Raw genomic sequence first — 72,089 nt, forward strand, 5'->3', positions numbered from 1 at the left:
GTTAAAATGCCTTAACTAACATGTACTTGCAGCAAAAAATGAATACAGTACATGTTTATAATGTATTGCCGTGGGATTGTGTTAGTATTGCAGAACACTTGTGGTGCTCTTGAGGTGGGATACGGTTATAGGGTTGATGGTATGGGTAGATTTAAGAATGGGCTAAAGTGTAAGAGATGGTAAACGATGTAATTAAAGATTTAATTTTAATTTTTTTATTCAATGGTGCAGGTATTTATTCAATGATAAGTACAATGTAAAACATGTATATACACATAAGTAGAAGATTAATTTAAGTGTAAATACATAGTTAAGGCCACTTAATATAAAGTGGGACCTTATGTTAAACATAAATGTTGTTTCTTAATATTTTTGTGGCAACTTAGTATTCTTTGGTTAACATTAACCTCTAAAGAACATAATTTATTAAAAATAATACAGTATATATTTTCTTGGTGCTTAACAATGTCTTTACTGTCAGACCACCTCCAAGTTTTATCTGAAAATCATTATATTTTGCATTAAAGAATTTGAAAGCAGCATTGCACTTAATACAATGATAAGAAGACCTGTACTTACTGATCCAGTGACGTTACCTTGTTTTCAAATGTAGTTAACACCTCATAGCCATGACCCTTTGACCGTTTTCTGTTGTTTTGCACAGCTTTATCTAATTGTTTGGGGTTTGTTCTCACTCCTGACAGTGCAGGAACCGTTCAATCGGCCCCATGTGTCGCGCACATTTCCTCACATCACAGTGGCTCATCTCCAGGCCTGTTCTTCTCTGCACCCACTTTATGGCCTTGTTTGCTTTTGTTGAAGGCTCCAGCTGGCCTGAGCGCTTCGGCAGACCGCAGAGACACATCCCTTTTCATTTTGTGTGGTGGTCGGGTCCACACTTCACACTGCGTTCCTGCCTCTTTATCCCACTCGCTCAGTGTGTGTGTGGTCCCTGCCAATGCTTTTACATAGCGTGAAAAACATTTATATAATCTTAAAAAAAAAAAACCTCACTATAAATAACGCCAACTTCCATGGATGGTGTTTTTGACTCTTCTAAAGCATAAAAATACCATGATATGTTAGCAGATACTTAGAAACATGCTAAGTGAACATGTTTATCTGAAAAACAATGCTAGAAAAACAATGCTGTCAGTTATTCTTCTTGCAAAAAGTCTATTTTGTGTAGCACTGTTGCCTTACAGCCAGAAGGTTGCTGGTTTAAGTTCTGGCTAGTTGACATTTCTGTGTGGAGTTTGCATGTTCTCCCCATGTTCATGTGGGTTTCCTCCGATTTCTCTGGTTTCCCCCACAAGTCCAAAGATATGCACTAATGGTGAATTGAATAAACTAAAATTGGTGTGTGTTTGAATGAGTGTATAGGTGTTTCCCAGTACTGCACTGCAAAACAATTCAGTTATTTTATGTATTTTTTCCAGAAGCTTGGGTACCAAAAAAAAACTAAATAATGTCCGTTAAATGACAGAAATTTATCTTAAAATCACAAGACGTTAAATTACAGTAATTTATTGTAAAATAACAAGATGTCAAATTACAGAAATTTACCGTGAAATAACAAGATGTCAAATTACAGAAATTTATTGTAAAATAACAAGATGTCAAATTACAGAAATTTACCATGAAATAACAAGATGTCAAATTACAGAAATTTACCGTGAAATAACAAGATGTCAAATTACAGAAATTTACTGTGAAATAACAAGATGTCAAATTACAGAAATTTACCGTGAAATAACAAGATGTCAAATTACTGAAATTTATTGTAAAATAACAAGATGTCAAATTACTGAAATTTACCGTGAAATAACAAGATGTCAAATTACTGAAATTTACCATGAAATAACAAGATGTCAAATTACAGAAATTTACCGTGAAATAACAAGATGTCAAATTACAGAAATTTACTGTAAAAAAACCAAGATGTTAAATTACAAAAATTTACCGTAAAAATAGTAAGATGTTAAATTACAGAAACTTACTGTGATTTACAGTAAATTTCTATAAGTTAACGGCCGTTATTTTACAGTAAATTTCTGTAATTTAATGTCCGTTATTTTATAGTAAACTTCGCCTCTAATGAACATAAGGCTTTGAATTGACTTTAAGCTGAATACTAGTTCCTTGAAAAATATCTAGTAAAATATTATCTACTGTCATCACCGCAAAGACAAAATAAAATAATTAATAAAAATGTTTTAATATGTGTTGAGAAAACATCTCCATTAAACAGCACTTGGAAAATATTTGAAAAAGCATTAAAACATTTTCTGAACCCGATTACAAAACTCAAACATATACAGCAAAAAAACGAACTGTGTGTGTTTGTTTTTGTGCGCGTGTGTGTCTATAGCTGACAGGGTTTGATTTGTGCCTTGTAGCCTCGTCTTGAGAGACTTTCTTTTTCTAAACATGAGGTTAATGGAGCAGACAGTTTATGTGTGGCAAGACCCCCAGTCCACCCGGCGGAGGTCTGAGCTAATGACTGGACCAAATCAGGGTTTGTTAAGATTTCAGGACATTTTCTCTGCTTTGTTGATGCTAACTTCAGCCATGCAGCATGGTCTGACAGTCCAAAAGAAATCCTGCATAATTATATAATCAATGATGTCATAGAGGAAGCACTTTTGGTTCCCTAGAGAACTTTACAGGTAAGAGTTCTTAAAGGAACCATTTTTAATAGTGTTTAAAAAACATTTTAGTGTTATAAGGAATGTTTTGCCCGCAATAAGTAACAATATACCATCAATGTTAAATAAGACATATCAAGTGTCCTTTGTGTAATAAGCAAGTCCCTGAAGGTGTATCTAACACCTTAGAAAGCATGAACAGTGCTAGAGCGGCTAGAAATCATTTGAGAAAACTATTTTGCATTGATTCTCAGATTTTTATTGTTCTCTTTTGAACCAAACCACATAGCAAAATTTATCTGGCCCAGTTCTGACCCACACAATCAGGTTTTGCTTGGCCCACGTGCCACAATGAATTATGGTACATGGCAGGTCACGTCTGGGTTCCAGACAAGGGCCAAACATAGACCAAGGTCAAGTCTCAGCCAAGTTATAATAACACATAACTGGGCCTGAACTGGGCCAGATAGGTTGATGTGTCATGATTGCAAAAAAATTGATAAACCCATGAAGCATTGCTCTTTAGGCACACTATGGACATGCTTATTCTCAAAGCAATCTGTTGGTCGAATTTTTTTTCTTTACTCCACATATCAGTTTTTAACATCTGGGCCAAATTCTACATTTTACATCTGGCCCAAATCTTATGTGCCGCTTTAAAGAGGGTGCCATCTCTGCCAAACCCAGGCCATGTTTGGCCCACATGTTGTATGCCAGTGCCAAATTAATGCCTGCTGTGCCAGCTTTATGCCAAATCTGGGCCAGAATTCTTTGCTACCTGGGAATGAGCTACTTTTTAAACAGCAGATCTCTCTCTAGGCTAGATTTTTAACTGTACGCTGAGATGTTCATGAGGAAGAGCACTTGTTCATTTAGCTAGTCATGAAGTGGGCACCCTTAACGTTAAAATTACATCAGATTGACACTAACATTGGCGTCAAAAATGACTTTTGACATGAAAGTAAGATGTCAAACTGATGTTTTGACATCAAGATAGTTTCCATTCATTGTAGAGATGCAAAATTTGTAATTGAAGCTTTCAGATTTCAGAAGTTAAGAAACCCTTTCTTATATTATAATACTTTGTGTCATTATTTTGGTGGTCAAAAGGGCATCTCCAGGTTAGAGGAAAGTCCCTACCCCAGGTGGAGGAGTTCAAGTATCTTGGGGTTTTGTTCACGAGTGAGGGAACAGGGAAGGATGGAACGTGAAATTGAGAGGCAGATTGATGCAGTGGCAGCAGTAATGCGGTTGATGTACCGGTCCATTGTGGTAATGAAGGAGCTGAGCCGAAAGGCAAAGCTCTCGATTTACTGGTCAATCTACATTACTACTCTCACCTATGGTCATGAGCTTTGGATCATGACCGAGAGGACAAGATCTCAGATACAAGCGGCCGAAATTAGTTTCCTTCACAGGGTGGCAGGGCGCACTCTTATAGATAGGGTGAGGAGCTTTGACACCCGAGAGGAGCTCGGAGTAGAGTCTGTACTCCTCCACATCAAGAGAAGTCAGCTGAGGTGGCTCGAGCAATCGTTTTAGCTGCCTCCTGGACACTACCCACCGGGTGGCACAATGGGTAGCACAAGAAGGTCGCTGATTCGACCCTCGGCTTGGTCAGTTGGCATTTCTATCTGGAGTTTGCATGTTCTCCCAGTGTTTGCAAGGGTTTCCTCTGTGTGCTCCGGTTTCCCCCACAAGTCCAAAGACGTGCTATAGGTGAATTGGGTAGGCTAAATTGACCGTAGTGTATGTATGTGTGTGAATGAGTGTGTATGGGTTTTTCCCAGTGATGGCTTGCAGCTGGAAGGGCATCCGCTGTGTAAAAACATGTGCTAGATAGGTTGGCAGTTCGTTCCGCTTTGGCGACCCCTGAATAATAAAGGGACTAAACCGAAAAGAAAATGAATGAAATTACAGATGCACCAATACATTTCTAGTTCTTAAAATCTGATTTGATTCATTCATTAATTTTCTTTTCAGCTTAGTCCCTTTATTAATCCGGGGTCACCACAGCGCCAACTTATCCAGCACATGTTTTAAGCAGCGGATGCCCTTCCAGCTGCAACCCATCTCTGGGAAACACTCATACACTACGGACAATTTAGCCTACCCAATTCACCTGTACCACATGTCTTTGGACTGTGGGGGAAATACACACAAACGCAGGGAGAACATGCAAACTCCACACAGAAACGCCAACTGACCCAGTCGAGGCTCAAACCAGCAACCTTCTCATTGTGAGGCGACAGCACTACCTACTGCGCCACTGCGTCGTCATCTGATTTGATATGAAAGCCAATTCAAAATATTAATAGCAATTAAATGTGATGGTATGATGTGTGTAAATCAAAGGTGCTTTAATTAGCCACTCGTTTTGTAAACGTGTCTCTGAAAAGGTTTGTGTTGTAATAGTGCAGCACCACTGGTCTGAAAAGAATGTGACTGAATCTTTCCTATAAACAGAGCAGAAACATCCCGCCAGTGAAGGACATCTGAGGTGGCAGTCCAAGGTCAGATTTTCCATCTCTGCCTTGGTCAGGAGACGCCGCCTTCGCTGAGTAAATCCTTTCCTTTGTGTCCGTTTGTACTGCAACAAGTGCTCGCTCTTTAGGAGGATGTGGTCTGTCAGTATTGTGGGGGAAACCGGAGCACCCGGAGGAAACCCACGCGATCAGATGCTGGAAATACTCCATCAGCCGCAAAAGACCAATGACAAAGATATTATTGTATTAATGTTAATTGGTATTGATCAAAATAAAATAAATAATTTATGTCTTTCTTTTGAAAGGAGATATTTTGAATAATATTAAAAATTGGTAGGCATTAATATCCATAATAGGAAATAGAAATACTACGGAAGTCCATGGCTTCTTGCCTCCAACATGATCCTTACAAATGTCACAGCCATACCACCCTGCAGCTCAAAAACTGGTTGCCTCATCAGTACCTGGATGGGAGACCACATGGGAATGCTGTTGGAAGAGGTGTTAGTGAGGCCAGCAACATGTGCTCAACTTGCGGTCTGGGTCCTAATGCCCCAGTATAGTATTCGGGACATTATTGTCAGTGAGCACCGTCTTTCAGATGAGATGTTAAACAGAGGTCCTGAGTCGTTGTTATTATTAAATATCCTACGGCACTTTATGATGAAGAGTAGGGCGCAACTCTGGTTTCCTGGCCAAATTCCCTTCATAGGTCATTGTCTATTATGGCCTCTTAATCATCCCCATCCACTGAATTAGCTGTATCTGTTTCTCCACCTGCAGCTGGTGTGTGGTGAATAGGCGTAGGTAGATTGCACCTAAAGTATTGATATTTCTGATACTGGCAATGTGTCAAAAAAGATTGATCATTTTTTTGGCGGGATTCTCCCACCTGGCCACACTTTAACCTCTTATTTTGTACATGTCCAAACTCTTCAGCTTGACCCTGTTCTTTCTGATTGAGGCCCTACTCTACACTCCCAGCTTGGTACTAGATACTAGTTCTGGTCAGCACATTGACGACCTGTGTTTTCTGTATTTTTTCTCAAAATACTCTTCAGTCTATTTGCTTACTGTTGATCCTTCAATAGAAGTATAGATCCTTTCTACACTCAAAAATGATGTTTTTGCTGTTTGTTCAAGTTACTTATTTAAAATGAGCTAAAACAACACAATTCTTGAGGGTCTTTTGGGGACAACTTAATTGTTTTATGTTTAATCCACTAAAATTTGTAGAAACTATTAAGTTAACTTAATTCCATCATGTTGGCCCAACACAAATTGATTGGGTGGAACACTGAATAATATTTTTCAGTGACAGTAAAAATGCAAAGATGATTCCTTGAATTTACAAAATAGTAAAATAAAGTAAAGTGGTTGTAAACAATTTATTTGGGCTGAATTTAAACAAACAAATTAAGTTGAACATTACAATATTTGTTTGTTTAAAATCAACCGATATAAATTGTTTGCAGTAAATTTGCAGAAATATTTTTTACAGTGTATGTTTTTTTAATGAGTAATCACTGATTTTAATATCTTAAATCAGTACAAATAATTTTGTAATATTTATTTAAAATTCTTACATATTCAACATATTTTTAAAAAATACTTAAATTACTTACAAATATACCCCAGATTAATAAAAGAACTAAGCCGAAAAGTAAGTAAATATATATCAACTCGAGCCGGTTTGGAACAGGATGGGGGAGAGTAGGCTAAATGATGATAGAATTCACACTTTTGGGTGAACTATCCCCTAAAATATTATAAAGTGTGACACAGTAAATGGAGTTTTCTTGCAAGAATATGGGAGATCACGGACATAATTCAAACAAAATGAGCTTTAAGATGTATTTAGAACATATTATTGTCACGCTGCAAAAGAACGTGGTACATATTTACACTATGGTAAAATAATACATCTCAAAAAATAGCTCATTGTATGAGTCGATTTGTTTCTGGTTGCACCTTTTTACTGACCATTGTTTGAGAAGAAATGAATAATTATTTAGTAAATTAAATTTACCGTCATCAGAACAAATTTAAAACATATTTATACTTTAAAATACTGCCATCTTGTGGATATTCTCGCCTTTTCACAGTGCCACTCACTTGGTACAGAAAATAAGCTCTCAACACTTTCAGAAAATATTGTAAATAAACAATATTATTTGCACGCACTGACAGATTCGCGTCATATAACTTCAATGACGCAAACATAGATATTAATTAGTTTAAGCTAAACATGTTTTTGTAATGTTCTGTAGAAATAGTCACATCTTTGATGACTCTGGTGAGTAATTTAACAGCAAATCTTTGTATGAACTGTCCTTTTGACGAACTTTTTTTAACAAGTCGATTGATGTAAGAGTGTAATGTAAAATATTTGATTACTGAAAAATATATGCTATTGTCATTCAGTTCCTTTATATTTTAAACATTCACACACGGGACATTCCACCAGAAACTTAGATTATGTGTCCCTGACATAAAAACAGTAAATAAAATTATTTCATTCCAATAATTTCTAAAATGGACTGATGATTGATTTCTGAGTTGTTCTGTATTTGAGTCATTCGTTTGGTTCTCAGATTTTTTTTCTTTCTTAAAAACACTACAAATTTACAAACCCTGTCATTGTCCTTGTCTTCAGCCCAATTTAACCTAGAGCTTTAATAGTTTTATGCTAAAAACTGTTATTTCGGGGGCGGGGGGTAGGGGGGGGTCTTTAGAAATAGCAAGTTTAAGTTGTTTTTATTCACATCAAATGATTAAAACATGTTTTTAATCATTTGATGTGAATGATAACTTAAACTTGCTATTTCTAAAGATTGTTTTATTTAAATTATAAATAAATTCTACAAATAAATAATACTAATAAATTTACAAGTGTCCCCATGTTTCTGTCAGTCCTGTCACATTTGCATTAAATGTAAAATAAAATGCGTGCACTACACCTTTAAGGCTATGACTCGGAAGTGACATCATTTGATAAAGAAGCTGACAGTAATCAAGAATGCGTTCTGTCATTGAATTGTATGATTTTATGCTTGTTTTTGTTTGCTTTTTTTTTAAGGACAAGCTTAAGTCAGGCCCTGTCACGTTTTTTATAAGTGAAAATGTAGAATGTCCCACATAATAATGTAATAATTCCCTCATCCAGTGGCCATGCATATTCATGAATATCCCAGAGAGAAATATTAATATGATTTAAAAATCCCATAACAGAAATGAACTGAGAAAGTCGAAAGTTTATTCATTTTTGGACATCAAAAAAAAGAGATAAAGATATGGAGATAAAGGCTTGACAATAAATGCTATCAATCCAGACAGAGCGGTATTGTTTAATAAGCACAAGTCCCGCAGATAAGTCTTTGCATAAATATCCATGAACACATCTCCAAAGTGAACATCTATAATTCACAACAAAACTCTCTTTCACATACTGAATCAGCAAAGATCTCCAAAACTTGATGCAGAAGAGCAATCTACTTGATCTAGTTATTTTTAGAGTATTATTTGTACATACTTTACATATTGCATGTGCATTTTTAAAGGAATAACAAGTCAGCTGCTCTTGAACTGTCCTGGTGTTGTGCTTTCTTGGCACAAACACGGTTTCTGATTAATCGCTCATTTATGATGCCCATGATGTCCTTTGGAGTTGCTGTGGGAAAAGATGCTGGTTTTTTATTGCAGCTCAATTCGTTCCTTTAACTTTACATGAAGTCATCAGAATCATAGCCATCCTGCAGAGAAAATGATCATGTTATAACAGAATGTGTGTGTTATGAATGCACTACAGAAAATTTAGCAGTAATGATGAATTACCTCATTTGTGGTCATGTTGTCACTCTTCATGAGCGATGTATAATTCCTGTAGGAAAGTAGATGTTATGTGTTGAGTACACTTAATGAGTGTTATGCGTTTGTGCTTGTGATAGCAGGTTTCAAAAGAGCTTTTTAGAGGAGCACAAAAGGCTGAGACTATATACAGCGTTTCTGTGGGTTTCACCAAGTCAAGTTTAAGACTTTTTAAGATGTTTTTAGGACCATGAAGAATTCACTTGCAGACTTATAAAGGGCAAAACCCTAAGAATTTTTTTTCTAAAGGCTAGTGGAAAAGATTTTTACTCTAATTCTTATTCTCATTTAGTTTATTCTTGGCCACATGTTTTAAATGATGTCAACAATGTGTCACATTTTATTTGATGGATTGTTATTTGTATCAATAGGATAGCTTTAAAAATATATATATTTTTGGAATATTATGACATGTTAAAAAATTTTCAAGACCTACTACACCATATTTCAAGGAATTTAAGACTTTTTAAAGCCTAAAACTATATATTTTTAAACTTAAGACGGTATACGACTTTTTAAGACCCTGCAGACACCCTGATATAATACAAATACACACACTTAGAAAACTAAAGTGCAATTTTAAAGGGATAGTTCACCCAAAACTGAGATTTCTGTCATTGTTTACTCAACCTTCACTTGTTCAAAACCTGTTTGAGTTCCTTCTGTTGAACACAAAAGAAGGTATTTTGAAGAATGTTGGAAATGGAATTGGAATGTAGCCATTGACTTATCCTACTATGGAAGTTAATGGTTTCTAACATTGTTCAAAATATCTTCTTTTGTGTTCAACAGAAGGAAGTCAAACAGGTTTGTAACCACTTAATGGAGAGTAAATAGTTAGTAAATGTTCATTTTTTGGGTGAAATACGCCTTTAACTAAAGCATTAATGCTCTCAAATTGTCATGCAAATGACATAATTTATTATAAAGATTATTGAATTGATTTAGAAATTAATATTTAAAGTATTTAAACTATTTATTAATATTTAAAGTATTTCACTAGTGGTGTGTGTTTTCTTTTTTTTTTTTTTAATTAGAGATCTCAACCTTTTAAAGGCAGTGTGTATTTCAAAATGAAAATCCTAATAAAATAAAAAGCATTTCACTAGTTGACTAAACATTTAGAATGGCAGTGTTTTCTTTAATTGAAGGGATAGTTCACACAAAAATGAAAATTACCTCACCATTTATTATTCCTCATAAGGTTTTAAACCTTTAAGGGGTTCTTTCCTCTGTTGAAAACAAAAGAAGATACTTTGAAGAATGTTGTAACCATTGATTTACTGACTGTGGACCTACTGTGGAAGTTTTTGGTTTCTAGCATTGTTCAAAATATCTTCTTTTGTGTTCAACAGAAGAAAGAAACTCAAGCAAGTTTGAAACCAACTGATGGAGAGTAAATAGTGAGTACATTTTCTTTTTTTTTTGTGAAATATCCTTAAGTAAAGCATAAATGCTCTCAAAATGTTATGCAAATGATAAAATTTATTATAAATATTATTGAATAGAATTAGAAATTGCAAACTAAAACTATTTCACTAATGTTGTGCATTTTCTAATTTCTTTTTGAAATAAATAAATACATTTAGAAAATATTTGATTAGAGATCTTAACCTTTTAAAAGCAGTGTGTATTTCACAATTAAAATCATTACAAAATAAAAAGAATAAAATAAAAAGCATTTCTTTTATTCTCCCTCATAAGGTTTTAAACCTTTATGAGTTTCTTTCCTCTGTTGAACACAAAAGAAGATATTTTGAAGAAAAGCTGAAAACCTGTAACCATTTACTTCCATAGTAGGAAAACAAATACGATGGAAGTCAGTGATTACAGGTTTTTCTGTTTTCCTCAAAACTTTTTCTTCTTGTGTTCAACAGAGGAATGAAACTCCAAATGGTTCAGAACAAGTGATATGTTGACAGAATCTTCATTTTTATCTTTTTTATATAAACGTTCATTATTATATATGTGTGTAATCATTTTGTGCCTCACTTTAAATCTTCCATCTCTTTTTTCTTCTTCACTTCCTCCTTCTCCTTCTTCTTCTGCTCTTGTATTTGAGCCTTCTTCTCATTTCTTTCCTCTCTGTCCCGGGACTCTTTCTCAGCAGCAAGATCTGGATACCGTTCCTCTTTTGTTTTCTCTAGTCTGTTGACGATTTCGTTGATTTTCTTTTCAACTGCTACAATTTTCACCTGTTGATCATTTCAAAGTACAACAATGATGCAGGAGAACATCAAAATCCCAAACTTGGTTTAGACATTCAGTAAACAGGATTTTTGTTGCATAGAGTGGGGAAAGTATTGAACACGTCATGTTTTTTCCAGGGTATAATATTTCTAAAGGAGCTGTTGACATGGAATTGAACCAGATTTTGGTAAAAACTCAAACAGTACAAACATGAAAATAAAACAAAACAAAAAAATCTGAAAAATGAGCTCACTGTGTCTCACTGTGAAATGAACAGTTAAATGACACAAGAAGAAACTATTGAAATGTATTTAATACTTGTATTAAAGGCTTTTTTTTTGGTGATGGCAGCTTAAAGACGCCTCTCATTGGAGAATGAAGACACATGAAGAGTTTTTTTCACAGACTTCAACAGAGTGTAAACATCTTGATGGTTCTGTGGGTCTCGTCCATCAAATCTGATCTTTATTTTGTATTTTCTATTGTAGTTGAATCGAGCCAGGTGATTGGCTGGGCTATTCTACAGCTTGATTTTCTTTCTCTGAAAGCAATTGAGAGTTTCCTTGGCTGTGTTTTGGATCGTCTTGTTGGAATGTCCACCGTGGTTTCATCTTCATCATCCTGATGATGTAGATGTTGGGCTGAAGCAGCTAATATTCATTTACACTGATGAAGGGCAGAGGGTTGAGAGTTTTCAGCTGCTGTCTGGGCTTTCACTGCCTTTCTTCACCTCCCTTTCTTCATGTGTTCAATACTTTTTTCAGCGTCATTTCATTTTATTACGCATAACTTAATTTGGAAACTAATTATATTAGTATTTTTAGCATATATGGATTCATTTGGCTGCTATTAACATCTAGTGAAAATTGAGTCAACTGCACCTTTAGACATATGTTTTCTGAGAAAAATGATCATGTGTTCAATATTTATTTTCCCTTTCTGACACATTACTTTACAATCTGGATCTAAACTGGCTGCGGTGTGAACAAAATCACAGTGCAATGTATTATCAAAGCATAATCATACTTCTTTCTGCCGATGAAAGCCTATCTGGCCGACATCCATGTCTGCTGTTTTCTTCAGATTGCTCCATGGTGTGTAGACAATATTAATATTGTTCATTTTGCAGCCTATAAATGACAAAACAAAGTTAGGAAACCCCTTCAATAACAATACAGATTCTCTCACTGCTATAACCCTGCTTTTAACACAGAATACACACTGACCATTTCATTTGTATCTTTGAGCTGCTGTATTATTTATCCATGCTATTCATTTGTTTATTGGATTTTATGCAGATGCACTCCCATACAAAAATCACTCCCATCCAAACAAGCTGCTCAAGTCATCTAGTGAAACTGTTTCCATATTGCAATATATAATCACAGAAAAACTAAATATCACAATGTCGGTATTTTCAATATGATGCTGACATAATATAATATGAAGAATTGCAATGCTAGAGCCTTTATATAAAACATTTGCCTACTGTGTTCATCCAATCAATGACATTGACACCACAAATATGCAAAAAAGAACAATAACCTTATGTTTAGGAATGTAATGTCTGAAACCTCATAGTGTATTAATAATGCACACATTTTAACAGTAAATAAAATAATATTTATTATATATAAATACGATTTCAGCTGCTGTCTGTGCTTTTACTACCTTTCTTCACCTCCCTTTCTTCATGTGTTCAATACTTTTTCCCTGCGTCATTTCATTTTATTATGCATAACTTAATTTGGAAACGAATTAGATTTGTTTTCTTTGCATATGTGGATTTCTTTGGTTGCTATCAATATCTGGTGAGATTTTCAAGTCAATGGCACCTTTAGAAATTGATTTCATATTGCAATGTATGACAGAATATCCCAATGACAGTTTTTCCGATATGATTTGCAATGCTAGAGCCTTTATATATAATGTTTGCTCACTTTGTTCATCCAATGACATTAACACTGCAAACATGCCAATAAGAACAATAACTTCATGTTTAGGAATGTAATGTGTAAACCCTCAGAGTACATTAATAATGCACATATTTTAAAAGTAAATAATATAAAATAACATTTACTTTATATGGATATGATGTATTTTTATTCAGTATATATAATAACAGAACACAATCATCATTTGTTATGCCTAATGCATAAAAATAGTGCCAAACAAAAACTTTAAATAACTGTAAATATATTTCAATACAACAGAAAAAATATATTTTTTTCTCAACCAGTCCATTTATTAATTACCTAAATGAAGAGTCTCGTTGAAAAAAAAGTATTAGGAATTCAAATTAAATATAAATATTAATACTGAAAAAAACTGAGGATCTAGAATTAATTGTTAATTCCTGGATAAATGATATGCAGTGTTAAACATGAAACAAAATAATGCATGAGAAGTGTAAAAAGCTGTTTAGTTTACAAACAAGGTTAAAATGCTGGTAAGTTACCTTGAATGCTGTTGTTTTTGACCAGCTGGACACAGTCGATCAGGACTTCCTTTGGTATATCATCTATCGTTGTACCCTTTAATCAATGGTGATAATAATTGTAAACACATACAATATAGTATAATTCAATACAACTGTATGGTTTCACTTCTTAAAGTACCTTAGGCATTCTTAGATATACATGAGCAGATGAGAGCTTGTCCACATGAAACCTGGAATTCACAGAAAGAAACATTTATTACTGACACTTAAGAAAGAGACAAATACAAATAATATAATATTAATAATAATAAAGAATAACATTACAGAATAAACATTTGTATCATTTTAATAATACAAATAAAATAACATTTCTTCTCACCAGATGTCTTCAGGCCATCCATATTTGATGAGATCTTCGTCTATGGGAAAACAATATATTTGTCAGTGGCCTGACAGGAACAGAGTGTGCTTTTAAAGTAATATGTATGATAAAATAAGCACTTACTTTCATATTTATCTTTGCCCATGTAGATAGTATGGGGCGGTGAGACAACTGTAAAAGATAAGAAAAGCAATGTTTACTCTTTATATTGCTGATCACAAACTGAACACAACATTATTTAACATCTAAATCTACTTTATGTAACTGTTTATAATCTTTAATAAAATGTTATATATTACTGCAGTTACTTTAATAAGTTACATTACTAATATATCTCGTTTTCACGCTGTCTTTGTTGACAGCTTAAACACTGCATTGCCTGAGCAAAACATGAAGTCAGTCCACTACTCACCGGCGCTTGTAAAGTAAAACACCATTCTGTCAAAAGACACAAGCTTTAAAAGGTCTCACTTTAAATATATTTTTAACAAAACACTGAACACATTAGAGGTAAATAATCTGTATCAAGAGGCACATGTCATGTGTACCATCCATTCCGACCACAACGCAGCGCTGCAGTGAATTGGTGATTCGCGATTCGTAAATGAATTGTTCAGGTGAGTCGGATCTTTTTACAAACTAGTGGAACGAACAGCCACGAAGTTCCAAACTTTCATTTACATTTACATTTAGTCATTTAGCAGACGCTTTTATCCACTCAATCACACACATACGCTACAGACAAATTAGTTTATTCAATTCACCTATACAGGCAGCACGGTGGGTAGCACAATCGCCTCACAGCAAGAAGGTTGGTGGTTCATTTCTGTATGGAGTTTCTCCCTGTTCTCCCTGTGTTTGCGTGGGTTTCCTCCGGGTGTCTTCCCCCCCACCCCACAACGCCAAAACATATGTGGTATAGGTAAGCTAAATTGTCCTTAGTGTATATGAATGAGTGTGTATGGGTGTTTCCCAGTGATGGGTTGCAGCTGGAAGGGTAGGCTATCCGCTACGTAAAACATATGCTGGATAAGTTGGCAGTTCCTTCCGCTGTGGCAACCCCAAATTAATAAAGGGATGAGCCGAAAAGAAAATGAATGAATGAATGAATGAATTCACCTATAGCGCATGTCTTTGGGCTTCTGGGGGAAACCGGAGCACCTTTTTGCATTATTTTGCCTTAACGAATAAAATGCTTTACAGCCTTTTGATGTTAGTTTTGGTTTAACGTAAATACAAGCGTTAACTACGTTAGACTTGAAACAGCTTTTCTGTGTCGGTCGCTAATCGGTTCCTTAAAACAAACTTGTTCAAAAGAACCGATTTGCACAGATGAATCATAGTTCTTTTCACTAACCGGACGTTGTCATGCTTCCACACACTGTTTCCGCTTCCGTGTGCGCCACGATTGACTTTGGCGCGTTCTTCAAAACAGACCGCGGGAGAAGCTGAGAGGATTTGCCGCGGTTATTTTGCTCCAGTGTTTTCACGTAAATTCAAAAACAGATTTGGTACTAGTCTACCCGGTAAGTGGTTCATTACAGACATTGTTTTCAAGTCAGTATCTGGTGGGGTTTGTGATAAACGGAACCTGCGTGTATTTTTAGAGATTATGCACTGTTCACCTAGTTGGCGCCTAGAAATGAACTGCGGGAAAAGTGAGTGAGCTGTGTTTAGGATCTAACCTTATATATCGTAGACATATTAAAGTGTAAATCAAACTTCATATGCAAATAACATTGCGGTAATTTCGACATGAAAACATAGTGTTTGGTTTCTTTCACAGTTGCAGATAATAAAGTTACGTGTTTCAATGCTTCTGCAGGTTGTATAAAGGAAATATTTATCGTTAAAACTTCGAAGACCTTATAAAAGCCAGTAAAAGAAACGTTTGGTTTCCTTTACGTGAACGTACTTAATAAATTGGTCTTCTTTCACGAACGTCAAATTTTTAGTTCCAGCTAAAGCACATGAACTGCAGTTGCTATCACGTCATATGCAGTCTATATATATTTACTAGTGTTGGGCAAAGATTAATCGCATTCAAAATAAAAGTTTGTTTTGACATTATATATATATATATTTTATGTATATGTGATACATACATGAAACTAAAACTATACCAAACAATTTTGTTACATTTGTATTATATATATATATATATATATATATATATATATATATATATATATATATATATATATATAGGGGTGCAATGATTATAGATTTTGGTTGTACGATTATAGTTTGAGAAATAATCACGGTTGTCACGATTATTATGCATTCATTAATTTCACACCCCACTAGTTTAGAAAATAATATATTTTACAGTGTTATTTACTGCTGCTCAGTGACAAATTATTACAGCTCAAAATAATGTAAAAATCAAACAGCAGTAAATTTCTGTCTTTGTGCTTAAAAATAAAAAATAAATATATTTACACTGTAAATAAATGAATAAAAAAAAAATAATAAAAAAACAGTATTTGTCTAATGCAAGGCTTGAAATTGCCAGTGCTCTCAACTTCAAAAACACCAGAGCTCTCACCAAAAATGAATGGGCACTACTGCAACTTGTATATTAATGGATTTATTGTATTTGAAAACAACATCAATCTGGAAAAAACAGAAACAACTCTCTAACTAATGCTGTGATGACTTATTGATATTTGTGCAAGAATTCCAAAATGAATGTCAAATAATTATAAAATATTAATGATGACGAACATGACAATATTACTAACAATGAATTACATTTCTCATTATCATGCTGCCTTAAATGTGCTTAAATGCGAGTTATCTGCTATAAAAAAGTCCTACTGTTACTTTATGAAAAATACATCTATGGTTTGCATCAAACAAAACTGAAGCATTGCAGTAAAAAATGTTTATTTTGTTTATTTTTTCATAAAATATATTGTGTTTAAAAGGGAAAAATGTTAATATTGTAACCAGACATTTAAAAATAATATAATTCAGAGCAGTAATCACAATACCACAAAATCGTGATTTTTCTCCAAGGTTATCATACCGTCAGAATCTTATACCGACACATGCCTAGACAGTACACACACACACACACACACACATATTGTCAAAACACGCTTTTATTTTGCATGCGATAAATTTTTGCCCAGCACTAAAATTTATTTAAACATTTCTACGCATGCGTTTTGATCATTCTGCAACAAAGAGATCAGCAAAATAATCTGTTTTCTTTTCATATACTGATAAATCTGAAAATGTTTTCTCATTTCAGGTGACTTGAAGATGTTATCCCGAAAGAGAAAACATGGCTCTCCTGATGCCGAGAGGTAACTTTACTTTTATTAGAAATTAAAATATTTGTTCTTGTGACACAAATATCAATTTTTTAAAACCCCTCCACAGTAATCCATCGAAGAAACAAATAACAAGCCTGAGAAATTCTCCAAGAAGGACCACTCGACAAAAAGAAAACATTCCCATTTCGCTGAATTCCCCCCAAAAGATTCCCAGCACACCTAAAAAGACACAGAGGGCCTTTTCGCTTGAATCTCCTCCAAAGCGAGTCTCGCCACGGAAAGCAGTGCTGGGAGCAGGAACCTTCTACAGCAAACAGAAACCCCTGTATCTCACACCTCTGGAGAGAAAAGTGCTGAAAGAAGCCAAATCTCCACCATCAGCCGCCAACAAAGAGCCGTCACGCCCTCCTTTGACCACTGCAAATGCTGTTGTAAAACCAGCCAAGAAAGTTCAGAAGAAACCCAGAGCTTCTGCTCCACAGTCCAACCTGAAAGGCTACTTCACGGCTAAACCCAAAGTGAAACAAAGTCCATCAGATAAACAAACGGATCAAGCGCTGAAATCCACATTAGCTCCCATTTCATTCAGCAGTATGAAGTCTAAAGGTAAACCCAAACTTGTTGTCGGCGCTGCTTTCTTCACCACTGGAAAAAAGCCCTCTTCAATGTATAAGAAGTCTGCACAGAACACAAAGCCTAAACCAACATACAAAAAACCCAGCATTCAGAAACCTGTGAGGGAGAAGGAAGTGGTGATGGCACCGGGACAGCGTTCTCCAGTTCGCCGTGCTGTTTTCTTAAAAAAACAGCCTGAAGTGGAAGTTCCTCATGATGAAAGAGAGTCGACACAAGCGCCAATGTCTCCTCAGGTTCTGGCAGATGTGCATGGCATCACTAAAGAGCTGAGGGTGGTTTTGAGGAGGTCTGTGAGCCCTGAGACTGGCTGCCAGGTTAGACTGAACTAGTCAATTTATATTGGTAATGAATGAAGTTTTCATTTGCTTTGCTTCTAAAGCTGAAAATGTTTTCCAGGACGCACCTTCTGAAGCTGATTCGGTGTTTGATGTGAGTGATTTACTGCTTCCGGATCACGATAGCTCTCATGATGAAGGTAAATAAACTTTTTATTATTTATCTGTGTATAAATATAAATAAATATATAAATAATGAATCAAAATGAGCCCAAAATGGTTGATTTGAATAAAGTGTTACTGTCCCCCAAAGCTGCATTGATTTGACCAAACATGCAATGTTTTGAAATGCTTTTTTTATTTACATTGTTCTCTGTGAATGTTTTGTGTAATTTATTGCTGTTATTCTAAGCTTCATTTTCAGAAACATTTCTCTCTTTTATCACGTTGATCTTTCATTCTGACATGCTGATTTGACACTTAAACATCTCAGTGCTGAAAGCGTTTGTTTAATTTTCTGGGAAATGCTAATAACCTTTAATCATTAAATACTTTTTTTATCTTTAAAAAATAGTTTTATTTATCAAGAATCTGTTAATGTGTTGTTATTTGTGTATATTATTTCATATTACTTGAGTACAGGGTTCCCACGCTTTTTGAAAGTGCTTAATTACTTGAATTTCAGACATATGCATTGGAAAGTGCTTAAAAACAAACAACTCTTTGTAAGTGCTTGAATTAAATTTGAAATAAAATTTGTTTATGGTTTTATTTTAACAATTGTAGTCAATTGTCAAAAGCAGAACAAAAAAACTGAGAAAAATCTTGTACAATAATACTGACCAATAGTGCACATTTGATCAATATTTTGGAAACCGCTTTTGAATATTACCAGTATTTAATAAAACAAATTGTGTTAAAGTTCTTTCAACATGAATTTTAAAATGGTTAATTTTTGAAAATTACTCTGACATTTTTAATATAAATATCAAGTACAGTTGGGGTATAAATTACAACGGTGCTTCATATAAATTAGTTGTGCTTTAAAACAGGGGGTCCCAAACTTTTCAGCCCGCGGCCCCCAAAATAACAATGCCTGTGACTCTCGACCCCCACATTTCTTGGAGGTGGTTATAAATATACTAACCTTGCGCACAACAATAGGCCTATATAAATGCGAGCGTATTGACAACACAAAAACTGCAACAGTCTAACAATCATATCATTTTTATAATCATTTAATGATTTGTTTAATATTAACCTCAGCTAAAGAGACTGGTGGGCACAACGTTTTCAGCCTAAGAATAGACCCTAAGTCTATTCTTGGTTTGATATTGGAGACTGCCGCTCAGAGATCATCCTCAATGTTCAGTTGTGGCCTGTATATTTGTTTTTAACATAACATAAACGCACCTATCCTATGAAAAAACTAAAGGCTGATGGCTTTTCATTTGCATGTTGTTGTTTTTTATGCAAGAATAAACTACTATTTTTAAAATAAAATATTGTAATTCTAATAGTTTAATCAAATTTATTTAAGTTTTAAAAATCACCAAGTCACCCTTGTCATTGTCCTGCAACCCACCAGGAGGTCCCGACCCCCACTTTTGGAACCAGTGCTTTAAAAAGTCCTTGAATCTGCTGTTCATGGAAGTGTGGGAACCCTGTGAATACTATCTTTATAATGTAATATGTAGCTTTATCCAAAAATGCTGCATGATATGGTATATATGCATATCCTGTGTTTTTAAAAAAACATGATCTGAAAATGATATTTTAACAATGTTTTAATTATTGTTTTTTTCTTCAGAAGAAGAATCATCTGTGTATCCCATCTTTGGCACTAAAAGGTAAAACAAACATATTTGTTTTCCCCTAATGCACTCTGGCAGTATGGGTGGGTGGCAAGCAAAGAAAAATTGGTTCCCCAAAGAAGAACATTTAGTGTTCAGTTAACCTATTGAAATACTTCTTTATAAAACCCTGTAATATTACTTGGGGTTATTAGAAAAACTTTTTGCTTCAAAAATTATATTTTAACCAATAAAGGATTTTTTTGTGGATGGCATTTTAAATGTCTGAAAAACCTTTATCTGCTATTAAGATGCTTTTGTGCGACGGTTAGTTATAATAGATGTTAAAGGTTTTTCACAATGGATATTTTTTAAGAGTATAGCTTAATAGTGTGACAGAATGTATCCTCATGTCTGCAAAGTTATATTCAGTCGTTTCAGCTGTTGTGATCATGATCAATATATTGTTTGAGCCTCTATCACAATGTGTGCATCCGCCATAGTCACATCGCAGGATTAGATTTATTAAAATACTAAAGATATTAAATATCATTTTTTTTATGTTTGATTGTTCAATTTCAGTATCTTCTGAATGCTGTTAGACTCTTCAGAAAACCACTAATCGCTATTCATTTCACTTCTATCTTTGCTCTGTTGTATTATATATACTCTTGTCATTTATTATAATTCATGAAAATGCACTGCATAGAAAGACTTGATCATCTCGATCTATCTAAATGAATAAAATCTTTTTCAAAATAGAGAGATTCAATTCATCTGCTGCAGTTACACAATATATATCGCAGCAAAACAAAATATCGCAATGTCAGATTTTTCCAATATTGTGCAGCCCTAGTTATCTTATCTATCTAATTTATCCCTTGATTTCTCTTTGTTTTAGATCTCAGAAAAAAGGGAAGTTGTCTCCGCCGCTGAACAGCAGCACTCCTTCAGCTCTGACAGCAACTCCTGCTCTCAAAGCCAATCAGAGGAGCATGTTGAGGAGAGAGATGAAGAAGCAAACCGACAACCAGCTCATCATTGTGAGTAGATGAAGTTGCTAGACAAAAATCAATGTGTGGTTCTTGACCTGTTGTTTATGGTCGGCATGTCTGCTCTTTAGGATGCTGGTCAGAAGCAGTTTGGAGCCACTACTTGCGCATCCTGTGGGATGCTGTACAGCACAGACAGTCCAGAGGACAACTTTCAACACACACAGTTCCATCAGCGCTTTCTGGACACCATTAAGTTTGTGGTGAGCCTTCATGATGTTTATTAATATTAAAACAGCTGTGTTGGACACACGAGATTCACACATGGACATTTACTCCAAAGAAGCCCCAAAATGCCAGTAATGAAACAGAAACCAAATTGTTAAGCATGTACTTGTGAAATGCCCTATCTTTAATGTTAACAGACAATGATTTTTATCTTGATAGACGTTAAAGGAAATATACTTTTAATGCGAATCCTTCTAAAATTATACAATTTTGATCAAAACTAAACCCTAACTGTTAGGGCTGCACGATTCTGGCTAAAATGTGAATCCCGATTTGTTTTTTTTGTTTTGTTTTTTTGCTTTAAATGAAGATCACTATTTTCTCACGATTCTTTAGATGTAAAATAAAGATTATTATGAGCAGCCTATTTTTATGGTTAATTCTCAAACATACTGTCTGTCACCTTGGAATTATAAGGTTCTATGTGTTCTGAATGATTTTGAGATATTGAGCTTCAAAGTTTTAGCAATCCTTATAGCAAACAGTATGTGTGCAACATTGTGTTTTTTTAAGTCTTAATGTAAATAACTTATTAAAAACATCCCATAATGTAAATAAGTTGTCAAGAATGTCAATAACTCACTTTTGACAATGTCAGATAGAACTTTATAATTCTAAGGTGACGATATGGTAAAACAACAATAATAATAATAATAGGCCTATGTTTATTTATTTATTTATTTGACATGGATATCACAATTACACTGGACAACCAAATGCATTTGTTTTAAGTGTTTTAGCAAACTTGCTAATTCTCAACACCTGTCCACAGGAGGTTTGACCAAATTGACAAAATGGAACTATAATAAAAACAAACACAGCATTATAATTCTTTGCATAAAATTACAGGAGCAATAGCAAAGGCGACATGATCCAACAAACTAACAGTAGACTATTTGTGCAGACACTGCTGTTTTGCTTTAACCACTTTTTAAGAACACTACTAAAAATATTTAGGTTACTTTCTGATTTTAATGTGGAGCTCTACTGTTTCTTAAAATGCTAAAATGTCCTGTTTGTTAATTCACAGTAAAATGATGACATCTGAATACAACTATTCATAATTATAAAGTTCAATTATTATGTTTAAGACATGTGCTTGTCATTTATCATTGACAGCATTATTAGACCATTTGTTTTCACTGGTAAAATCAGACATTTGTCATTATCAGATTTCTTCTTGTATTATATGAAAGAAAAAACATCAAATGCTTGTGGTAATCATAACTCTAAAATGCAATATGATCATTTAAATGATGTGCAGCCAGTTTCATTTTCACTTCCAAGTGTGGCTCATGGCTGCTGTCACTGTAATTAAAAAAAAAAAAACACACACACATGCAAATCATTCTTTCAGCGCGGCTCTCGAACGATTGCTCTGTGCAACAATCTTAACGTTATTTACAACTTTATTACCTGATATGCACAGCCTATGCAGGTTCTGTTCACTAAAGTAGCCGTCATTGGCATGCACGTGAATGTTCTCAGAAGTAAACAAACAGCTGGCGGTCATCTCACATGTGACTTTGCGGCCGCAAATACATCATTTCATGGACTTGAAACCCACCATCAATTTATACATAAATAAAACATGGCAAAGAGAATGGGACAACTGCATCAACAACAAATTATATGAAATTAACCCGAAAATAAATGAAGGACATTTAGCAAATTATAATTTCGAAGCCAGGCATGATCAGACGGTCTATACCAGATGTCGAATTGGACATTCTAGGTTGACACATTCATATTTATTAAATAACGAAGAATCACCTAAATGTAATAACTGCCAGACTGCTCTCACCACCAAACATATTTTGTTGGAATGTAGAAGTTTAAATTCCATTAGACAATTTTTATAAGGAGAGCACTTTGATGGACATTTTTAAAAAGGTTCCACCAGGAAGAGTTTGACTTTTTTTTAATCAAAAATAGAACTGAAAAACCATATTTAACTTTGAGAAAATTTTTTTGTAAATTTTATCTATTTATATTTTATATATTTGTCTAAGTAATTTATTTATTTATTTTATATAATACGAATTTGTTTTTATCATGTAATAGTTTAATGTATATCCATTTGACCACGAAATAGCCATAAGTTGCTGATGTGGCAATAAATATGTAATAAATAAATAAATGCATCATTACATGAAGACAGAAATGACATTTCTGAAGAAATTATACCTTATAAATACAGTATGTGACACTTTTAACACCATTTGAAGGTGTCCATATTGCTGTGAAGGCTTGTGCGACTACCTTTAAGCTTCTCTCCTGACCTTGAAAATTTAATTGGCTGAATCGTAGAAAAGCTGAATTAAAATCGTGTGAAGGGTCGAATCGAGATCGTGATCTTTTTTTCGATTAATCGTGCAGCCCTACTAACATCTTATTATATATTATTATTATTATATCTTATGTATTTATTGCTGTTGAATTTTGCTGTTGCTTTTTATTGTTAAAATATTTAAATAATTATAGAAAAGTGATATTTATAAAATGTGGTTAACTTGATCTTTTTTTTTTTTTTTTTACTTGGCCAGAAAAGCTGATATGGCTAATAAACTCAACTCTGTCTACAGCTGAACAGTTTTTCTGCAGAACATTATCTAACATCAGTTTGTTTGTTTTTAGGGCTGGAAAAAAGAGAGGGTCGTGGCAGAATTCTGGGATGGAAAGATCATTCTCGTTCTTCCAGATGATCCCAAGTACGCCACGAGAAAGGTACGCTGGTATTGGCTGGTTATAGCTTAAAGTGTTATGGTCAGAGTTTCCACTCTTTCATGGACACCAAATTCAAGAAGTTTTTAAGTCGAGCACTTTTGTAACTCACACCCCCAGCATATATAAGCGTCCTTCACTTACACTTAGTATTTACATTAAATTGTCATAATGATGATGTTTTGAGTGTGTCGTTTTTAAAAATGTGACTGTTTTACAGTTTTTCTCAGTCGCTTTGGTGCATTTCTCACAACGCTATTTACATTTTGCACAACAGTTAATGCATTTCTCAAAACAATTAGTCATTTGTGCACATCATAGTAGCAGTTTCTTATTCCTTCCAACAAATTACAGATGCTTTTGGACATGTGTCAATTGCTTCATACAACTCTCTGCTGTTTTATAACATTACCATTTGCTTATGTCATGTCAGTTAAAATTAACTAAACTTGTGAATGCTGAATAGTCATTCCAAATTAAACTAATAGTCCTCATTTCATTAATTGAGTCATTACACACAAAAATGTTGAACTAGTTGATAAAATCTGTCAAGCAAATTTTATAAAACAATTCAAAATCTTTTTTTCCTAAAAATGTCTTCTAAATTGAACAATTTCATGAATGAATGTACTGCAATATTGTATATAGTTGTGCACAGCTCTACCCAAAGGAGCTTTATGTTTGTTGTAAATAAGGATGTATTTATTCTTTTGCACAATGCTGTGAATAAATAGAGTGGAGGAACTAGGACGTCACCTTGTAGGCGAATCGGCTGCTAGCATAAAACTGGTTCCCTCGATAAAATCCTATATAGGATTTTCCCATGGGCTTTTCGAAGATTGCAAATAATAAGCTCTGTGTTCAAACACAGTTCATTACACTTACACGTTTTGTCCAGCCGGATAATCCTCACATGAAAATTCAACTTTTGGATTTTAAATGGAAACGCAAGAACTGAAAAGCTAACATTAGGCTACAAACGGACTACAGTGCCCTCGAGGCGCTCATCTGTGCTGTCAGCACCACCCTGCTACAGACAACTTTTAAAGCTTATTTTTAGAAATATGCTCCATGACAAAGAGTTAATCTCTCTGTTTATTATATTATAATCCACGCTATATATTATAAACAAATAAATACGTAAATACACACAGACCTACGTGCCTTTTGGATAGTTTTTAAGTGGGAAATTTATCACTGTATACATAATACACTGTTTTGCTTTACGGTTGTTGTAAAAGTTTTAGAACTGTATGTATAAATGTGCCTACATAGTATTATCATAAGACATATATTTAAAAAAGTGTATCACTCGCATGCACACAGCCTGCTTACCTTAACAGACGACAGAAATGAGGCGCGAGAAGCAAGTCTATCAAATGCCTGCAAGTTCCATCATGGACACAGAACAACATTCAGTATTTTTTTATGTCATGAAGTACAGCGAAAAGCAGCCCATACAGTCACATCTGCTATACATTTTAAGGAGGAGTGTAAATATAGCAGTTATGACAGAGTTAAATGTGTTCAGATGAAGAAAAAAACGACGAAAAATCACTTGATCACATTAAAATGACAGTTAATATGTAGGTATTTTTACACATTTATTGACAAGTTTGCATTACTGAGAGCAGGAAAGAGACAGTCTACACTGGTAACCTGTATCTTTATAATATCGTTTAATTAAAATAAATGATCAACAAATTAATGTCTTTACTGCCTTTACAAGTGAAGGCATTATCTACACATTATATGAAATCCCAATTATAAAAATACTACAAACTATAAAATACTATTCATGAAAAGACCTAGATAACAGACAAATCCTAATGCCCGAAACACAAGCGAGCTGCGCTCCAGACCAGTTCAGCTCGATGACAAATAATGTCTCCTACACTGCCTGTAGTCCAGTTTAGCAACTTGATAGCAACAGTCTTTTTAAAGAAGCGTTACTGATTAAAAAAAAAATTATAATCAAGAGTAACTGATGTGTTTTATGTCGTAGAACAAAACGTGAAATTATCTTGAGTTTGTGTTAGCCACGAACCTTATTTAAGCAATTTTACTGAATCCCCATTCAAAAAACCCATTGACTTTGGGACGAGGGAACCGGAACTGCTAAAATGCTAACTCACTTTCTGGGTTTTGCATACAAATTGACATCATAGTTCCTCCACTCTATTAGAATTGCAAAAAGCATTTGCAGTAAAAATATGAAACATACATATTCAGTGTCTTGACTCAGATACCTCACTTAATGCAGTGATGTCTAACTTTACTGTAGTTTTCAAATGACTGTGCTAATAGTATCTAGTGCTGTCTTGAGCATTTTCAGGACGTGTCAACAAGATCTGATGGTTTTTTTTTTTGCATTGGAATAATTGTACAGAGTAAACTGTCATAATGAAAACATGACAAAGCCATTTGACTATCTTGTTCATAAACAATGGTGTCATTTTTCATCTTGATGACACTGACACTTTCATTGACATCAATACTTGCTGTTGAGGAATGAGCTCTCCATTTTGAGCAAGTGACACGCTTTTGCAGGTTTCTAGGTCAACTAGGTTTCGCAGTTTGTACTAATTGTTTTGAGAAATGCATGAACTGTTGTGCAAATGTAAATGGTGTTGTGAGAAACGCACCAAAGCCACTGAGAAAAACTGTAAAGTCATGTTCAAAGAGCTTTAATACAATTAGTTGAATTCAATATTGATAATATTCAAATGCGGTTTCTGGAGTATTAAAAATTATATTTTGTAATAGTTCAGGAATGAGTTTAATTTAAGATTTTTAAATTAAGAGTTCCTTCGTTTTTCGTTCAGTTTATGAAAGCAGGACAGTGCAATTGTTAAAATAACACCATAAATTTAAAATTCAAGCAATTTTGTTTGTTTTAAAGTGCTTTATTAGTCTTTAATTCATATGTCTGAAATTCAAGTACTTTCAAGAATAGTGGGAACCCTGTATGGTTCTTCTCCTATTACCTTTCACTTCAGTAGGAAAAGCAGCTGTTTGTGAATGTAAAATGTCTGCAAAGTTTCAAAGTGCACAAAAAAATGCGCATTTATTCTCTCCCAAAAGAAAGAATCAATTCTGAAGTGCCTAAAGTGAGTAGTCGTATTTATTATCTTTATCACAAAGATTATTCAGAGATCAATTAACTGTCAATAATTCTTTAAATTGATGATTTTTAACATTTAAGCATAACTCATCTAGTACATTTCAATTGTGAATGTGTATAATTGTATAATATTTTTACAATTTTTTCCTGGTAAAATAAAGGCTATAATAATAATAATAATAATAATAATAATAATAATAATAATAATATATTATTATTATTAACATTTAAGGTATTAAATGTTTTTTTATATATATATAAAACATTTAATACCTTTGGATCAATAAATATCTCTTGTTGATAACCTCAAAGAATGTCCCATTAAAAGAAAGCATAAGATGTGCACTTTGATACAGAGCTCTTGTGGAATATCATGGAATTTTAAAAGGTCTATTTCAGACATAGTAAGCAAGTCAGGGATTTATTTGTTTTTTGCCCAAGTGATTGTAATTTCAGGGATTTTTGTTTGCCATTTAAAATGTTTCTTTCTATTTATCAAAATGTCACGTTTTTCTATGGTGTGATTTTTATTTTTATTTTTTTTTAATCGCTTTATTTCTGTTGTTTTTTTCTGTTCATAGACACGGCCAGGTTCATGGAAATTCAGCTTTATTGACCCTTTTCACAAGACTGTTATGATGCGTTTAACGGTCATCAACAGCTTAAAGTCTTGAAAGTTTTTAATATTTAGATTTTTTTATAATTTGAACATGTTTTTATGTTTATTTATATATATATATAGCATAGAGCAGTGAATGGGAGAGTTCAAATTTTTTTACAAGCTCCACGATGGTGTTATCAAGACTTTCAGAAAATTTACTGCTGTACACTGTATTAGAAACGCCTCACAAGCAGTAGTTTTTCTGAAAGTCTTGATAACACCATCGTGGAGCTTGTAAAAAATATTTGAACTCTCCCATTCACTGCTCTATGCTTACCCAATTATGACGACTTTCACTTCTGAGAAACCTGGAAATGCGAAAAGGATCCAGAGTCAAGGAAATTGGCATTTGGCTACGAGTAGGAACTCTGTTTCTAATAACTAATATTTGAGCATTTTCTAACTTGCTTCCAGGCAGAGGACGTGAGGCGGATTGCAGACAGTGAGCTGGGCTTTCAGCAGATCACCCTCAGCAGCCCGAGCTCTGCTAAAACATACCTCTTCATCAACGCTGACAGGATAGTTGTGGGATGTCTGGTGGCTGAGAATATTAGACAGGTGATTGTCTGTCTAGCTAAAGCGAAATGACGATTAAAAAGTGACCTTGAGCTAAATTCAACTCAATGTTTTGTAGGCCTATCGTGTGCTGGAGCAGCCTGAGAAACACAAAGACATGAGCAAGGAGGACTTCATGGAGCACCACAGGACCTGGTGCTGCTCTACTGTCCCGGAGAAAGCCCTCTGTGGCGTCAGTCGCATCTGGGTCTTCAGTCTGATGAGGAGGAAGAGTGTTGCCACACGCCTTCTGGACACGGCCAGGTACAAAGTGCACTAACACTTTTTATTAAACAGCTGTCTGGAATATGTGCTACTTTATCCAGCCAGTTTCGTTTTGTCTGCTTTGTGTTTTTGACTGTTTGGCACCATCTTGTGGCTGAATAGTGCACTAGTTAGTGTACTCTAGCAGTGTTTTTGTCAGCATTGTGTTTAATTAAAGAATGAATAGGTTATTATGGCTCAGAACAATAAGCGCTTTTCCACTATCATGCTGAACTGGGCCAGAAAGCACGGATACGGTTTAATTTTCCACTGTGGTGCTGCAACAGAGCTCTTTACACAAAACACATCAGTAATTGCCTTGGTTATGCAGTGTAAACAGCTCCCTTTGTTTATTTAAATTAAAATAAAAGCCCAAACTATTTTTTTCATGCTCATGTGTAAAAGCGAACACATCAGCGTGACTAAACACTGTTATGCCACTCTCTCGTATAGAGCAGGCTAAATATAGCTACGATAGAAGTCACAGCACCCCTATTTATTTAGAGGTCAGGCGGCTCTGGGCAAATTTTATTTGGAGGGAAAATGACCAAACTGTAATGTGATGATTGAAAACGATTGGAGGGGAAATAAATAATATATTTCAAATCTCTGTACATAACAGAAAAATAAACAATGAGAATGCAGCAATAATAGTTGATCTGTATTAGTGGCATGGCAGAAATAAATGTGAGCTAATAAAAAATATAGCACTTAAATTATTTCATAACAATCAATTAAATTAAACAGCGGTTTTATTTCAAAAGTGTGATAATGATATAAAATATACGACAATTCGATGGTAAAATATAACCTTTTAAATGATGGCTGTTATTGGTTTTCAAGTTAAATAAAAAATGAGTATTAAACAACACCGCATATCAGGATATAAAGCATATAAAGGATCATGGTTTCCGCTACAATCATTCATTCCATGGCGGGGCGCCACGCCAAAATTCATCCCGCCACGGCTACATTACAGCTTCTGATTCAAAACATTAAATTTTTTTTAATAACTGGTGATAATTGCACCAAAACGTATTAATTATAACAGCGCAAGCTTTTCTATAAACGTAGTAGTGCTGTGCGTCATTTGTTTAACGTTTTAGGGTTACATGCTGACTGACTGACTGATGCGTGAGGCCAGCAAACACGACGTATAGCTGTTTCACTTTATTTCAGTACGCATTAATGGCGCTCTGTAAGTCTATTTGTGACATTCGTAAATATTTCTAGAAATCTAATAAATGCTGGAGACATACTCGTTACATAAACGCACTAAATCACACTTCAGCCGCGATTATTTGAGAGCGCACAAGAAGATCTGCGCGCTCTTAAATTTGAGGGGGCGTGCAAGAAGTTTTGTGCATGAGCAGAGGAAATCGGTGCGCAAGCAAAGAGATCCGGATTCTTGTAGGCTATTATATAAATGCGATCTCGACTTCTAATACTGCGCTCATGACATTTGTCATTGAAATAACGCCACAGGTAGTTGGTAGATCTGTGTAAAATGCTGCTCTTTTTAGCTTTGTATTTATGATTTTATTTTTGTTATTTAAATAGTTTATTTTGTCTTTATAATGAACTAACGAGCTATAGACTCATTCCTGGTTGTTACATCACCCAGTATATAATAAAGATCACAGAGATCAAAAACAAAACAGAAATGTGTTACAAGGCCCTGTTAATGTCCAACTTATATTTAACTGAATGGTATGTTGGCCTATAGCTTAATGTTAAAAATTGCTCATTTTATTTTTATAAAACATTTGTGCGTATTATAAAACTTTTATAAAACGTATTGATGTATATTTTTTGGAGTAAAAACAATAACGACAGTTAAGAATCCATATTTGTTTTATTCATTCATTCATTCAACTTGTTTATTAGTGCATATATATAGGCTATAATTGAAATCATACAACAGTACCTCAGACAGCTACAGTACCAATAAAGCTTTCAAACAAAAGTCCAAACAATTAAAGAAAGATTTGACTTTCTCTGGTGACGGCCGACATCGTAATCATTCTTTAGGTGGTATTTGTTCAAAGAGTCTGCAAGTTCGTGTTCCATGGATATCGGATATTGTTGTGGATTGTGGACATCGATGATGATAAGCGTGTCTTTATTGCTTTATTCGATGCGCAGCAGGAAAGAAGTCAGTTTCAGCAGTGCATGTAGCTGTTGGTAAAGTTCTTACCCGGATCAAAGCGAGTTTTTGTGCTACCAAATACAGTACTGCATGCAATAAACTCACACACACAAATAATACAACAGGCTATTTTATTATTTTAAGATTTTAAATGACGGGGTAGCTATATTATACATTAATTATATTCAAGTCAATGAAATAATAACTTTAATACATAAAATATGTTTGGAAGAATGTGCTGGGCCAGTGATTCTCTGCCAGAGAGTGCTCTGGTTTTAAAACCCTTTTCCAACTGTATCGTTTAGACCTGGATCATTTTTTTATATTAAATGTAGTGTAGTTTACTTGTGGGTGTCTGATGACTAGCATGCTTCCGCTGAGCTAGCTGTGGTAGCTTGGCAATAGAGCCACGACGTCAACACACAGAATCTATCGATACAGTTGTCTAACCGTGCTGGGAACAGTTTGTAATCGTGCCGTTCCAGACTCTGTGGAGAAACAACTGTAACCACACCCTAGTGTTCTTAGAACGGTTCGGCACAATAGTGGAAAAGCGGCCAATGTTTTGTCTAATTTTGATGTTTTGTGGCATCAAGCAGCTCTTGTGAAGAATAAAGCCCTTCAGGTCTTATATTATCCAGGCGGCCGATTAGCCTGTCATGCTTTATTCTGTGATAACCTCCTAGATGTACTTTATCCCTAACACAAGACACATTAAAATGCTGAAAACCCCAGATCCATTACTGGGGATTATTACAAGGCTTGTTTATGATTTAAAAAGAAGAAATATTGTAATCAAGGTTACCATGTATGATTGTTCACCCAAACAAATGAAGCCTCTACTGCACGCATTATCATAAATCTATTTAAAAAATATTTGACTTTCTTTTCTTAAATTGGCTTAACTTGAAGTGCTGTAGAAAAAAAATTTGAATTTTTTTTTTAAGGTACTTTATGAAACGTTGCCATATGGCAACAACATCCAACAGTGGATCTAACTAAGAAATTTCAAATTTAAACATTTCCTTATAATTAATGATTTTGTTGTTGGAATTGATTTAATTGGTGTTGCAGTATTATAAGCTTTAACACAGACCTTATAAAGGACACCTTATACATGCTTTCTAACAACTCGTATTCCTACAGCTTTCATTTATTCCATTCTTTTTTTGCTGAATATTATTAAAAACAAACCTAATATTGTATTATCATGTATACAACATACAGTGAATATAAATATTTTCATCGGAATAATGTAGCTACTAGCTAACAATGTTTATGTATATTATACTATAAACTATACCACGCCTGTCTTATCTGCCTCTGAGCTAATTTATCTGAACTGTCTCTATCAAATGCATCATTCTTATGGTCCCTAAAACCCATCTCATCCTCACTGTCATCTGCAGGAAGAGCCAGTTCTGTCTTTTCTTCTTTCACTTACTATAGAACATGGTGGTGCTCGCTAATACACTGTTGCCTGTATTCATATCTATTCAAAAGTAGTATTGCCATTAAAACTAAATTTTATCCATAATGCAAATGCCACTAACATAGAACTAATCAACATTATATTACTAGCATTCATGTTGTTACTGTTACAACTTTACAGCTGACCTTGCTAGCTAGCTAACCCATTGCAATATTGCACATTCCACTATTGCAGTGTTGCCATTTGGTAACATACATTTAATCAATTTACAAGAAACTACTTTTATTTTAAAAAGAAATAGTTCTGAATGTCATCATAACTTACTGGAGGGGATGTTTCAGATTTTTTTCTTGTGGATCTGACATAATTTGATCCTTTGTTTTTATTGACGTTTACATTTGCATTCAGCAACTACTCACAATAGACGCCAGTCTGTCAGGAAAAACACTGCATGTCATGTGACTCAACCAAACTCTAAGGTCTTTTCAACAAAAAATAATAATGTTGGTCTTTAAGAAACAGTGGCAGGGAAATGAACATAAGTATCATGTTGCCATATGGTCACACCGTGCAGTAGAGGGTTAAAGATATTTTAGATTAAATCTGAGACGCGAGATGTTCTGAAGTCCAAAAATATACTCAAAACAGTCCATGTGTCTTTGATGGTTGAATCATGTTATGAAGCTATGAATGTTTGTGCATTATTCAACTGTTGTTACTTTTAGAAACAGTAGAAATGGAGCATGACATGCATGCCATATGTTAACACCGCAAAGAAACAGTTGAATAAAGTTAAGATTTTTTTTTTTTCTTGTGCTCTATTCATAACATAATGAAGTCACATGGGTTTTTTTTTTTTAAAGGAAGTTTTGTTTCTTTCTGGATTTGAGCTCTCACATTTCATTTACTTTAGTTTTGTTCTGAACATGTCTCACACAGGGAGGTGAGGTGATAAAATTGTCATTTTTGTGTGAACTAACCCTTTAATAACATATATTTTTTTAATATAGTAAGAGTTTGTATGTGTATATTTAAATTATTTTATTTTTCTGATTCAGGAATACGTTCATGTATGGAAGTCACCTGACCAAAGAGGAAATAGCCTTTTCTGACCCGACGCCACAAGGGAAGCTGTTTGCTACAAAGTACTGCCAAACACCAACATTTCTGGTGTACAACTTCATCAGCTAAAGAAAAGCATCCAGTCTTAGTTTGTTTGACTGCATTTATTAATGCATGTGAGAGTTTTTAAATAGAGAAAGCAATGTTAGGTGTTTAAGTTCAGTTTAATCAATGTTCAGAGAAAATCCGTTTTTACTGTGGAGTGTTACTTGAGACTGATGTTTTACCTTGAGTTCATGTTTCAGGCAGAATTTTACTTCAGCACAATTATTGAACCAGTTCATTATAAACTAGCAGGTCCTCAAGGTTTCTGTTTGGGAAAACTAGGCTGCTGTGATTAATTACATTTGTAAAGTGAACACTTTCCGTTAAACTGCTTATTGACTGTGTATATATTTTAAAAATAAATGTTCTTACTCACTTTGCTTGTTGCATTTTTTATGAATAGATAAATGCAATAATCCACAATGTATTGCACATTTTCCTATAGTCCACATCAGCAATGTTTCGCAGTAGTTTGTATAATTTACAAATGATTTCTTTAATAATAATACAAGTAGCCTGCATGCCACCGTTAGCAAGACGAAATAACCGCTAGACGTACATTTATTCTCTTTGCTAACATTTGGCAATGTTTTATTACATAATCTTATTTAACATCATGTGAGAAATTTCTATATTTTACAATGTCTTACACTAAATCAATAGTCAAACTGAAATCTGCTCTACTAAACCGTCTCAAGCAAGCTGAAGTTCACAGACACTTTAATTCAAATTTGACTGCAGTTACAGTATCATCGAGAGCATGTCTGAAAGTCAGCAGACTACATAAGACCTTATGTAACATGACACATTTTAAACAGAGAAATATTTACAATGTGACAGAGCTCAAACAGTAAAATCCTTACAGGTAACCATGCTAACACAGCAAGGGAACCAAAAATTAAACCAAATTCTCTCAATTTCTTAGAAGTAGGTTTAAGGAAAATGTTAATATTTTATTCAATAAAAGATCTGATAACATTCCTTCCATAGGCCATATACAAATTTAAAGTTTTTTTTCCTTCCAAAAATGAAAACCAGTCAGAATAACAAATTATTTCAATTTGTTTTGAATGAAAGTCAGGGTTATTCCACCAAATATTGCTTAACCATTCTGAAGTTAAAAATGACCATTAATGTATGAAAACATGGCACCTTTTAAATTTTATGTAAAAAGATTCTCAAAATGTCATCAGCCGTTTACAGAATAAAATAAAACAAAAATGATGTTCTTTTCCTCAAACACACAACTCAAAGACTTCAGGATTCGTCATTGGCAGGAATGCAACTGAGCATTTAATCGATTACAATTACCTCAGTGTTTTGCTTGAAAAGCTGGCTGTTTGACTCCAGCACCTGCACAATGTGAGCTGCCGAGGGTCTCTTCTGAGGGTCTTCCTCCGTGCAGAGACAGAAGAGCTCCACCATCCTCTGATAAGAGCCTCCCAGAGTCACTGCATCCAGAGCTGGTCGAGACCCCAGCCGCTCATAATACGCATCTTCATCAAAATCCTCCTCAAATGACTCGTCTATATTAAAAAGAAGAGAGAGAAGAGGCTTTTAACCCTTGTGTGCTGTGTGTTGGGGATGTTTTCATCCACTCTGAGCTGATTTTGAGTCTTAAGTTGGCCACAACTTGCTCCATGTTTCAGCAAATAGAATGATTTTTGATGACAAATCTCATCTTGGGAAAATGCTTTGAAAATGTTCAAAAATTCAACAAGTCTAGGCAAATTAACTACCTTTCCGTTATGTTGGTGGTGGTTTTTGCCTCACTGACTTCCATAATAATCACATTTCTTGATTGCAAAGCCACACCATATAATCATTCTTAATTGTTGGTGGTTTTTCCTGTTGGGAAGAGCTAAAATTGGTCATTTCTACTGTTGATTATCAGTTGCAGTGCAAAAAAGCTTAGTTTCTGGCTTCAGGCATCAAATTTAATGAAGTATAGTGTGTGTGTGGTGAACATGTCAACCTGGATAACCATATAGAGATAGTTAGACATGTATTTTGAGGGAAAATGGTGTCATGCTGAGGAATGTGTGGGGTCACCATTGATTGGAGCTGCTGGAGGTTATATGTAAAACACTGACACACATATGAAGTTATATCTGTATATAAAACTGTATAAAGAATGGACAGAACAGACACTTTAGATCATCCTGGAGAGATATTAGAGACAGGTCTGCTTATGGATGTCTGCTTTTTTGGAGAATATTCCAATAAAGTATATTCTTCTGATATTCATAACCTCCTGACTGAGTTTGATTCATCAATGAAACAGCCGGAAACCATGACAGTGTGTATGTGTGTGTGAGAGACCTTTGTGAACTTACCCTGATATGTCTGAGGAAATAAAAAACAGCTCAGCTCTCAGAATATAGTAAAGATTGTAAGTGTTTTTATGCATGCACAATATAATTTGTGGTTTTACTCCATATAAAAGCCAGAAACTTTTAGTTAATAGTACCAACTGATGATCAACAGTAAAAATTAAAGGTTTTACCTCTTCCCAACAGGGAAAAACAACAGCAATTAAGAATAGATGACTAGTTAATATCATAGCTTTGCAATGCCAAAAATGTGATTATAATGGAAGTCAATGGGGCAAAAATAGCCACGAACATAACGAAAGGGTAGTTAATTTGAACAGTACACAAGGGTTAAAGATCAGTATAAGCATGCTAAGATGAGAGATTAGAGACATTAAGTTTACCATCATCATCTTCATCACCCTCAGTGTCCAGCATCTCCAGGTGAGGAACAGAAAGCGTCATCATTTCCCACAGTGTGAGTCCATAGGCAAAGATGTCAGCTTTATCTGTGATCACTCCATCCTCCAGAGCTTCTTTAGGCTTCCACGGCTCCGTCCCAATGTAATGAGCCTTTGGATCACTCACTGAAGAAAGAAGAAGCTTTACTTGATCACTCAAAACAGGTGGAGGAGAAAAAAGTGCAAAGAAAAGAATAACGCTTTTAAAACAAAACTCTTTTACAACCCCGCTGCCTAAAAAGAAATAAATAAACCCTGTGGAATGAATAACCTTTTATAAATAAGCTTTATTTACTGTTAACTAATAATATTACTATTATACTATCATTATTTGTTAACAAAGTAATAAAATTAAATGTTAAAGCCCTAAAATGACTAACCATAACTGGATGTAATCAGTAGTGGTGTGAGCCTACACTGGTGTTACGGTTCAGTTTGGTTACAATTATGCCATCGATTTGGTTCAATTCCATATCTCGGTGCATTAACGATGCTTTCCATACACAGTTTTATATTTTCTTTACAGCACAGCAATTCTTGTATTAAAATGTATAAATATATTTATATACTATTTATAATACAATTTTCTCCTTCAATACAAACATTTAGATACATAAACCGTACTAGGGGTGTCAAAATGAATTGTGTCTTTGGTGCATCGTGATGCAGATGCGGACAATTCGATATCGGTTCAGTAATAATCATAACCGGTTATTACGTACTGGCGTCATTTATCTGCCGATGTCGCAGTAGAATACTACAGTGAAGGAGGCGAGTAAATTAAACACTCCTACTACTTAAATGGTAGATAATTATGTACAATTCAACTGCTTGTGAGTTTGCTGGAAAGTCTTTCGTTGACACTGAAGAAGGCACAGCACACGAGCCGCTATTTCAATACTAGGGAGAGATGCTGTAAAAATCCATCTCTGCCTCTCTCTCTCTCTCTCACACATTTTGGACATTTGACCCGCTACGCTGGCCTGTTTGTGAGGTAACTTTTCCTTTCCTCTTGGCTGTTAAAGCAATACTTGTGGATCCAGACACGAGCATGCCTGAGTTGCGAGTTTTCTCCACTGTGTCTATTATGGATTACCTGGGATAACCGCGTATTATGCGCATACAGACTGTAACCGCGGCTGTTCTCCCGCGTGACTCATCAGTGAACAGCACTTTCATTTCTAAAGCCAAGCGCAGCCCTTTCTGTTGAGCGGGTGAAGACAATGACCAATCACAGGGGTGTAAGACAGCCCTCAAAAAGCAAGCGGGATAATATTTACATTAGTTTATTTCCTATGAATGCTCGTGTTGTCTTCTGTTCATGTACTGGACTTTTGTTTTCTTTGAGCAGGTCAAATTAAAGGTACAGTTTATTTATCTTACTGCTTGTATTAAAGGACAAAATTGTATTACAAATTATATAAAAATATACATTTATTTATAACGTTAAATTTTTTTAAATTCTTGTGTTGTGATGAAAAAACATAATTATGTATGGAAAGCATCGTCAATGCACCTTGATATCGAATTGAACAGAATCGATGGCATGATAATCGTAACCGAACCGTGAGACCAGTGTAGATTCACACCCCTATACTGTACCTTTAAAAACTCAAGTACATGCACATAACAACATGAGCATTTATAGCAAAAAACAAACATTAATATCTCAATCGCTTTCTGAGCCGCAAGTTCTTTCTTACACCCCTTTGATTTGTCACGCGCTAAACAGAAAGGGCTGCGATTGGCTCTAACACTCTGGTGCTGTTCACCGATGAGTGACACTGATAAACGGCAGCGGCGATCACAGCTGATCCATGATAGACGCGGTGGAGAAAAGTCACTCTGCAGAAATGCGCTCGTGTCTGTATCCAGAAGTATCGCTGTAACAGCTGAAGGAGAAGAAACATAACGCCAGCAGGCCAAATGGGCCACAGTGAGAGAGAAATGGAGTTTACTTTCATTCTCTCAATCGCAGTGTAATAGGGGCTTCTGCTGTAAGTGTTAGTGAAAGACTGTCCAGTAAGTGGAATTGTGCAGTTTCTGCATTTTTAAGTAGTTGGAGCGTTGTAAACACTCATTCTCGCCACCCTCACGATAGTAAGCTACGGCGACAGCGCAAATGAAATAAATGACGCCAGTACATTCAATTAATTTTGACACCTCTAGTAACCAGAAATGAATATCAATTAATTTTAAAAACGAATTAAAAAATGTGATTAATATTATGAACAATATTTACACAAAAAGAATAGTAATAAATTGAAAATGTTAATGCATACATACAAACACAGACACAAGAAATATAAAACATTAAATGATCAAAGGAAGGACATGTTGAAATATTTTCAACTTTTCATCCCTGGCCAGTTTTTTTTATATTTGTGGACTATAAAATAAATGCATATCATGTTTCACTGACTATTATTTAATTTGCCTTTTGCTAAAGTTAAAATACATTTTGAATTAAAAATAAAGATTACAATGAAGTACGACAGATACACAACTGGAAACAAATAATATTACTGAACTAAATCAAAAAGGTTAAATAATTAGGGCTGAACAATATATATTTGAGCATCGATATCGCAATCTGTGTATCTGCAAAAGTCACTTTGCAGGATTAGATTATTTATTAAAGATAGTAAATATTATAGATAAGAAATATTATAAGATAAAAATATTATTAAATTGTATATTTCTTTTATCATTTATACAATGATGACCATGTTATTTTACATTTAACTGATCAATTTCTGTACATAAATACGATTAGATTCCCCGGAAAACCATAAAGCACTATTTATTTATTTTTGCTTGTAATTTTTTTATAATGTATGCAGATGCACTGCATAGAAAAAGACTCGATCATCCCAGCCGATCTAAATGAATGAAACATTTCCAAATGAAGCTATTTAAGTCATCTAGTGAAATTATAATCATATCGCAGTAAAACTAAATATGCAGCTCTTATTAAAATAGTAATGTTTTAAAATAATACACAACACTAACAAAAAAAATCTAATTATATGGGAATATATTGTTTAATATAAAATAAATATTAACAAAAACAAATTTGTATAATTTTTCTTAATTGAAAAATCTTTTCATACCTTGCATGTTTTCATCCAGTGGCAGTGAAACACCAACATCACAGATTTTGATGCTCTCAAAATCGCCCTTGATGACAACATTGCATGATTTCATGTCTCCATGCAGAAGCTTTTTTTCATTGTGCAAGTACTAACGAAAAAAATAACAACAATACAGAAAAACACAGTAAATAGGCACGAAGCATGATGACAAACATGGTAATTAGAAACCAAATATAAAACCCTAAAAATAAAATTATATGTGTTACAGTAAAAAATAAAAATAAATAAAACTAGATATATAAAAACAAACTCGTTTTATTTCAGCTGATTGCAGGAAATGTTCTCATTTAAGTTTTCATTTGGTATAACACTAAATAAAAACAAAATAATAAATACAAACAAAAGAAACATACATAAAAAGACAAAAACAAAGCTAAATTAAAATGGAAATATGTAAAAACTTAAGAAAATTCGCAATACTGTCTCAGTAGCTATGGTTACATCCAAAGATGCTAGTTCAATTTAATCGCAAAACGGTATAATCGCATAAAAGATGTGTGAATAAAGCAGTATTTCCATCCAACAAGTCATAGTGAACAAAATAGTCACTTCCTGATTATCTGGTGCCAAATATCAACAATAAAAATGGAATTTGTTGCGATAAAGAGATGCTGCGTGGATCTTTTCTTCATTTAATAAATGACTTGTGCCTCAGAAGGCAATCCTGACACGGAGTGAACGCGCGGTGGCGTTTGAAGGTGTGAGATGCAGAGCACAGACGCTTTTGATTCTGGAAGCCATTAATAATATAATAACAAGAATACAGAGATTGTTAAGGCAATTTAGAATGACCAAAACAACATTTCAGATGTTTTACAGTGTGCTCAGCCTGCTGGTTTGTCCATTCACACACATTTATTATCACATGATCTCTTATAATAAAAATCACATGACTTTTTTTATTGCGCATACTGGAATTTGTTTGGTAAAAGTGTTTTTATTGTAGTTTATGCACATCTTTTCTTAGCGAATAAAAAAAAAGTTTATCCTACTCAGTTATGTTCATGTTTTTTATGCACATTTTCAAAATTTACGCGCATCTTGGCATTTCCATCAACCAGTTTTTTATGCGCATATCCAAAATCCACAGAAAAATAGTTGGATGGAAACATAGCTAATGACAACCGTACCAGTAAACCGCGTGCAACATGAAGAGCCACTTTTTCAATAGTGTCCACTGGAAAGGCCTGCAGACCCTCCTCTCTCCTCTTCTCAATCAAGTCATTGAGAGACTGTTCTCCGCCATACTCCATTGCTAAACACTTCGAGCCATCCTTCGCAGTGGTAAAAGCTCTGAAGCCTTAAAAACAACAACAAAATTAATTAAAAATGTCCTCCAGTGTTTCAATGTTTACCTAAAATTAGGAGAGGGGTCTGGCTGCAGACTCTGTGCAAAGCAATCCGAGCTGCATGCAATAACCCTAACCCTCTACACCCCTAACACTACAGTATATAATATTGTGGAGTCATTGCAACGTTTAACCATAACAGAGTGAAATAATGCCTTTGTTTTTTAAGGAGTGTGACTCTGTGAGCATTTCAAGATAATTTAAACCTTTAAACTACAAATCTTGAGCCCAAATGATTACTGTACTGATTTATTTATACAATGAAGACTATACAGTGTTATTTCACATTTGATTATTTAATTTCTGTGCCTAAATACTGTAAGATTTCCCAGAAAACCATAAAACACTGTTTATTTCATTCTTATCTTTGCTCTTTTTTGTTTATCTATGCTTGTAATTAGTTTATTATTTTTACACACATATGCTCCCAGACAACACCAACCCTATTAATGTCAAATTCAGATTTTTATTCCAGTCATCTGGTGAAAATGTGTTCATATTACAATAAATGTTATATGAAATCCATATAATGCAATGCAAGTTGTTTCCAGTATCATACAGCCTTCCTTGTAACATTTAAAGTGGATAATTACCAACAATATTGGGGTGCTTGAGGTCCTTCAAGATCTTGGCCTCCTCACAGAGACGCTTCTGATAAACACTCACTTGACCTTGAGCACACTTGCTGTTGATCTTCTTTATAGCCCATGGAGAATGAGTGTGCTTCCCTATCCTGACGACAATATTGGTATAGTTTTATATTGAGGTAAAGTTGGTTTTATATTTACACATTCAGACTTTTACCTTCTCAACAGAATTTCAGAACTATATTCTATAGGGAAATCATACTAGCAGACAATGACTATCAAAGTACTACAGTCAATTCAATAGTGCTAATGTTGTTTTGTAGTCATATTTACATGCGATTGCACTTTGATTATTCGAATTAGCGTGGTAAACAATATAGGGACTGTGTCACAAATTGTCTTCTTGTGGTTATAACAGTATGTCATTATAATTAACCCTTGTGTACTGTTCAAATTGACTACCCTTTTTGTTATGTTGGTGGCTATTTTTGCATTGGCTTCCATTATAACCACATTTTTTGATTGCAAAGCTACATCAGGAAACGACCCTCCATTTTTAATTGATGAGGTAAAATTTGTCATTTTTGCTGTCCGTCATCAGTTGTGGCACCATTAACCCTTTGCAACACCTGTGCAAAAGAGTTTCTGGCTTTGATTTGTTCTATGGAGTAAAGGAGTAAATTATAGTGCATGTGCATAAATACACTTGTTATTTTCTCAAACATATCAAGGTAAGCGTGCAAAGCTCTCTCACACACACTATACTCCATATGAAAGCCAGAAACTAAGCTCTTTTTTTTGCACTGTAACTGATGATCAACAGTAAAAAATAAATGAATAAATAAAAATCACAAAATGTAGCTATTGCCAACAGGGAAAACAACCAAAAATCAAGAATGCATGATTATATGGTGTGATGGCTTAGCAATCAAAAATGTCATTATAATGGAAGTCAATGGGGCAAAAACAGCCACAAACAAAATGAAAGTGTAGTAAATTTGCCCAGAGTGTAATGCTTTTGAAAAATTCCCCCCAAAAAAATCTCAAAATGTGTTTCAAAATACGATTTGTCACCAAAAATCATTCAATTTGCTGAAACACAGAGAACGTTGTGGACAAACCAAACCTCAATATCACCCCAAAGTGGATGAAAACATTCCAACAGCACACATGGGCTAATCTGTAACGTTATTTAGACTTTTCAAATTCTGTTTTACTCATTTATTAAACATGAAAGTCAGAATGTGCAAATATTAAACCAACTTTACTTCAATTAGATCTATCATGCATTTATCAAACATGTAGTCATCAGACGTAATGCATGTAACGTTACCTGTTCATGAGGTAAACATTGACTCCAGTCCCACAGCCGAGCTTCTTCATGAAGGGAGAGGCAGGAATGGTGACCGGGGTTCCACAAGCACTGACTGATAATATATACAACACATTTAGGATACTGCTGCTACTTAATGTAAATGTAAAAATTAGTTCAATGTTTTAAAAAAACAATAAAAGACCACTACTAGATAGTAACGTTATGCACTATTAGAGAGCATCTCGACGTAACGTGAAAACTTGTTGCAATCATAGAGATACGTGTAAATATCACTCTACCTGGACTTTTCACTTTTGCAGGCTTGCAAGGTGTTTTAAAGGCACTCGGTGATTCTTTGCTGGTCTCCATTTGTCTAAAATGAAACAAAAAAAAGATCATCATCGTATTTTGTTTATATTGCCACGATTAGCAAGACAAAACGTCAAAGGTTACACAAGTTACACTAGTGTAATCGCGCTAAAACACAACCGAAAAAACTAAGTATCAAAAGACAATTCGCAACATGAGGGATTTAGATCATATAAACTATTTTAATTACATTTATATAAACTCCGGAGAAGCCGAACAACGCGCCCGTATTTGAAATTAACCGGTTTTGTTTGACGTCAAACGTACGTAACGCTACAGTGGCCGTGGTGGGACAAAAATGATTGCGTGCATTTCGTTTGCTTCTCCCATCTTTTCTTTCTTGGTACTTTGTTACAGAAGTATAAAAGTGTATAGATAACATAATTTAACACAAAATAGATGAACATATCCATGCAATTATTATTATTGAATAAGTAATCTTTATTTATCACTTATTGTTTGTCTTTTACAGTTATTTTTCAACAAAACAAAACTTTTAAGACGTGTTTATTAAAATAAAACAGAAATAAAATGAAAGTTAATTAGACTAAAATCTTCATGAAAATAAATTGGAAAAAATAACTGAATAAACGATTAACTGTAAACGATAGCCTAATTGTAAAAACTGAAATATTTAAGTTGAATAAAACCTTTTAATACAAATAAAAAAAGGATTGCATGTGAATTAAACTAAGTCTAACTAAAATTTAAATCACAAAAAAAAAACACAAACGAATTCATAATTGTCATAAAAGCACATGTAAATCTATGATGTAAATAGGGTAATATTGAAAAAGATTCCTTAAAAACAGGACGCCTGTTTCAGTTTTTTAGTTAGTTAGAGTAGTAAAGGTGAAAACACTGCACATTTAACCTAGACTTCTGAAATAATTACAGTAGAAACATCATACATTTTACATCCAACACTGTGTGCAGATGATAATTATAAATAATTGTACTTGTCTAAAATGAAATCTTCAATAGGCTATATGCCAAGGAAAGTGTCAAAATGTTACCAGGTTGAACGAAGTGGGCAACTCTGCTTTCATTTATTTTGCGAGATTTTATTAAAGCTTTTTTTTTTTTTTTTTTTTTTAGCTGGCCTATTGCCAATGTGTATGGATGCCCATTCCCGCAACTGAATTAAAAATTCTGAATTATAAAGAATTCTGAGTTATTAAGTCGCAATACTGAGTTATAAAGTCAAAATTCTATAGACGAATTACTATGTTTGTAAACATTCAGGATGCACGCGCAGCGAGGTTGCAGAAAAAACCAGGAGCGCTAGCATTTACAGCGAGGGAATGACATCCGATGCGGTACAGAGTTTGCTGTTGTATTAGAAATGTTATTTTGATCACATATTATATATATATATATATATATTATTTACATAATGCTTTCAGCGTATTATAACAGCTTTAACTTGTCAGCTTGTCAGCCAGTGATAAGCACAGTTATTCAGCAAAATTAACGTTAAAGTGCCCTCCCAATGAATAAGACGATATGGCCGAGCATCCAGCCCAAAATATACAACTATCTCATTGACAATCCAAGTGATTGAAAATCAAAGTTAAAGGCCTACAAGTCTTTGGAAGCCAACAGTTTTGTTCTGTGTGGTCATGTGCAAGAAATAATGTTCCATGATTACCAGATTTAAAACTTTGTAGTGCTAAAAACCGAGGATCTGTCTAGCCAAAGACAAGGAAAGAAGATGGAACTGTACAAGGCCTGGGTAATCATCAACAAGCAAAACAACTGCATTCTGACAGTGAACTGCACCTGTACAGCAGGGTTAGGGTATGTGAACTTACATTTTTATGTTTCATTATTAGCATTCAGTATCCACAGTTTAATTCACCATATTTAACTGTTTTGCTGAAATCATTGCTGTAATCAAAAACGAGTAATGTGTATGATTCAGCATAGCATGAACTTACCTGATATGAAATGAGAACTGTAGAGTCGAGCATTTTTAATTAGGTCCTCACTCCATTCAGCTCCCTTTTAGCCAAAGACGTCTGCGGTTGGCATTAAACGCAGTGTGGTGTAAAGTAAAAGTTAAGTTTTTGAATTCGAATTTGGCATCCTACTGCACAAACAACCCATTCTCACCCTGAAGGTGTCAAAATCTGAAGCATGGTCAAGCACCTCGCGTGTCAGTACGAGGACACTGAAGGTGCCCCTTGGCGTCACTATACCGATGCAAAAGGAATTCCATTGCTTTCAATGGGTTGCCCTGAGGCGTCAAATGGAGACACTCAAAGCCTTGTATAATTACCAATAGATGTCAACGCAATTTTTTAAAACCTGGTTTATGCCTATTATCGCAGTTTTCTTTGTTTTGTTCATGAAAAGCGTCTGTACACAGGGTTGAGACAACTGTAAATAAGATTATACTTTGGTCAACGTGACTTCCATTCAACAGTGAGTTTAACATCGCTCAACTATTGGTCAAACTGAACCACCGGTGAGCTCACCAATGAATTCAACTGTTCTCCATGAGGCGTGCAACAATTAGTGGTAGGTAATGCTGCATAATGTTTTTGTTTTTTTTTATTGGAGATTAGTTGGTGTTGATGAATATGTTATCATTTACTTTATATTTAATGAGTGAAATTATATTTGATTGCCCGGTTTAGGGTAATTATGCCTAATAAAACTGATGAATACATTTTTATTTATTATTTTTTATAAATATTTATTTCTTTTATTTACTTCAGAAATATTACATTTAAAGAACAAAGTTTAAAAAATATTTTTAGCTGATCTTTTTTATTATTATATTATTAATTGAAGTTGGGGGTCATTGTATGTCGTGATCTATTTTTTTTTTACAGTCTATGGTCGCAATCCCAAGGTTCACTGGGGTTTTCCACTTGGTAAATAAAAAGTAAACAAATAAAGATGATTTGTTGATTCAGATTAGGGGTTTGATTAGAACCTTTATAAGAGCAAGGTAACTATCTCCTGATGCAGTAAATGACTGCACACTTGATATAAATAAAGCATCTTCTGTAAACTATCAAAGTTATCTAATTACATCCAAGTTCATTTATGAATTTTTTTTTCCCCACATATAGTCATGCAGAGCTCAGAACAATATAGTTATACATTTTAAGATAAGGAACAGTGTTATCAGATTGTTGTTTTCCACAACAGTAATCGTCCAAAATTGATATAAATGATGCAATAAATATTACCTGTAATAATACGATCGTATTCATAACTGCATCAATATTAAAGTGAATCAAGTGTTTCTCAAAAGTTTAAAAGGCTAACGTTACATTGTCACTACAATTATTTACCACGCCTAAAAAGAAACAAAAAAGGCAGACATAACAGAAATTCTGCCTGTCTGAGCACATTTTATTTAGTGTACAACACAAAACTAATCAAAAACCACTTAATCTATATATATATATATATATATATATATATATATATATATATATATATATATATATATATATATATATAGTTGAAGTCAGAAATATTAGTCTCCCTTTGATTTTTTTTCTCCTTTTTTAAATATTTCCCAAATGATGTTTAACAGAGCAAGGCAATTTTCACAGTATGTCTGAAAATTTTTTTCTTATGGAGAAAGTCTTAATTAAAAAAAAAAATTCAAGGTCAAGATATATTTTTTTAATATTCTACAGAACAAACCATCATTATACAATTACTTGCCTAATTACCCTAACCTGCCTAGTTAACCTAATTAACCTAGTTAAGCCTTTAAATGTCACTTTAAGCTGTATAGAAGTGTCCTACTGTATATTTGCTGGTGGAGATATTAGTACAAATGAATGGGTAAACAGTTTTGGACACAGCTAGTTTTTTTTTTTAATTATTATTCCGTCATAAACGGATTAGTTTATTGAATGAATCAGATTATTCACTCAGTAAGACATAACGCCTTTTCATTAGTGTTACATTACTTTTGTATTTTGCAGTGTAAATGGAGTCATAGTGTATACCTTGTAATCTGATATGATAAACTCTATAATATCTCGTGTTTCATATGTATACAAGCCCTTATCGGCAATAACTGACATTTGAAGTGTTACAAAATAAATGCCGAGACAAATCTTACCTGTAAATGTATTTAAATCGACACTGATTAAAAAAAACGAATCTGTGGTTCACCAAACGACCAGTAATGCTTCATCAAACAGGAAATATTTACGAGTCAAACAAAGATTTCCTGAAAAATCCGTTTTATTTTGCTCCGAAAACAAGCGTGAAGGAAATAAACAACCGCTAACTAGTGTATTTTTTCCAACTCAGAGCAACTCCGCCCACAGCTCAAAACTGACCAATCACGTAACAGCTGACTAGAGAACGTTGGAACGCGTTCGAATATTGACGCAATCGAAGACACATAACCTCTTACAGTCTGTATTTCGCCATTGCTCTTATTTGACAAGTATCTAGTGAGTTGTACAAAGTTTGCTTTGAATAATTTGCTTTTCTTATATTGTCAATTGATAGCGTACGGTTTATTAAGGCTTACTCTGATAAACGAGCTTTACTTACAGTAAATTTCAGTATTTATTGTAGGTTAATTTAACATTTCTCATATTTAAGTGTACGGAAATCAAACCAACATGTTATTTACCGTACTCGGAGTTATTGCTCTCTTCCTGGGAGAAAGAAACATCAATTCCGCCGTCTCAGGTCAAGATGAAAGACTCGACCGTCAAGGATTGGTCATGGTACCCACTGTGACCAACAGTGATGGTAAATAATGTTGTGTGTTATAAGATCATGGACCCCATTTTGTATACTGGAGTCTGTGTAGGGCTCAACACTTACTTTACCTTACTGTAAATATTATTTACAAAACCAAAGGAAAACTGCTCTGCTTTTTTTTTTTATGAAAACGGCTCTGCTTTAAACACATGTGGTGTCAAACATACGTCACACAAACGTGTCTAATATGTTGCCAACAATAATATAAAATAATAGTTTTTGCCTTGTTTCTAGTCCAGATACCTCCAAATTCTTAAATCAAGAATCTAGACAAGCAAAAATATTGTCTGGTTTTCAGAAATAATTCTCTTAAAACAAGCAAAATAATCTGCCAATGGAATAAGCAAAATATTGCTTTGAAATACATTTTTCTTCCCCTCTAGCAGATTATTTAGCTTGTTTTAAGGAACTCAGTTAAGTTTGACATATTTCTGAAAACAAGACAATATTTTTACTTGTCAAGAAAATGCTTCTTGATTTAATGTTTTGATATTTGGACTAGAAACAAGACAAAAACGAAGTAAAGTATTTTTGCTTTGCATAAAGTTTTTCAATTATGCATTCGTAATCCGTAAAGACAAAATAATTTTCTCTACTTCAAGATGGAAGGGTTAGTTCACCCAAAAATGCAAATTCTGTAATTAATTACTCACCGTCAAGTCACTCCAAACCCCTGAGACCTTCTATCATCTTCAGAACACAAATGAAGATGTTTTAAATGAAATCTGAGAGCTCTCTCATCCTGCATATACAGTAAGGTGCCTGACTTGCTCACAGTACATAAAAATACCACAAAAACATCCTTAAACAGATCATATACCATATCGGTATATTATCGAGCTACGAGAATACTTTTGTGTAAACAAATTTATCCAACAGTTTATTCTCTTCAGTGTTGGCATATTACATGCGTTTACAAGCACTTTGCACTGATAAAACCCCTGGATGCCTGTGCATGGCTTCCTCAGTTTTTTGGATGTTTTGGTACCTTTCTGGCCTCTGAATGAGACTGGACCCTTGCTATTTATGGAGGATGAAGGAGCTCTAAGATTTCACCTAAAACATCTTAATTTGTGTTTTGAAAATGAACAGAAATATTGTCTACTGCCATACAAAATTAATAAATAAAATATTAATTTGAGTTCAACACCCCTGTTAGATCCCTTGTCTTTTTGTAATTTGCTGTCTTCAACTGCTGGTATCTTAAAACCACTAAATCCTTAAGGAATATGTCCTAAGACACAATGCAGTGGTTTTAATGGATAACAAATGGTGATGTTTAATGTTTTCATGGTGTTTGTAGTGTAAAACATGAAACCTTTTCTCATAGTTTTTAGTTGTTTTTGCCAAGCTTAGGGTTATTTTATTTATTGTTATATGATACAAAATATAACAGCTATAAGTTCATATTGACATGTATTTATACAAAACAAACCATTAAATGCAAAGTGAATTTGATTATGAACAGTAATTTCATCATGTGACATTCTTTATTTAATGACCAACAACTAAAAGTAGAAAGAAATGACCTTAAAAGTCACTTCATAATTGACAGCATTTGTTCATATCAATAATAAACACTGGATAAATATTATTCAAATAAAACTAAAATCTTTTGTTTCATATTATTCCTTCCTTTAGGTCGAGAAATCGGTGACTGGTGTGAAGAATCATCTTTGCATCTGGAGGAACAGATCAATGTTCAGACTGAGGAACCGTCACTGGAGGAACCTGTTGATGGTCAGAGTGAAGAACAATCACTGGTAGAGCCTGACAGTGTTCACGGTGAAGAACAAGCACTGGTAGAGCCTGACAGTGTTCACGGTGAAGAACAATCACTGGTAGAGCCTGACAGTGTTCACGGTGAAGAACAAGCACTGGTAGAGCCTGACAGTGTTCACGGTGAAGAACAATCACTGGTAGAGCCTGACAGTGTTCACGGTGAAGAACAATCACTGGTAGAGCCTGACAGTGTTCACGGTGAAGATCAATCACTGGTAGAGCCTGACAGTGTTCACGGTGAAGATCAACCCCTAGTAGAGCCTGTCGATGGTCACAGTGAGGACACAGAGAGCTTCTTCTCTGCTGAGCCCGGCTGTAGTCATGACCCCCATGCAAATGTGGTCTCTGCTAAGCCCAGCTATAAAGATGACGTCGCTCAAGGTGCAACCTGTCAAACAGAGGGCACTGTTCCACCTCAGCCAGAAGAGCTGAAGGATGACGACACACACATCATTGGTAAGTTTACTACCATGACAACCTACTCACCCAACACACATGCATATTATAATAGAGTTTTTATGACTTTTATGCTTTAAACTGGCTTTAATACACATTTTGTCCAGAGACAGCTGATAACTAATATATATATATATATATATATATATATATATATATATATATATATATATCAATCATAAAAATCATAATCATATATATAGGGAAGACAGAAAAAAAGGTTTAGATGATGGGGTTAATTCTGCTGTGGTGACTCCTGATGGAGCAGGTAGTTTTAGATGAAGGTAGCACTGTCACTAATTCACACATTTTATTAACACCTGTCCTTAGGTCTTTACACTGGCTTCCAGTTACATTCAGATTTTAAAGTATTATTACTGGTCTATAAATCACTAAATGGCCTAGGACCTCATTACATTACAGGTATGCTCACTGAATACAAACCTAATAGATTACTCAGATCTGTAGGATCATATAAACTAGAAATTTCAAGAGTTCAGACAAAGCAGGTTGAATCGACTTTCAGCCTCTATGACCCTCACTGCTGGAATCAGCTTCCAGAAATGATCAGATGTGCTCCAACATTAGACACATTGAAAATATATCTGTTTAGCTGTGCCTTTATAGAATGAGCACTGTGCTACGTCCGACAGATCGCACTACTGTGTCTCTCTTTTCTTTTTCATTCTTTATAACCTCTTTGAACACATTTTAATCTGTTTTTAATCATTTTTATTATTTGTTATTTTATTATTATTATCTCTTTTATTCCTGTTTATGTAAAGTACTTTGAATTGCCACTGTGTACGAAATGTGCTGTATAAATAAACCTGCCTAACCTAACTTCTCTTATTTATCTTTTCACAGAGATTAACTCACAGCGCTATGAAATTGGTGCTAAGCTGGGCAAAGGAAGTTATGGAACCGTTTTCGCAGGGACCCGTTTACAAGATGGCCTTCCGGTGGCTGTAAAAATTGCAGATTTCAAGATTGAGCGATACATCTTTGTTGTAAGTAGTCTGTGCTCTTTGCTCTGATTAACTGTCTATTTCAGACATGTCATATTAAATGTACGTTTTTGACTCTTCTAAAGCACAAATATACTATAATGTGTTTGCAGATATTTTAGAAACATGTTAGGTAAACAAAAGTCAGTTATTCTCCTTTGAAAATGTGTCTCTGTTTGTTTTACTCTCTATAATCTGCCCACTGGTTTTTATGATAGACATCACCAACAGTTTTAACAGGAAATAACTTTTCCATCAAATGATCTGTCTTTCTTCTAGAATGGGTTTAAGCAGCCACTTCCAGCGGAGATCGCTCTGCACTTTCTTGCAACTACAGGTCCCAAGGTTGACGAACTCGTTCAGCTTCTGGACTGGAAGGTGGAGGATAACCGCTACTTTATGGTCCTAGAGCGGCCCATACCCTTTGTGAGCTTAGGGGAATTTTTAAGAGGCCACAGAGGCAACATCGAAGAGGACGTGTTACAGAAAATCATGTTCCACACAACAATTGCAGCTGACACATGCATCACACGCGGAGTGCTTCACCGCGATATCAAGCCTGACAACTTGCTGATGAACCCGCAGACCAATGAAGTTAAACTGATTGACTTCGGTTGCGGTGACCTCCTAATGAAGTACTATTACACAAGCTATTTGGGTATGTAAATCCCTCAAAGCTCTAAGGAGCTCTTGTGATGGGTCAAGGGTCATTCATATGAGACTCTTGAAACATCCGCTGTTGTCTATTTATACCAGCGGTGCCGAAGCTTAGTGCTAGAGGGCCGGTGGCCAACAGGGTTTAGCTCCAACTTGCTTCTACACACCTGACAGAAAATGTCTAGTATACTTAGTAAGAGCTTGATTAGCTTGTTTAGGTGTGTCTAACTGGGGCTGGAGCTAAACTCTGCAGGACACAGATCCTCCAGGACTGGGTTTGGGCACCCCTGATCTACACTGTTGCTTACATTTTCTTAAGGAAATTTAGATGTTGTGCTAATGAAAACAAAATCTCTTTCTTTCAGGCACATTCCAGTTCAGCCCTCCCGAGGTTAAAACGGCTGGCTATTACTACGGGGAACCAGCGACAGTGTGGTCACTCGGGATTCTTCAGTATGTCCTAATGTTCAAAAAGTTTCCAGACAAACATGACCTCCTCAAGTTGAATGACAGAAATTTACACCAATATGGAAGGTCAAAAGGTGAGATCTTCACTTCAGCTAAAGATGGTTGAGTAGGACATTTTGAATGTCAATGAAAAAAGCATGTATACACTTCAAGGTAATAATTATATGGATCTCTTCCTTTTTGTTTCTACACAGAATGCAGCGATTTCATCAGTGGTTGTCTGCAGACTCCGCCCTGGTCTCGGTATAAGCTGCAAGCACTTCGTGCCCATGACTGGTTTAAGGTAATGAATAGATTTTGAAGGTTTTGAAATCAGTGATATTGATCTGTCATGAGCTGAGTTTCCATCCTAATGTGAAGCACATCTTTTCAAAGTTCACTAAATACATATATTTTGTAATTATAAATGCGAATTATGTGCAAATGATTTCCATCAGGTCGGTCGAGCAGCTAAACTGTATTATTGGTAACCTCGTAACTAACAGTAAACAAGGGAAGTATAATTGAGAAATGTTCGCTACATCAAAGTTAATTTGACAAATGCATTTCCATAATGAACCCTTTTTCACATGAGTCCAAAATGACCTCAAGTGAGCATAAAAACGTTTTGTGAATTAAGGGATTTTTATTTAAACTTGTTTCTCATGTGATACTTAAAAAGGTGCATTAACACAGGCTGATGGAAACCTGGCTAGTGTCAGATGACAGTGTTGTGTTCTTAAATGTTGTTTTTTTAACAATTTAATTTTAATATGTTCCAGAGAATTATAAAAAAGATCTAGCATTTGACAAAGGACAGCTTCCAGAATCTCCCAGTTCAGTGCTGGATTCGGCTAAAAACTACAGCAGCTCCAACCATAATAGAAGAAGCTGAGGATTGTGTGCCAACCACACCACCATAGTCCTTTAGCTAAACATAACTTCATCCAGAGAAAGCTGAACATAGTTTGGTTCTGCAGTTTCATAGTGTCCTATTTTAACATTTACACTGGCTCTAATTAAATTTGATGTAAATTAAAAAGATTATAAAAACTGATAAAGCACTTAACAGTTTAGACCTTCATTTAGTGTACATACCTCTTCCCACATTTTAATATCAGCTTTTGCTTTAACTCTTGCACTTCCACATGCTAAAATAAAATGTATAATAAAATAATAAATAAAATTAAATATCTCAGTCGTTCCCAGTCCAGGTCCATTTATTTTGGGTGTCTCTCTCTAAAAAATGTAATTTGAGCCAGAGGAGAGAGACTCCTGACCAATGATTACTGGGATCAACTGATATATATACAGGGTTTCCAATGAAAATTATCACTCACCAGCCACTTTGGCCACAAAACTAGAAAAAAAAAAAAAAAAAAAAAAAAAAAAAAAAAAAAAAAAACTAATAAAAAAACACAAAAGTTGAAAAAATAAAAAAGTTTTTTTTTTAAAAAGTAAAAAAAAAAAAATAATAATAATAATAACATTAAAAATTGGAGTTATTTTTAATAAAAATAAAATAAAACAATAAAAAACATCATTAATAAATAAAATAAAAAAACTGCCTATATTGAAATATAAATCTATAACTGGCCATGTTATTGACCAATCAGAAATTCTTCTAGAAACAAAAAAAATTATAATAAATAAAACATAAAAAAAATGTAAGTTATCTAATTCATTACCCATCCTCATGTTCATCTCCAGAACTATTTTTACTATTTTTATTTTTATCTTAGCTCCCCCATCCAGACTCAAAGTCCAAAAACATCCTCAAAACAGATCATATGTCTTCACATAAAACAAACATTTTTATTCAGTTTCTTCTCCTCAGTGTGATTATAGGGCACACGTTCACAAGTGCCCCCACCCCGGATGCCTGCACGCGACTTCCTCTCTTAAAAAATGCACAGGCGCATCCAAGGTTATATGTCAGAGGCGCAACACGTGAACGCGTGTCCTATACTGATACTGAGAGAAGAAATTGTTGAATAAAGTTATTTTTGTTTTATGTGGACCTAAATATTTTCTCATAGTCAGGAATCTTGCTGTCTATGAAGGATTAAGGAGCTCTCAGATTTGACTAAAATATCTTCATTATTTTCATTATCTTCAATATCTTCATTTGTGTTCCTTTAGTATTTACTTTAATATTGTCCTCATATACAACCTTCTTTAGTCTAATGTTTTGCTAATATGGTATATGATTTATGGTTGGAGGACATCATTTATTGACTAGTGATTTTGTGTGTAGTTGTAGTTTATGGTGAGTGATAATCCAAACCCTGTATATATAGGTGGCGAGGTCCGTTCCTCCACGTGGTGCCACTGGAAACTGCCCATCTTGAAGGTGGTGCTGAGCTGAACACGGACAAAAACTGACATTAGTCTGGGGCGATAAGCCTCACAACTGATGACAATTATGAATCTTGTACTAAAGTTTGAAATAAAGTCACATTTGTCAAAAAGAAGTATTTCTTCTCTTTTTAAAGGCTGATTACTGCTGATTACTGTGTGTTTCAACTGAGATCATTCAGGCACAAAGACGACAGCATTTGTAGATTTAACAAAGATTAGCTGGATTTAACGTTACTGAGCTGAATGTGTTTGATGTACAAGTATACATGTGATGGAATTTTTAGCACTAATGCAGTGTAAAAATGCTTCTCTTCCAGCCGCAACCCAGCACCATGCTGGAAAACATCAATACACTCTCTCATTCACACACACAGACGCTCATTCACTACGGCCAATTAAACTTATTCAATTCACTTACTGTATACCGCATGTGTCTGGACTGTGGAGGAAACTAGAGCACCTGGAAACCCACACGAACACAGGGAGAACATGCAAACTCCACACAGGCCCAGCCAGGACTCGAACCAGCGACCTTTTTGCTGTGGGGCGACAGTGCTGACTGAGCCATTGTGCCAACCCCAATTCTAGTTGGATAATATTACATTATATTATATCATTATTATATTATATTATATTATATTATATTATATTATATTATATTATATTATATACCATTCTGCCAGCAAAGGGTTTGCTTCTGCTGCCTCACACAAAGGGAAACCCTTTAACTGCTGAAGTCTTCTGTGTTGGGTGTCTTGATTGCCATGAGATGAATCTGGCATCCCTGTAGACGTAAAACGCTACAAATCATTTTAGTGTTTGAATTTGTATTCTTTGATCAAATGTACTTTTATGCTTACCACCAGATGCCCATCACCGTGACACCACTTCATCTGTGCAATGTAAGTCTTTTTTTAATTCAACTAGCCTTGCACTTTCTTCCTGGAGTCTCTGACAAGTCTAATAAACAGTGTTATGCACAAATCAGGTTTAAATTAGGTTATACAGTTAACAGCAGGCCAAGTTCACACCACAAAAGAACACATAAAAAAATGTACCTTCAGAAATCTTGCGGAAAGTGACCGATGTAGAGAGGCTTCTTTTTTGGTACCACCACATTGCATGCAATGTAAGCATTTCCACCCGTGCTGTAACAAACAAATAGTAAGTTTAAGACCTAAAAAATTCAAGAATATTACAAACACTTTGATTACCTGCTTTGGACATGTACAGTATTTGCTCGTGAGAGGTAGCGATTCACTTGCTCCACCTCCTCACTGGTAAACCTGCTTGTTCCTGGTTTCTACTACTCCATTTAATCTATGTAAAGGGGTGAAGAAATGTAATGTAATAAAACATACATATTACAGTATCATTGTCACAATTTGCTTGAAATGTTTTTACAAACGGTTAAATAAATGACTGAATGAAAAACTGATAGATTGTTTAACCCAGTGGTTCCCAAACTGGGGGTCGCGACCCCTGCGGGGGTCGCAGAATAATTTCAAGGGGTCGCGAGAGTTATTTAAAAATTGTGTAATTTTCAGTGATTATAATAAATATTTTTCAGTATTACAAGTGAAAGCTAATATTTTCAGATTTTTTAAAAGATATTACTGATTCATAAAGTATTTAGGACACATTCGGGCAGAATGCATCTTTGTACTTGGAACGCAGCGCTCAGGAACAGTTTAAAACTGTTGTCATGTCAACTTGCCGCAGTAAACAAAGCCTTCAACGCTTGCCCCGCCTTCACGCTCTTCTTATTGGCCCACTGCGCTAAGAACTGAACACGAAACTGAACACAAAATCAGCTGTCAATCACTCAGTCAACGCCTCCTGTCTTCAGATGACAGGAGCTACAACCGCGAAAATGTAAAGCGCTGAAGACGAGAGAATGAAAACAACACTGACAGATTTTGTCTTAGAAACACCTAAAGCTACAAATATTGGCACATCTGATTACTGATCATGTGCTGAATGTTAATCCACCAGCTATACTTATTGAAGAGTGGATAAAAGACCTCCATTGGCTTCAAGTCTGCTATGAAAATAACTAGCATTCACTGTAAAGTCTGTGGGATATCTTTTGGGATATCCGTCCGTGTATCTTTTGGTCACTCAATTATGTTATAAAAATGTCTTTTCTTGTGATAACGGGATTTCATTGAGACATATTTTCCTCACGCATGCATATTTATTTTTTTGCTTGTTAGTTTTGATTAGTGTTGATTTTCAAATGCAATAAATCTGTTTATAAAACTTGTAGTAACAGTGCGATAATTGGTGGGAGCCACTAAATTTTGGCTGGTGCGTTAGAAGCACCAGTGTTACCAAGCAAAAATGTTAATTTCGAGCCCTGTAATCTATAGTAAATATAGTTAAAATATTGTGAACAGCTTAAAAAAGCTATTTTTATTGTTTGTATATGCTTTGGTAGTGGGGGGTCGCGAGTTCTTGACGATCTTACAATGGGGGTCGCGGGTTTAAAAGTTTGAGAACCACTGGTTTAACCCTTGTGTGCTGTTTTGGATGTTTTCATCCACTCTAGGGTGATTTTGAGTCTTAAAGGATGCCGTATGTAAGTTTTTGACTCTTTAAAACAAAATAAACATAATATGTTTGCAGATATTTAAGTAACACGCTAAGTGAACGTTCTTGTTTATCTGAAAAACAATGCTGAAGTCAGATATTCTGCTTTGAAAATGTGTTACGTTCTTGAACGTCTGTCTTTGTCCCTTTAACCCACTCAATGCCAGTTTAGCCAATTATATTTAAGCACCCTGGGTTGCCTTGGGGTAAAACCACTTATTTAATTCATTCAGTCAGGAAGGCTCTCAAAGCATGCGATCGTGACCGAAATGCGACCTCTGGTGGACAGTAGCAGACTCCAAAATGAGACGCAGATTCAGAGTTCCACATGAGGTGGTTATTAATTATCAAATAATATAAATATTATTAACATAAACATTAGGTGAGCAGGTTATATTGTAACCCCGTGTACTAACAACACCCTACATGATAAGTAATTTGGCTGTTTGCTCCAAATTAAATGTAAATACAGCCATTCAGAAGCACAGAATAGTGCACTTACTGCACTCCAATGAAATGGTAAGGTTTATAATCTAATTACTACATATTAAATTAAACTTTAACATTAATAAATGTACACGGTAAATCACTATGTTTCCATCCAAAGATGTGCATTAAATATATGTGCAAAACAGAAATACAGCATAAAATTTGTGCGAATAAACAGCGTTTCCATCCGATGAGTCAAAGAGAACAAAATCATCACTTCCTGATATACCAAATATCAACAGTAAAAACGGGATTTGCTGTGGTAAAAGCTGCATGAAGCTTTTCCTTATTTAATAAATTACTTGACCCTCAGAAGACGATGCTGACATGCAATAAATGTGGTGGCGTCTGAAGGCGTTAGACGTGGAGCATAGACACCCTTGACAGTTCTGGAGACCATTAATAATATAATAACACTAACACTGAAATGGTTAATGCGTTTTAGAATGACCAAATCAACATTTCAGATGTTTTACAATGTGCTCAGCCTGCTGGTCTGTCCATTTACACACATTTGTATCATCACATTATCTCTTATAACAAAATCACATGAGTTTTTAATGCCCATACTGGGATTTGTTTGGTAAAAGTGTTTCCATCGTGGTTTATGCGCATAAAAATAGGTGGATGGAAACGAAGCTACTGATCCAGTGGCTTGCAAAAGTATTCATGCCCGTTTGAACTCACATTATGACTACAAACATAAATATATTTTATTGGAATGTTATGTAAAATACTAACACAAAGTGGCATATAATCGTGATGTAGAAAGAAAATTATACATGAGTTCAAACTCAAACTTTTTTTCTCAAATAAAAAACTGAAAAGTGCAGTGTGCAAAAGCATTCAGCTCCCCTGAGTCAATACTTTGTGGAATCCCCTTTTGCTGCCATTACAGCTGCAAGTCTTTTGAGGTATGTCTATAGGTTTCTACTAGCTTTGCACATCTAGAGACTGAAATATTGGCCCATTCCTCCTTGCAAAACAAGCTGAGTCATGTTTGAGAAAATAAAAAATAAGCAGCTCAGCTCTCAGAACATAGTAAACATAAGTGTATTTATGCACACACACTATAATTTATTTGCACAGGCTTATCTAAAGGGTTAATGCCGACTGATGATCAACAGTAAAAATTAAACATTTTACCTCTTTCCAACAGGGAAAAACACAGATTTTAACAATCAAGAATGCATGATTATTTGGTGTCAAGGCTTTGCAATCAAACAATGTCATTATAATGGAAATCAATGGCGCAAAAACAGCCACAAACAAAATGAAAGTGTAGTCAATTTGAACAGTACACCAGGGTTAATGTAGCATTTAACTGCAATCATGAATGTGCTTGTAAACATTACAAATGTATGTATCATACAAAAATATTATACATACTTCACACTTGGCATGGGCTCGAGCATGCATCACACTCCTGGAGAGCAGGCAGGACAGCAGCAGCCTTCCCCAATGGCCAATATATGGAATTGCCACATTCATGGCAAAAAAATTGAGCCTCGGCTGGCATGAGTTCCTTCTAAAGATACAGAGGGTAGGCAAATATCTCCCCTGTGCACATCTAGGGCCTTCGATCTTCATCCCCTCTTCTTCCAGTTTGGAAGATGTTACCCTTGCTGCTGTCCACATTAAGTCCCCACATGTGCCTTTTCCCTGTGTATATGACACATAATAAACAAAACAAGTCAAAAAAAAAAACTTATGCTGTGAATATATTGCATGTATTATCTCAAAGTGAAGGAAATCAAGGTTGGACATACATAGTTGTTTTTGTGAACTGAACCTAAACACTACAAACTGAACTACACTGTTCCTATTTACTGTGACCTTTTATGTGAAGCTGCTTTGACACAATCTACATTGTATAAGCGCTATACAAATAAAGGTGATTTGAACAACTTATTGGTCAGGTTATGAAACTTTTTGTAAAGAGTAGGGGTGTAACCCCTGGACAAATTCCCTCCATCGGCCCTTACCCATCATAGCCTCCCAATCATCCCCATCCACTGAATTGGCTGTATCACGGTCTCTCCACTCCACCTATAGCTGGTGTGTGGTGAGCGCACTGGCGCTGTTGTCCTGTGGCTGCCGTCGCATCTTCAAAGTGGATGCTGCACACTGGTGTGAGTGTTAAGAGACCCCCCTCATGATTGTGAAATGCTTTGGGTGTATGGCCATACACTATAAATGCGCTATATAAATACACATTACTTACTTATTAAACATACAGTTCTCGCCGCTTTATGAATGCTGTCTTCAGCCACAAAGAGCCCCTCAAAAAAGGCAGAAGCCTCAGAGCTGAGGAAGAAAGAAAATCAAAACATGCAATAAATATGTAAAGCATATAAAATACATCACTAAAATGATTAAGAAAAAGACCAACTTGTCTTTCAGCAAAAGTGATCTAGCCTTGTTTTCATCTGCTGAAACATTTCAGGCATGCAGGCTGGGCTGGTGAAGGGTGCACTACAGCAGAGCAGCTCTTCCTCAGATGAAGTGTTGATTTGTCCAGTCTGGAGGAGATGTCAAATTAATTGAATACAATATGTGATGTCTGATTATGAAAAGAAATATTATATTAAGCTAAAACGAAACCTGTATTTCTTTTTTTTAAATCATAATTTACTTAACAGCAAACCAACGATTTTCTAAGTGCTCATACTATACATTCTTTGATTGGAATTACAGGAAAGCTGATTTAATGGTTGCCTATAAACATAAAGCAAAGACTATTTAGAATGCACAAGACATGTCGTCTTGTATAGTTTTGAATGGGGAAAAGTGTAATAGTCAATATGGTGAATGAAGCCCGTCCTACTAGTACAGTAGCCAATCATCCATCGCTATAGACTGACGTTTCTCCGGGGGGAAAGCTCGGATTAGATGTGTGCTTTTATGAGTTTGGTGGTCAATAAACACAATGGAATCACAGCGAATACTTGCTTCACAGACATAAGAAATATATCAAAATAAAGCTCGACATCTGTCCTTTTAAATGAATTAACTACACTTGATACCAAAAGTTCTCTGGTTTTGTAATCTGTATGAAACGATCGTGAGGTACAGTCAGTCCTGTCAAACGCACAACACATGACAGCAACTACTCAAACGCCCACAAACTTGTAAACAAAGAGTTGCTGTCACTTCTGGAGGAGATTCGCCATCAAGACCAAGTTGTGGATTACTTCAGAAGAGCAGTGCTATCAGATCATCATTATTCAGAAGATGATAACGTGTAGAACAGCCATAGATGAGGTTGGTGTCGTGATCTTGTTCTTTCGAGTGCACATGCGTACTAGCTTGGGCAACCTGAAAGTAAGCCGATTTTGTTTGATTCAGACGTTTAGAAATGAAACTTATGAGACGGTTGTTGTTTAGTTTTATTGGTGATTCCAAATATGTAATGTAATCGTAAGCTTGGCAAATAGTTTTGGAGAATTTGATGTTTCCCCATTTAGACAGAATGAGCATACTGCTCGAGAGACGTTTCAAAGATGGCAACCGAGTGAAATGACTTGCCTTAAAGGGACTTTGATTTGTCACCAAAAAAAAGCAGTGCGGTACACTTTACAGATCTACATGATTTATTTTGTCTGATTATAGCCTTACTCTTCCTTCAATCTTCAAGAGTTCACACTTAGCTGATGCTTGAGTAAATGCATAAAGTAAAGTAAATGCATGTTTGACATGCTGTTCCGGGAGAGAGCTCCGAGTTCAAAGGATCCTCGAACTTAGGGATCCCTCCTATTCAGTCGGGAGAGAAGAGTCTGGGCTCAGGTAGGTCTTGAGAGCTCCCCTGTTATTTAGCTAAGAAAAGAAGGGGTGAGGGTGGATGGGGGATTCTTCAAAATCAAAGCTGACTAAGGTAAGAAGAGCAGACTATGTATGTGAGTTTGAATTCATCAATAGTTGGTTGGTCATGTGATTATTAATGCAAGATCAGCCTTTGTCAATCATAAGCACGTGATCCTCTCAAAGTCTGTTTATAAAACATCCCTTAGTGCGATGCTCCAGCAGCTTTGCAATGGCTTGTCTGGAGAATCCTGGAGAGATGGCTTTGAGTTCCTGAAAGCAGCTCAGGAGGTCCAGAGTGCAAAGTGCTGAACTGGTGAAAGAGGCAGGCCAATATCCAATCCTAGGTCCTTCAAGTCAGGGGTCTGCTGATGCTGGTAGGTTTGGCAAATATATAATGGCAGATGCAAGTCAAAACACCCTCGGAACAAAAAAATTGACGTTAATAAATACACATTTACCACATGCAGAATTTTGCAACAATTCTGCACATTGTGAATGGTTGGGAGTAGCACAAGTTCCTATAATCTCAGTTTACATAGATCACAACAATCCCAGGTGCAAATGCAATACCATATGTTTCAACACAAATGCAAGTGAAAACTAATAAAATCTACAAAATACACTCACCGGCCACTTGATTAGGTACACCTTACTAGTACCAGGTTGGACCCCCTTTTGCCTCCAGAACTGCCTTAATCTTTCGTGGCATAGATTCAACAAGGTACAGGGAATATTTCTCAGAGATTTCCATACTGACATGAGAGCATCACGCAGTTGCTGCAGATTTGTCGGCTGCACAACCCTGATGCGAATCACCCATTCCACCACATCCCAAAGGTGCTCTATTGGATTGAGACCTGGTGACTGTGGAGGCCATTTGAGTACAGTGAATTCATTGTCATGTTCAAAAAAACAGATAAAACTGAGATGATTCACTATGACATTTTGACATTTTCCTGCTGGAAGTAGCCATCAGAATATTCATCACACTGTGGTCATAAAGGGATGGACATGGTTGGCAACAATACTCAGGTAGGCTTTGGCGTTGACACGATGCTCAATTGGTACTAATGGGCCCAAATTGTGCCAAGAAAATATCCCCCACACCATTACACCACCACCAGCAGCCTGAACCGTTGATACAAGGCAGGATGGATCCATGTCTTCATGTTGTTGATGCCCATTTCTGACCCTACCATCCAAATCAGACCAGGCAACATTTTTCCAATCTTCTGTTGTCCAAATTTGGTGAGCCTGTGCAAACTGTAGCCTCGGTTTCCTGTTCTTAGCTGACAGGAGTGGCATCTGGTGTGGTCTTCTGCTGCCTTAGCCCATCTGCCTCAAGGCTCAACAAGTTGTGCATTCAGAGATGCTCTTCTGCATACCTCGGTTGTAACAAGTGGTTACTGAGTTACTGTCTGGCCGTTCTCCTCTGATCTCTGGCATCAACAAGGCATTTGCACTCACAGAACTGCCACTCACTGGACATTTAGTCTTTTTCTGACCATTCTCTGTAAACCCTAGAGATGGTTGTGCATGAAAATCTCAGTAGATCAGCAGTTTCTGAAATGGTCAGACCAGCTCATCGAAGTCACTTAAATCACCTTCCTTCCCAATTCTGATGCTCGGTTTGAACTGCAGCAGATCGTCTTGATCATGTCTACATGCCTAAATGCATTGAGTTGCTGCCATGAGATTGACTGATTAGAAATTTGCGTTAACAAGCAGTTAAACAAGTGTACCTAATAAAGTGGCCAATGAGTGTATACCTTCACAGCTGGCAAAATGCAAGCTGGTAAAAAAGTGAAAAAAATATAATTTAACACAATATATAACTGGCTGCAGATGCATATGTTCAGCAAAATAGGGGGGTTAGTGAGAACATACCTTGCTCATGGATGCAATATCTTGCCCTTTGATATGTGAGTTTGGTGAAATGTCTTTAAAAAATCCACGAACAATATATTCTGTGTTGTGGATTAGCTGCTTTTGGTGATGCAGTACATCACAGTCTCCACAGAACCACTCCACAGGAAGACACTCTTTGCACCTAGTGAAAACAAACAAACAAAAAATAATGTTAGTTTTACATTTATTTAGTACGACTGTGTAGTAGCTTAGTGTTTAGAACTTGAATGATGAACCAGGAAAGTTCATTTACACATGGCCCACAATTTATCATTGGTCAAATTATCTTGTGGTCTTTGTCCATTTACGCCCAGTTTATGGGAGTAAATGAATGAAAACCAACTTAATAACAGAAGAATATGACGTTAAAATATCGGAAAGCGTCGGCACCAACAGCCTAGTGGTTAAGTGCTCCGACATATAGCACCATGGTGCTCACGGTGACCTGAGTTCGATTCCGGACTTGAGGTCCTTTGCTGACCCTTCCCCTCTTACTGCTCCCAATACTTTCCTGTCTGTAACCTTCACTATCCTATCCAAATTAAAGTTGAAAAAACAGAAATCAGAAAGCCTCTCCATATTTTTTTCTGTACACAAAATACAATACCATTTAATTCAATTCAAAGTCAACTGGTCGATATTCAGAATACACACTGCATGATGTAAAATGACTCACAAACTGTGTTCTTAAAGCACCTAGTGTGCTGCCAGTTTAGTTCAAGAAGTTTTTCTTTAGTTTCTTTTTCTTTAAGAGTTTTTTCTTTGGATATATTATAAATTTAAACCCAAATTCCTCTTTTTGATTTACCAAATTGCTCTTGAGAGCAGTAAGTGGATCCTCCACACTTGATGACACGGAGCACTCAACAGTTGGCTGTAAAACATTACATAGAAAAATAACATGTTATTGTAAGCTATTGCTGCATTCATGTGTTATGTCTTTACTCAAACCTGAACAGTTTATAAAATCATACATTTTAGATAATAATTTTGCAATGTATTCTACTTAGGTACAGAAAACACCACTGAAAGGTTTACCTACCTTTTAAATTTATTTTTACAAGTGGAATCCAGATATATCCTGTTGCTGAAGAACGGTGCCGTCCTCCTTGCACCCCTTTTAGAGCCCTGTGGAGGGTCTTTAACAGAGCGTGGACATTTCCTCTAATTTCCTTAAAGCTGACCCTTTCAGTTTGAAGCAAAGAAAATGACTTTGTCTTTATGGAATATAAATAAACATTTGAGAAAATTGAAAAAGTAAGGGATATTAGGGAAAAGTGTGGTATACGTTTTGATACCCCTGTGTTTCAACCAATAGAATTCCCATTAGGCCTATATCATAACCAATATCAAAATCCCTTTATGGCAATTCATTTCACTCGTCGACCATCTGCCTCATGGGCATGCAAGTACAAGATCTCTCTGAATGAGAAAACATTACATTTCATATTGTACAACTAAAATTGTACAACCATCTTTAAAAATGTTTAAGTTTCCAAACATTAGAATCATTTTTTCTGATAGCCAACATGGAAGAGATTATGACACCGACCACCCGGCTGTTTCTGAAAAATGTGCCCAGGGTTGATAACTGATCTCTGGCTAATTTGGTTCTTTAAACAAGTTTGCGAATCAGAATAAAATGTCTGGATGAACTGGTTGGAGATCGCTGGACATGAAGGACAGATCTATCGGTCCTCGATCAGAATCCTGATCAGCAATTCTACGATGGTCTGATGGACCATAATGACATCATCTAATAAATATTCAATTATTCATGGAAGCAAAATTATATAAAATTCATAGAAAACGTTTTGTTAAATATGATACTCAACAACTTTCTTATCAATGTTGTGGGCTGCAGGCTTTACACTGTCATGTGTCAAGAGTATTTAGCAATTTATATATTTTTACTTTTAGAGTGGATTTTCTTCTCAGGTCTTTTCAAGTTTGTTAATAAGTGGCTCCTTAAATTAATTTTGCATCAAGAAAGCATTTTGATATTGGTAAAAGTGTCTGCAACTTTGCGAAGCATCAAATCACTGGCATATTAGAGGTCAAAACATGTGCATGACTAGGCGATTTGGCCTAAAATCAAAATCTCCATTAATTGAACATTTTAACTTGATAATGATAATGAACGATTATTTTATTTATTTATTTTTATGTTTTTGCCCTCACAGTTCACTGACAGGTTTTGTACAGTAAAAATGCTCACATATTACAAGTGAGAGATTTTTGAATGAAGGGTGCATTGCTAAAGGGTGCATTTTAAAATAATTTAAGGAAACACACACTGTCTACTACTGTTTACAAAAGAATGAAGAAAGCCAGACAGAATAAAGCGTGGCTTGACCTAGTTTAATCAGCGTGTATTACACAAAAGTAGAATCAAGAAAGCCAAGATAAGAGAAAAAGCATGGCTTGACCTAGTGTAATCAGGGGGGTATTGCACAAAAGTAGAATCAAGAAAGCCAGGATGACAGAAAAAAACCTGGCTTGATCTAGTTTAATCAGGGGAGTATTGCACAAAAGTAGAATCAAAAAGCCAGGATAAGAGAAAAAGCCTATATTGACCTAGTTTAATCAGGGGAGTACTGCACAAAAGTAGAATCAAAAAGCCAGGATAAGAGAAAAAGCCTATATTGACCTAGTTTAATCAGGGGAGTACTGCACAAAAGTAGAATCAAAAAGCCAGGATAAGAGAAAAAGCACATCTTGACCTAGTTTAATCAGGGGAGTATTGCACAAATGTAGAATCAAGAAAGCCAGGATTACAGAAAAAACCTGGCTTGATCTAGTTTAATCAGGGGAGTATTGCACAAAAGTAGAATCAAAAAGCCAGTATAAGAGAAAAAGCACATCTTGACCTAGTTTAAATAGGGGGTATTGCACAAAAGTAGAATCAAGAAAGCCAGGATATAAGAAAAAGCATGGCTTGACCTAGTTTAATTGAGGACATATTGCACAAAAGTTGAATCAAGAAAGCCAGGATAAGAGAAAAAGCAGGGCTAAGCCAAAAAGAAAATGAATGAATGAATGTACTGTGTGTATGTACTGTATTCATGTATGTATATGTATGTATGCATGCATGTGTGTATGTATGTACAGTTGAAGTCAGAATTATTAGCCCCCGTTTATTTTTTCCTCAATTTCGGTTTAGCGGAGAGAAGATTTTTTTTTTCAACACATTTCTAAACATAATAGTTTTAATAACTCATTTCTAATAACTGATTTATTTTATCTTTGCCATGACAGTAAATATTTGGCTAGATATTTTTCAAGACATCTCTATACAGCTTAAAGTGACATTTAAAGGCTTAACTAGGTTAATTAGGTTAACTAGGCAGGTTAGGGTAATTAGGCAAGTTATTGTATAATGATGGTTTGTTCTGTAGACAGTCAAAAAATATATAGCTAAAAGGGGCTAATAATTAAATTAATAAAAAAATTGACCTTAAAACGGCTTTTAAAAACTTAAGAACAGCTTTTATTCTAGCCTAAATAAAACAAATAAGACTTTCTCCAGAAGAAAAAATATTATCAGACATACTGTGAAAATTTCCTTGCTAATAGGTCTGACTTCAAATGTATATGTTCTTCCTTCTTACTCTTTTTTCCAGATGTTCGGTGAATTCCAGAATTTGCCTCTCTAGCGTCTATAATTTACTCTCGATTGGAGAAGCAGCATCTTTCACTGCGGAGATTCGGTTCTGAGTTTTGGCGATTTGTTTTTCTTCATACATGATTATTGTGTATACAGTATGTAGTATAAGTTCTTGTTCATTTAGAATAAATATTGGTATGAAAGTTTTTGATTAATCATGATTTATTCGTCTATTTTAAATGTCTATTTTTCAGCTTAAAATTGTGTGTATGTTTAGTGAATGAGACCCAATGATTGTAAAGCATTAGCTATCCACTATTTGCACCCCTTTACCTGAACACACTATTTCAGGTTTATGGCTAACAAGTGCTCAAAATCAATTGCAAGGACGTTTACTTTTAATGTGCCATCCTGCTGGAATGACTTGCCTAACTCTAGCTGAGTCTCTGGTAGGGCTGCACGATACTGGAAAAAACAGACATTGCAATATTGAGTTTTTCTGCTATTTCTATATTGTGATATGAATATAATTTCACAAGATAAATTTAGTGACACTGTTTGGAAAGAATTCATCATTTTACTTTGATTGGGATTTTTGTAGTTGAGTGCATCTGCATAAAATATACAAAAATACCAAAAAATATATTAAAGCACGGATGAAAACATTGATGAAGCTGAAATAAGCAGAACTTTATGGTTTTCTGTATTGAGGTACAGGAATTCAATAATCAACTGTAAAATAACAGATCATGGAGTCTTTATTGTACAAATAAACACAATCATTCTTTGTTAAAGTGGCTAACTTCATAATTTCTTGAGCCCAAATAGTTTAAATTCACTTGAAATCTTAGTCACAGGCCTTAAAAACACTTCAAAAATCTTTCACACTATTATATTAGGCTTAAACTTTGTAATCAAATCATGTGCTCTGTATTTACTGGTTAATTATAATCCCTACTTGAAATTGAGGTCCCTGCAATGTGACTATTGCTGATTTGCAAATTGCGATATCAATGCTAAAACGATATTGTGCAGCCCAAGTCTCTGGTCATTTTTAAGACAATCTAATTTGTTTCAGCAGCACTTAATCCTCCAACAATAGCCCTCCCTATTGTATTCGTCAACTATCTGTTTGTCCTGCTTCTTTGTTTATTTCATAATAACAATACAAATACACACACTTCTAAAATAACTAAGACTTGTCACTGCATCTACATCTTGTTGTTTTCTGGTGATCTGAAGTGCTTCTGTTATCTTCATGCTTTGGATAAAAGCGTCTGCTAAATGTAAATCTATTTTAAAATTCAGTCATAGCAATGGAAATACAAAGAAATCAGATTTTTGATTTGATGTGTGTATTTTATTAGCCACAGTCAGTGTTATCAGGAGTGTTATGTTTGATGTTAGTTTTTTTCTTTGTGAATTTATTTTTCTCACCCTCCTCTCTGCTTCTTACTCAACTCATAGGTTTCTTATTGGTTCAGCATCTGTCCATCATCATTATGAAGTGTTCGTCCACCAATCCCCGGACGAGCCGCAAGCATTTAAAGCCAAGACAGACCAGTGTGTGGTGTGCGCTCTGCCTCTGTGTACCTTTTGGGCTCCACGCAATCTGTTTTGACATGCTTGGGCTGTGTAGTGATTTATTATCTCAGTTAACTGTGGTAATTCGAGTTTACTTGTTAAACTTGATTAGCTTTAAGTAAAATAATTTGATGGTTGTTCTGTGATTCTAAACTGAGCCTATTACCATCTTGTTAGGTTTGTTTTAGTTTAGATGGATTTTTGTTAGATTAGTTTGTAGTTTAGTTAGTTTAGTTTGAGTGTCGTGTACACTAAAGATCTCAGTTTTTATTTTCATTATTTATTTTTGTCGCTAGCTCAGACTTTAGATTTAAGGACTGTTTTGTTTTGTTAATTTCTTTGATTTGGCTTACACTCATTGTTTAAGTTAAGAGAACAATTGTAAATGTTTATTTCTTTTTTCCATTTATTATTGTTACATTTTGTTTAAACCATTGAGTAAAAAAAAAACTTGAATAGAGAATTGATTCCTGCCTCATCCTTGATCTGTCGCACACATTACACCTGTCTCACCTAAATGTTACAGCATCCCACTGAAACATCTTAAACTCGTAACAAGGAGTGTTAATAAAGTGAAATGCTTTAATGTTTATCAAGAACACACTGTAAGATGAATAATAGTTGTTTTTTTTACCTGCATTTCCTCTGAAAATAAATACAAGCCATGAAAATCACTGAGATGTCTACTGTGGATGTGGTATACGTGTCCAGTTTCTAATGTTCTCCATACGCTTGAGTCTGCTAAAAAACAGAACAAAGAGAGAAACTTTAAACGGCTCATTTGTGTCAAACATCAGAAGAATAACAGCATCGGAAATAAACATACGGTTATAACATCTCAAACTGCTGATTAACTGTGAATGACTGTTTTATATTGATTATATTAGTATAGATACTTCTGCAAATCTGTTTTATTGGCAAAACTGGAACTATTTTAATAAAATAAGATAATGAATGAGTGCACCCCATTGAATGTGTGAAGAGAAAACATCAAATAAAAATACCAGGAAAATTCATGGAGGCCATGCATACAAAATAACAGATTTAGATTAGATTACTAGAGGCTGTAATTGTATTTGCAATACCTTGTTGAATTTGAGTGTATTGTTTTATTATCCTGCATATGTTGTGAGCATTCTCTTATGTTAACGCTTTAATAAAAGTGTTAATGAAATCTCTGCAAAACACATGGTCATTATTAAATTAAAACATTCATAAAGTTTTAAAGGTGATACTTATTTATGCTGGACACTATACGTATTTAGAGCCATTTTTTATGTGAATACCTAGGAACATCTTAAAATAAAATCAATCCACGTCATAAACCCTTTAAGTCATATCATGATCTCTGCAGTGAATATTCAAAAACATCTGTCTGTGTGTGGATCCTCAACTCCGTTGTCCAGCGTCCCCTCCATTATAAGGGACATCAGAGACTTATTTTACATCTTTTAAAAAGGGGCATATAATAGGTCCTCTTTAAATATGTCTGCTTTAATGCAGTGGATATTACTGTTACACAAAACTGAAATAGGCGCAAAGCTGTGGACAAAAATATCCCAGTGCATCCTCACTGTATTCTGCAATAATTCGGTTGTTAAATTTCTAAATGACAGAGATAAAACTGTGGCATGTACACAGATATTCTTATGGCAGCTATCAACACTATTGAATAAAGATTTATAGGAAATTGTGCAACATCTATTAAGCAGGCTTGGATTCTTACCAGACAATATATATTCACTGGCCACTTTATTAGGTACACCTGTCCAACTGCTTGTTAACGCAAATTTCTAATCAGTCAATCACATGGCTGCAACTCAATGCATTTAGGCATGTAGACATGGTCAAGACGATCTGCTGCAGTTCAAACCGTGCATCATAATGGGGAAGAAAGGTGATTTAAGTGACTTTGAACATGGCATGCATGGGTGCAAATGCCTTGTTGATGCCAAAAGTTAGAGGAGAATGGCCAGACTGGTTCAAGCTGATTGAAAGGCAACAGTATCTCAAATAACCACTCGTTACCACACCAGGTGCCACACTAGGTGGTGGTGGTGTAATGGTGAGGAGGATATTTTCTTGACACACTTTAGGCTCATTTGTATCAATTAAATATCGTGTCAATGCCACAGACTACCTAAGTATTGTGGCTCACTATGTCCATCCCTTTATGATAAAAGTGTATCCATCTTCTGATGGCTACTTCCAGCAAGATAACGCGCCATGTCATAAAGCGTGAATAATCTCAGACTGGTTTCTTGAACATGACAATGAGTTCACCAGAACTCAATCCAATAGAGCACCTTTGGGATGTGGTGGAATGGGATATTTGCATCATAGATGTGCAGCCGACAAATCTGTAGCAACTGCGTGATTCTATCATGCCAATTTGGACTAAAACCTCTGAGGAATAATTCCAGTACCTTGTTGAATCTATGCCATGAAGGATTACAACAGTTCTGAAAGCAAAAGTGGGTCCAACTAGATACTGGTAAGGTGTACCTAATAAAGTGGCCGGTGAGTGCATATTCTCTGTCTGCATTATAAATTCCAGAAGTTAGAGATTAAACCCTTAATTCTTTTTTCAGTTTTTAGATACATTTTTGATGTGTCACCTGTTGCTATAAATGCTGGATAGAGTAACTCCATGCATTACTTTTCTTTGCATATATGAATTAATGATATAAATAAGACAATGGTTTACATGTTACACTACTTGTCAAAAGTTTGGAAACATTCATATTTTGTTTAATGTTTCTGGGGGAAAAGTTTTTTTCTGCTCACCATAAGGCTGCGTTTATTAGGTCAAAAATACAATAAAAACAGGTGAATTGCCAAATATATATTTTAATTTACAATGACTGTTTTCTGTGTAAATTAATCTTTAAAGTGAATTAGTTTTTTTGCATAATTATTCCAGTCTTTTGGTGTTTGCAGTCTTATCGTTAATCTCTCTCTAACTCAAACCTAACAGAGTCTGGATGCAGATGTGATGCAATCTCAGACAATCTCGGCTGTGCATGTGCATTTGAATATATGTATTCTCTTGTCATGCCCTATTTAAAACTCCCCTGTAACATCAGTACATCATTACGGCTAAAGGCAAACTAAAGGCACAACAGACAAAATAACTACCAGTGTGTATATATCTCACTGAAATTAAATATATGGTTTTATTATCCTAAAAATGTTGTGAGCATACTTTTTAACTGCTTTAACTGTTTAATAAAAGAAGAGGATACACTATACTCATCTATGCTAGACACTGTAAGTTTGTGAACCCATTTTTTTAAGTGAACATCTAAGAACATATTAAAATAAAATAAAGGTCTTTAATCCACATCATGATGCCTGTAATATTCAGAAACAATTCTCAACAAACAATGCAAAGCAATAATCTGCTCTCTACATACTTGTGGTGCTTGGAGGTTTGTTCTTCTATCAGTCGCATCACATTCTCTGTGTATATTTCCTCTGCATCCTATTAAAAACCAAGAAAAGCTATGTTGAATATTAATATAATGATATTTAGACACTAGTGGTCCTACTCTTACTAGATAAGTGCCTTTTTTGGCCAGTCTATATTCTCATTCCATACATTTTTCATTACTTTATCTTTAAGTGTATTTTGAGAAAATTTTTAAGTGCCATTTCTCAAAATCCAACATGAAAAAGTGGTGGTCCAAGACACTGACCGAATCCAGGACACTGACCGAAACCACACAGATATAA

General features: G+C 35.0%; 4 protein-coding genes across 5 annotated transcripts; 2 read left to right on the forward strand and 2 right to left on the reverse strand.

Annotated features, from left to right (window-relative positions):
• Window positions 1–8,368: 8,368 nt before the first annotated feature.
• ccdc25 (coiled-coil domain containing 25) lies at window positions 8,369–14,598 on the reverse strand. The gene is made up of 9 exons (XM_056481252.1): window positions 14,426–14,598; window positions 14,137–14,184; window positions 14,011–14,050; window positions 13,810–13,861; window positions 13,650–13,725; window positions 12,218–12,321; window positions 10,994–11,196; window positions 8,969–9,014; window positions 8,369–8,886 (listed from the first exon to the last, which is right to left on the reverse strand). The coding sequence occupies exons 1-9, from the start codon at window positions 14,448–14,450 to the stop codon at window positions 8,857–8,859; spliced, it is 624 nt and encodes a 207-aa protein (XP_056337227.1). The 5' UTR covers window positions 14,451–14,598; the 3' UTR covers window positions 8,369–8,856.
• An 823-nt stretch (window positions 14,599–15,421) lies between these two features.
• esco2 (establishment of sister chromatid cohesion N-acetyltransferase 2) lies at window positions 15,422–33,733 on the forward strand. 2 transcript variants are annotated; one of them, XM_056481286.1, is made up of 11 exons: window positions 15,422–15,539; window positions 17,273–17,327; window positions 17,404–18,247; window positions 18,330–18,408; window positions 20,019–20,058; window positions 20,903–21,044; window positions 21,125–21,256; window positions 23,919–24,008; window positions 28,205–28,348; window positions 28,425–28,609; window positions 33,249–33,733. In XM_056481286.1, the coding sequence occupies exons 2-11, from the start codon at window positions 17,284–17,286 to the stop codon at window positions 33,379–33,381; spliced, it is 1,833 nt and encodes a 610-aa protein (XP_056337261.1). In that variant the 5' UTR covers window positions 15,422–15,539; window positions 17,273–17,283; the 3' UTR covers window positions 33,382–33,733. The 2 variants fall into 2 exon arrangements, with proteins under 2 accessions (XP_056337261.1, XP_056337262.1); XM_056481287.1 differs by having other exon boundaries at window positions 15,431–15,539; window positions 20,022–20,058.
• A 327-nt stretch (window positions 33,734–34,060) lies between these two features.
• pbk (PDZ binding kinase) lies at window positions 34,061–43,168 on the reverse strand. Its single transcript, XM_056481288.1, has 8 exons — window positions 43,096–43,168; window positions 42,836–42,909; window positions 42,555–42,648; window positions 41,228–41,367; window positions 40,416–40,585; window positions 39,244–39,373; window positions 36,074–36,256; window positions 34,061–34,883 (listed from the first exon to the last, which is right to left on the reverse strand). The coding sequence occupies exons 2-8, from the start codon at window positions 42,903–42,905 to the stop codon at window positions 34,651–34,653; spliced, it is 1,020 nt and encodes a 339-aa protein (XP_056337263.1). The 5' UTR covers window positions 42,906–42,909; window positions 43,096–43,168; the 3' UTR covers window positions 34,061–34,650.
• Window positions 43,169–47,515: 4,347 nt separating this feature from the next.
• LOC130213810 (serine/threonine-protein kinase pim-3-like) lies at window positions 47,516–52,812 on the forward strand. The gene is made up of 8 exons (XM_056445589.1): window positions 47,516–47,648; window positions 49,302–49,514; window positions 49,662–49,898; window positions 50,766–50,908; window positions 51,185–51,563; window positions 51,928–52,104; window positions 52,225–52,313; window positions 52,792–52,812. Exons 1-8 carry the CDS (start codon window positions 47,516–47,518, stop codon window positions 52,810–52,812), a joined length of 1,392 nt encoding a protein of 463 aa, XP_056301564.1.
• The last annotated feature ends 19,277 nt before the right edge of the window (window positions 52,813–72,089 follow it).

Source organism: Danio aesculapii, chromosome 20 (genome assembly GCF_903798145.1).
Source record: "Danio aesculapii chromosome 20, fDanAes4.1, whole genome shotgun sequence".
Lineage (NCBI taxonomy): Eukaryota > Metazoa > Chordata > Actinopteri > Cypriniformes > Danionidae > Danio > Danio aesculapii.

Coding starts and splice junctions, on each gene's coding strand:
- ccdc25 (XM_056481252.1), bottom strand. CDS start 14,450: ATGGTGTTTTACTTTACAAGCGCCG. Junction 13,726..13,809: donor TATATCTAAGAATGCCTAAG/GTACTTTAAGAA, acceptor CATTGATTAAAG/GGTACAACGATAGATGATAT. Junction 12,322..13,649: donor CAAAAACAACAGCATTCAAG/GTAACTTACCAG, acceptor TGTCATTTATAG/GCTGCAAAATGAACAATATT.
- esco2 (XM_056481286.1), top strand. CDS start 17,284: ATGTTATCCCGAAAGAGAAAACATGGCTCTCCTGATGCCGAGAG. Junction 21,045..21,124: donor CCGACAACCAGCTCATCATT/GTGAGTAGATGA, acceptor TCTGCTCTTTAG/GATGCTGGTCAGAAGCAGTT. Junction 24,009..28,204: donor CCAAGTACGCCACGAGAAAG/GTACGCTGGTAT, acceptor ACTTGCTTCCAG/GCAGAGGACGTGAGGCGGAT.
- pbk (XM_056481288.1), bottom strand. CDS start 42,905: ATGGAGACCAGCAAAGAATCACCGAGTGCCTTTAAAACACCTTGCAAG. Junction 42,649..42,835: donor TGCAAAAGTGAAAAGTCCAG/GTAGAGTGATAT, acceptor ATATATTATCAG/TCAGTGCTTGTGGAACCCCG. Junction 40,586..41,227: donor CAAGCACCCCAATATTGTTG/GTAATTATCCAC, acceptor GTTGTTTTTAAG/GCTTCAGAGCTTTTACCACT.
- LOC130213810 (XM_056445589.1), top strand. CDS start 47,516: ATGTTATTTACCGTACTCGGAGTTATTGCTCTCTTCCTGGGAGAAAGA. Junction 49,899..50,765: donor TGACGACACACACATCATTG/GTAAGTTTACTA, acceptor ATCTTTTCACAG/AGATTAACTCACAGCGCTAT. Junction 52,105..52,224: donor CCAATATGGAAGGTCAAAAG/GTGAGATCTTCA, acceptor GTTTCTACACAG/AATGCAGCGATTTCATCAGT.